Genomic DNA, 72089 nt, shown 5'->3' with positions numbered 1-72089 from the left:
AGAGTAAGAACATTACTCCATTTTTGATGGATTCAGTTCTGCAGGGGAAGTAAAAAAAAAAAAAAAAAAAAAAAAAAAAGACTTAAGTGACATAAATCATATTTGCATCCTTTTCCCCTAACATAATGAAATACAAAATAGTTTGGGTTGCCTACATGCATATATGCAAATTATTAACTGTGAGACTATTCTGTGATATCCCACAGTCACTGTACAGTCAGCATGGCTGTAAGACCAGCAATGTAAAGTGCTGACTTGGGGTTGCTGCCTCTCAAGCGTAAGTGGAAGCGGCTTATCTTTTGAAGAGCTGTTTGGCAGTCTGACTTTGGTTTCCTAGTGTATAAATCAGATGATGTTGGATTTCTTGTTGCAGCAGATAAACGTTTGGCTTTTTTATGTTCCTCCTATAAACAGTGCAACAAACCCACAAAGCATTTCTAAAATCTGTGGGATTTTTATTGCATAACGTTTCAAAATCCATATTACTATTAGGTAATCTATGATCATGCCCATACTGGCACGTCTGGAGAAAGCACGTGCCTTTTGTGAGAATATTGTTACAGCTGTTTGTGTTTGGTGTGTTTCCTTCAAATTGGCTGCTTGATTTGACCCTTCAAATGGATATGTTACAATAAGGATTGGCACGGGTACTGTGCCATCCCAAAAATAAATGCTCCGGTAAACTGGCTAGTGCTCAGACAAATGTTATCCCTGCACTGCCACATTGTATCCCTTCATCTAAAAGGATTGGTGTGTGGTTCTGGGAGGTAGTTCTGGCTTGGGATTTGAGTTTTAATGATCTGCTCTCAGAGGAAAAGATCTTGACTTCAGACATGATAAAGTGAAAAAGATTGAGAAGTGTCTAATATTTTTTGTTTTGTTGGTGCTAACTATTAGGTTAGCAGTTTCTCATAATTTTTCTTGTTGCCCGGACTGTGGGGTTTTAAGTAAGATGTTTTAGTGAACGCTATGCTATCAATAGTGCATGTTACACATCTCCACAAAATGTCCTTAACCAGACTGGCAAGTTAATGGCATACTTTTCAGTTATGGCCAGATGCATCATATGTTACAATTCTACCACAGTAATATCAGCTGACTTGACTGACTGGAAAAAAAAAAAAATTGTTTTTCACTGACACTGATTTTGCATTTCAGTCCAGAAAATAAATCCCCTTTTTATATAGAATGAATATTTTGATAAGACTAACTATTTTTTCTTTTCTTTTCTTTCCTTTCCTTACATTTTCCTTACATAGCATGAGAGGAAAACTATTGATGCTTTTCAGGGTGTATGTACCTCATAGGCTTTGTGGGGAAAGTGTGAGAAAATGCAAGTAATTTGCTTTTGAAAGTGATAATATAGCATGGACTATGCACTGAATGAGTGCATCTCCTTTTACGCTGTCATGGATTCATACTTAGAATGCAGCAAAAATGCAAGCTACCTTATAAAGCAGAGTAGCTTTCACCACAGACTTTAAAATCTATGTTAAAATTAGGATAAGAGGAGATGATGAGAGCTTTAAGGACAAGAAGGAACAGCAAGTGTGGCATGTGATTATTCAGAAGGCTAAGCCGTCATCTCTGGACTCTCCATTATGCTGTAGTGAGTTACATAGCTTGTTCATTTAGTCACAGCAGACATCACTGTATCCCTAAAGGGCTGAGGAAGATTCCTATAATGATTGTGTTTCTCTGAATACTGAGCCATTTCTGTATTCAGAATTCGATTACTGCGTTTCTGCAGTGCCATAGACTTATTGTTCCGAACCCCATCTCACAAAACAGGACAAATTCATTCTCATGCAGATAATTAAGAGATAATGACAATTGAAAGGAACGTTGTCACAGGGTTAATGGTTTCCTGCTGCTAGATTAGTGCCTCAGCAAAATCAGAGATTTTTCCCTAAAATGGAGCCACCTCCCTTTTGCAACAACATTCTGCAGCAATCACTTTCCTCCTTTTAACTAATGTGTGAATCATTTTGCTTGATGGATCAGGTGAGATTCATCAGTATGGAAATACTACGCTCTGGATTAAAAAACAGTCTTTTCTATGCAGTTATTGAAAATGATTTACTGGTAGTATATCACGGAGATATTCTGGATCAAGTCCTCAAAGCTTGCACATTTGAGGATTTATATTTAGTGATTGGGAGTAAACCTAGCTTAGTGGATGTAGTTTCTAGGTCCAGGTGATGTTAACAAGAATTCATGCAGTTTTCAAAATAAACCAATTACTATTTTTTGTTCAGTTAGTAGTTTTTTCTCTTGAAAAGCTTAAAATGTAATGGAGTGAGAATGTTGTTAGTCACATAATGTGCCAAATACGAGGCGTTCCTCATTTGCCAAATATAGGCCAAATATTCCTTATATGCCAAATACAGCGTTCTATCAATGAGTCTAATGGCAGATAACATCAAGGATACTTCATAGATTTCCGCAAGCATATTTCCAGAGGCATTGCCACTGGACTTCCATTTATTACTCGGGTTATGATGTTACATATGATGTTACCTGTATTATTAATACTGTATGTTCATGGAAGCAGTTAAAATATTTAACTTCATATCCTGCTGATAGACACAGATACATTGTTATTATTATATAACAATATTTGTATTGGAGGTGGAGGCATCCAGAGCAGAATACTTGCTAGGTGAAAGTTTCATCAAATGCATGTAAATATACATTATTACATATATGTAAAAGACAATATATAGTGAGAATATATTGTATATACTCTTCCTAAGCTATATATAAAGATTAGCTACTTGCAGTATGTGTAGAACAACAAAAGCAAAGAGGAGTAGAGCAATTCTGAACATCACAGGCAAAAGTTAAGTCCTCAGCACTGCTGCCGTAGGGTCCAATAAATCTATACTATACATGCAGGCCTCCCATCGAAGGGACTCTCGGGTGGCTTAACAACGTGATGAAGGCATATGTGTCCTCTTGCCTGCTTATGCCGGTGTCCAGGTTATGTAAAGGAGTTAAACGCCTGTTTGGATATATTCTAGACATGGTTTCCCATGAGAACATGAAAAACAACTCTTCAGCCTCCTCGAATGACTGCATGTTTGCCTGGTACTGCATCTAAAAACCATATGTCCTGCAGCAAATATCCACTGTCAGTAAAAAAGGGAGCACTTAAGTATGGAAGATGACTTAGCCTTTCTGATTGGTTACTGATTCTAGGGTCATATTTTTACAAAGTCTGTTTTTGAAAAAATAAGTCTTTTTTTCTAACTATCCTTTTATTTTGCATTCCAGTTTTTATATAAATTGTGATTCCATTCCACAAATGCAAGTAAATGTGATTAGTATAAATGTATGACAGCTCCCTGTGTTTAAAAAGAACTGGGGAGATGATGAAAAGAGTGCAGTATCAGATACTTTTTGGGTTTTTTGGCCGATATTTTGCAATGTATATTTGCAATAAATTGAAGGTCTAAAAATTAGTAGTTTAGTAGTATCAGCATTGAAAAGTATGAAACACCTAGCTCGTTTTGCTAGGCATCTAATGAAAGCATACTTTTCAGTAAATATAAACTGTTATTTTAGAAATCTCCAGTGACAAATATTATAAATCCCTGCGGAGGGAGCTGTTATTTAAGACAGGCTGTTTATCCTTTACTTGTAATCAATTAGTAGTGTGACTAATAGTCTTTCCATTCATTGGAATATAACAAATACATCACCTACATGTTGCCTTGGGACCTGATCAAAAGTCTACTGAAGTCTCGCTAGGAGATGAGAGCTTTGTAGACTTCAGGCAGTATAGGATAATCCTGTTTTTCTTGTCATAAAGTGTAGGAGCAGCAAGGTAAGTAACAGGTCCCAGTGTAGTTTTGTAAATATAGATGTATTTTTCTGTTCAGTTCTCATCATGTGAAATTAAATTGTTGTGTTAATGGACTTTTCTACTAGCAAAAATCAAGCAGAGTTACTGGTTTGGATGATGGCACCACACATTAAAAGTGTATTTTGGCAGCTAGAGTGCAGGAAATGAGAAATGGTTTCAAGAGCCTCAGAGTTCAGGAAACGTTTACTTAATTTACACAGGTCACAAAAGAAAATACTTTGTTTCTCTTAAGCACAGGCTATCAAAACAGTATTTGAAAGTAAAAAAGAAGATAGATCCTAATGTGCATGAAACTGCGCAAAGCTCTTGTAAATCTAAGAGTAACGGTATCTCTCATAGCAGCTAATTTCTCTGCTTAATACAAGCTCAAACCAAAATCCTTTTCATAGAAAAGTACCTAATAAAAGGCCATAGCACTGTGTAGTTTACACATCTTATGTATTTTTACATAAACTGTGGACAGTGTGTTGTTAAATTGTCGTTGTGTTCAGAAAGGAAATTTTCATCTGGTCAGTGTTTTTTCTTCTAAAGAAGATTAAATGGAAATCGCTCATTGTTGGTCCCTGCAACTTTGTCATGCCTAGGATGTCATTAAAGATGTTAGCGTGTGTAGTAGGCAAAGATTTGTAAGCTCTTGAATTAGAATATTGACAACTGTTCTTCCAAAAAAGTAGCTAATGATTTCTAGGTTCAGGTTAATTTGAATTTCGGCACAAGTAATGTTTTCCCTAAAGTTAGTTTTAGGAAGCTGGGACTTAACCTGATAAAGACTATATTCTGATGTTCATAAAACAAAGTTGAGATGTAAAGCTGAAAAGGCATGTATAAAAAGGAGCGGAATAATCAAATCCTTTTCTTTTCTGTTTTATCTCATGTAGAATCAAGTATCAGAAGGTGATTTCGTATGTTTGTTTTTGAGAATTAGTGTTTTTCTGCATCTGAATAAAAGTAGTGTTTTCTTCAGTAAGACACAAACTATTTCCATCACTCTCTGAGTTACATGCTCGTCACCTTCTCATGCTATTTTTCAATAATTATAAGGATATTCAACAACCTGAATGGAAATTTAAAATTTCTCTGTTAATTTACTCTGATTTTTTTTTTTTTCCTGCTGAAAGTTTTTCAACTCCTTTGTGTTGCACTGGTGCAAAAGAGTAGAGGTTCAAGCCCACTTTGGGCCAAGGGGGATAGGTCAAAACCAACAGAAACACCTGTTTCGTTTTTATCCATGAGTAACTTCACAGCGAGTTTAAGTTGCAAGATATAAAAATGAATTTTAACTTCAAGTGTACAATTAATGGTAGTATTTATATCAGATTTTCTGTAACCATAACATGTGTATTTTAGTTTTATTATGTTTTAATATATTAAATAGTACTAATGCAAGCAAAAATAGAAGTAACATGTTTTCGTATTTGTGCTATTGGGGGGGGGGGAAAAAACATGCTCTGGGAAAACACATACTTGAATTTCTGAGAACCTCTGATAGTTTGATCAGTCAGTTCTCTGTCTGTACAAATACAAACAGTGGATATACTTCCCTACTAATTTTTCAATGCTGTTGCTTTTTCTGTGTGGGAAAAGTCAGAAAGCAGTGCTGCAAAACAAGAGCTCACTACTTGATATTGCCCTCTCATTTAACGTTTGCAAAGGAAGTACTTTATAACTGTATTTGAAGGGATTCTGAAAAATCTAAATTTTTGGTATTATAAGAGCTGATGATGCGGGTAGGTCCCAGCCTCTTTTGTGCCAAGCAGAAATGAGAGGTGCAAGACAGACAGGGCGTACGTCAGTTCAGGATCAGGTCAGTCATAGGAAAACAGATGTAGCTGTAGAATACTTCACACCAAGACTTTTGATGCTCATACCACTTCCATATTTTATTTGGTGAAAATTCAAGTGGCATGGCAAAAGAGTCAGTCTTGTCCTGTTATCCTACGGAGAGGGCCAAGGAACTTGTAGGGATAGAAAAAGTAAGATAAATATGGCCAGTGTACTGCTGATGTAAATCATGGGACAGTTTGATGTTTTTCTTTGACCCCTAACTATACCATTTTAATTAATTTTTCTCTGTTTTACTCTTGCAATTTCATATTGACTGTATGGAAGCTCAAAAAGTGAAGACACTGTTGTTCCTCTCAATTTATTATGTTTTACCTAAGGACATAAACGTTTTATTTAAATCAATATTGAATTAAGATAGAAAAGCAAGTAGAAACAGCTGTCAAATGGAATTAGGTAGTTTACTCTGAACATTGTTTACCATATAATAACAAAGTTATTCAGTGATGTTGTGTTAGTATAGAACAGATTTCTGTTATTCATACTAATAGGAATGTTACTTGTGGGGAAGAAACAACATTTACAGTTACTAAATATTAGTGTTACCTCCCATGTACTTTTCTCTGAAATATTACAATTCATTATTGACACTGACAGTTTGCTTTGTGTAGTGTTCGGAGCTGTGACCACTACTCCAAGAGGCTTACAGTTAAACAGATGTAAAATAGAAACCGCTATCTAGAAATGAAACCGAAGGTTGAAAATTGCTAGAGTAAACCAAAGCCAAATCCATTTACACGTCACATTCAGTTCTTGCTCCGTTCCCTCACTCTTTCTCCACGAACTAGATTTTGCTATCTGGTATTCAAGTGTGGATACAACGATTGTATCTGCTACTGCTAAAATACAATGTGGTTTATTATTATTATTAAACTACTGTTATATACCTCTGTAACGTGTGTTTTGTCATAGCTTTCCAGCACATCTGACTGAGCGTTATTTGGTAGGTATAAGCAGCAGAGGTTGTGTGAATATAATTAAAGAAGAGAGTCAGACTTGACAGTTTCGTTGCAGAGGTTTTTAAATTGCATTGGGAATGTTTATATAATCATTCAAAAGAGGCTTTTTCCATGTACCTGTTTGCACTCTTTACTTTTGAAATTCTTTCAGCAATCAGCCCTTGGAGAACCCTTACACAGCACTTACATGCCCTTGATTGCTAAGGAGAAAAGCCCTGTTAGTGAATCATTGGGAAAACATTCCATAACAAATGGGTCTTCTAATGAGGGTCACTTCTGCCTTTGCAGTGGGTAGAAGGAAAGTGTGTGTGGAGGGGAATGCTGTTTTATTGTGAAATTGTTTGAGGCACACAATGGTGGAGGAAAGAGCCAGACACCGGGCCTTTGTGTGCAAATTTCCCACCAGAGCTAAGCAACTTTTTTTTACAATTTAATTAAGTGGGTTTGGAGTCCAGAGCTGGCCTAACAAGCACTTCTTCATGAATGAAAGATTTGTCTCCGGCAGTGAGGCAAGGCTCCAAACAATGTCAACAGCAATTACTGCCAGCTATGGCCGTTTTAACAGCTCACAGGAACAAGAGGGTGCTGGGAAGGTAATGTAGTGTATAGGGCTGGCAGGAATGTTTTGGGGATTGTCTTTACCAATGTTATAGCGAACTTGTCATCCATGCACCCCAGATTTTAACCAGAGCTGGATCTCTCCTGGGAAGTGTTTGTCTAAGGATGCTCATGCAGTTAGGAAGCTTGTTGGCAGATATGTCACAAGTAGATATGAGGGAGCCAGCAGGACTCTGCATTACAAGAAGAGATGATGTTAATTTGGGGGAGGTATGAGACAAATTTAATATCCCAGAAGTAGAGACAGAGATTTCACTTAAATTGAATGGGATGTATCTCTGAAGATTACACTGATCCAGTGAATCCACTGATCATAGGCCCACTTGCATGGGCCTTGCAATAACTTGAATTCGATGGGGCTTAATGAATTTTTTTCTCTATATTTTGTCTCTCATTGCATTCATTAGGGACCTGTTGCTTGCCTCAGGCTTTTTTTTGTTTGTTTGTTTGGGAAACGGAGCCTTCTAGCACTGAGGTGAATTTTTCATTTTTCTTTTGATAAAATAGTGAGAAACCAAAGTCAAACCCACAATCTCACGTATTCCGGGAAAAAAAGAGCAGCAGTCATCCCACAAGTTTTACACAATCCACTGGAAACTCTGGAAAGTTTTGTGTTTGAAACCTGCAGGTTTTGCAATCCATAGTCTTGAAATAGAGATTTACAAACAAATGAAGTCTGTGGTGCTCATGAGCAGGCTTTAATTTTGGCAGTTGGTTCCAGAATATCTAATGAAAGAATTTAGAGTTAATGGATACTGTCATCTCACCTGTGGCTTCAGCTTTCCAGAACTTCCAATGAGGCATTGTTACTGAGCATCTCTCGTGACATCAAATGCACTTTCATGCTGTAAGTGTGAAGTAAGTGTGGTTTGCAGTGATGATCTTAGTAGTGTCAGGAAAATATTTTGGCATCTAAACAGTGAGTAAGTAGTAACAGATTTAGTTCATCAGTCAGCTAGCAGGAGATACAACTGGTTACAACAATTGAATTACTGAATCCATTTTGTTTTTTGTTTTGTTGTGGTTTTTTTTTTCCACAAAAAGCCTGTGGTAAACTAGTTGAGGGTTCTTAAATCAATTATTAATAGCCCATTAAAAGCAACACGTTGAGGTTTGCACTTCAGGCTTTGGGAGGACAAACTGAGGCATGTTTGTTTTGAGTTGCTGTAGTAGTGGTAGAATATTACAGCTACTAGAAGCTAGCAGCAGAAACGTTGCATCTGTGGTTCCTAGTCGACTTACCCTAGAGGGAATCACCTGGAGTAACCTTCGTGCTGCTGAGGTAACTGCACACAATAGTTTTTTTTTTCTATAGCAGAATCAACTTAAATGCACGTAATGTAGAAATATTTACGTTGTGCCCACAAAGTCATATTTTAATACAGCATCATATTCACTAACTTGTGGTTTTTGTGATGGTTGCTATTGGATTGTTTATGTAAACCATGGTGCGTATGTTTGTATACCAGCATCGTTTAGTTTTCTACTTAGATTCTATCCTATTTCATTTAGTGAAGCAAACTCTTGAGGGAAATGCCCTGAGACTGCTTGGCTGGACAGAGAAAAATTCTGTGATACAGTTCTGTACTGCATCACTCCATTCTCCAAGAAGTCAAATGCTGCCTGAAATTGCTTCTTTTTAAGTCAGGTTTATGAATGCAGCTTCTGACACGGGGAGATTCCTGTCAGTTTGAAGACCTGACAGTACCATTAAGAAATTGACAGGACACGCAATGAACTGCCTGAGAAACAGCTTGAAGTAGACAGTGAGAAGTTTCTTTGGGCCATTTTCACAAGCAGGTCAGGGTGAAATTCAACTCTGGATGTTTATGAAATGCTTTATCTGATGTATAATGCTTGGAAGTGTATTAAATTAATAATCACAATACCCTACAATAACGAAGGTCAGTGTTTTTCACTCAAAGTGATCATTTTATTGGTTTGCTTTGGTTTGCTCTACTAAGAGAGTATTTGTTGCAACGCTTCTGTTGGTTAGATAATTGTGTAACAATTCAATTTTTCAATTTCTGACTAAAAATAAAAAAGTATGGCAGCTATTCTCAGTATATGCCTAGTGAACAGACACATGTCTGTCTGTTGATTCTTGAATTATTTCAAGAAATTGTCAGATTTGTTTCCTCACAACTTCACACTTCTGGGTGAGTTTATTGTGAGATTGAGCTGTAATCCATTTACTGCTGGCGGAAAAGCACCCTCTTAGTGTCAGTGCTTACTCCATTTTTTTCATGCTTACTCAGGTTTTTTTGTTATTATTTGGCCTTGCCTCCCTTGCACTGCTCCTTGGTAGAGCCCTACCCAGAGAATGGGACAACTGAAACACAAAACTAAAACAGAAGAAAACTCTTTAATAATACAGTATTTTTCTCCTTGCAGTATAATACAGGTGAGAGAAAACAGTCTCCTACTTTAATATATGCTCGCTGGAGAGAGCAGAGCACAGATTACAGTTTAAAAAAAAATTGCCGGATGACATGGTATCTTTGAGTGTGATTTCAAAAAGAGCAAAATCTTGTCCTAGCACCACTGTCCAGAGCAGTGGCTATGGCTTGAATAAAATAATGCGTGATTTAACAAGTTCAGAAAAAAGCTGTTTTCTCTTCATATTATGGCCTTCTAGAGAAGGGTCTTCTGAAGAGCGCAGAAGTCATCAGTCTGTTTCTAAGTTACTGGTGTCTCTGTCTGCCAATGGCTGTAATTACAGCTGAGCGAATAATTCAGAGTAAATAATTTGAGAAATTTTTTTCAGCTTAGGAAAAATCCATGAGCAGTTCAAAACTCTTTGCATCTGTTCTTCGTATTTATTCATTTGCTCTTGCTTAGTTTTTATTGGCTACATAAGCCGCATCATCTGGTTTACTCACTTTTTCTTTTTTCACTCGTGTTATTTGAGCCTGGTTGTGCATCCATATTAAATACTGGTTGCCTGGAGGTCTATGTATTGAACAAATCTTTAGAGTTTAAGTATTTATAGAATATGTTTCTCAGATGCTCTTCACTGCCTGTGTATGTTTATCTTCTATGATCTTCATTGCCGTAACTGGTCTCTTCACAGTCCGTAATGTACTCACAAAACTTTACTGTTGCTCAACTTATATTTTCATCTGGATGCTCTGTGCTGTGTGTGTTTATTTTAGTTAGTGAGGTTCTGCTCTGATCTTCCTCCTTTTGTTCATTTTCCTATGTCAGGGTAATCCTTGTGTGTCTTACATAGGCAATATGTTTCACAGTTTCAGTTTGAAACCTGTATTTCTGTATTACTGAACTTCAGGACATTCAGGCTACCAAGTTACTGATCAAGTCCATGCTTTTGCTGTTGCTAGAAAGTTCTTTTTTCTCTTTGGATATAGAAGAAAGTGGTTTTTATGCGCTTCTTTCTGAACTTGATCAGGGCTTCCAGAGTAACTGCCATAAGTTTTCCTAAGGAATAAGACTGACAAAGGTCCTGATTTGCAAATAAACTTAAAAAAAAAAAAAAAGTTTTCCTTCTCTTCACTGCAGGCTTCAAATGACAGTGGTGCATATTAGCAAGCCTTTAGCCTAATAAATAAAACTTTATCCTTCATAGTACATACATACTACTTTTTGCTATGTCTTTATACATCTTCTCATTGCTGGATGGAGATAGTCCTCGTTATGTAATGCATTTGTGTTCATAGAGTTGAATAGGCATTCGCTTTCATCAGGTACAAAGAGCTTCATATGTTTCCTGTAACAATAACTTGTGGTAATACTTCTTGTTTTGGTTTGCAGCCTGTACAGGATCAGTACAAAACTTCTCTGAATGTCCTACAGCTATTCTGAGTTCTTTTTCACAGCTGCTTAAGGAAAACAGATGTAGTCTAGCATGTAATTAAAGCTGGTGATTCCACTCTGATCTTTTTACTCTTACAATGTGCATCTCTGACTGAGAAGGAGATAATGGAAAATCACATCAGAAGATCCTTGATTATGGCTTTGCGCTTGTGTGAACTGTAGACAGCTAATGTTGTCATGATTTCCAAGCCATTTAATGTATGACATTTTTGTACAGACAACGTGTTAGATAGTAATCTGAAAATTTGTAATCTGGTTTATGTCTGACCTCTGTTTGAATGTCAGATCAGATTTATGTTTATTCTTGACTTCATTGAAAATCATTAGGATGTTGTAATACTAGAAACTATGGAAACTATACTGTCTTGCATGAGATTTGTAGAACAGATAACTTCCTGGTCTTCAGGAAGCATTTTCTGCCCTTCAGCATGGAGGGTAGATCTGCAGTTCTTAGCAATGCACACGGGCAAACAGTTACCAATCTTCTCAGCATTTACTCACTGTATCAAGAATGAATCGCAGTAAAGAAAAAAGGTTTATATCACCGTCACTCTGGAATCAGTAAAAGTGTGTTACTGGACGTGAGCGTGCTGAAAAGTCCCAACCTCAGTATCTCAACCCAGGCTGAATGTTCTAACAAAACATAGAATGCTAGAATAATATAGGTTGGAAGGGACCTCTGATGGTTATCTGGCCAAACCCGCTGCTCCAGGAGGGCCTAACTTAAATTAGGCTGCTCAGGGACTTGTTCTGTTATAGTTTTGAATTTCCCCAAGGATGGACTGTAGGTATAATTCAGTACTCAAACCAAATGAATATAGATACCTTGTCAACATAAAACATGCACTCCACTTTTTGCTTTAAAATCTTAGTGTAGTTTGAGATATTGGGGTTGTGTATTGCAGTTTCCTTGAACAGATGATATGATTTTATTTCTAACAGCTGATGTTTTGGGACACTGGAGGATGGTATATAATCACATCTCTGCATGAAGACTGTAATGCCTCTCTATAGCTAAGTGAAAGTGGAGGAAAGGGGAGAGACATATGAAGCCTCCGGCAGGAGGATGTCCTCTGACTGTAAAAGAGCTAAATTTGTTACCTTCCTGTCATCTGCTTTACCTAAATGGACGTAGAAACTTGCATTGTATTTATCAGCTAGGAGAGACCTCCACAGGTGACTGAAGGCAAATAAATCCAGTTTTAGCATGTCAAGCATTACTTACTTTGTGACCGAATGGTCACATGAGCATGTCAGGTCTTGCTAGTGTATGGAGTTAAGTAGCTCTTGGCACTAGCTGAAGTACCGTCTTAGTGTTGGGTTTTTACAGACTTATGTCAATTTTCAGAGGAGTGGGTAAAACGGGAAAATGTAAGTGCAAAACATACGAGATAATCTTGTCATATTTTACTTTCATTACAGCGATGTTAATTATATTACAGACAATGACACAATCTGCTTTTTCACAGTGCTACTTTTCCACAGGCCGTGTAAGTAAAATTTAAAGGGCATCATATCAGATGGAAGTGTTTGTTTCTCCCTTTTGGTTTGCGGAGTTTTTATCGATACAGCTCCTTTCAGAGATCACTAGTGCTGCAGGAGTCTTTCTCCTGCATGCTGCGCTGTCTTAATACCGTGGCCTCTATGGAGCAAACTTTTTGCTTTTGTCCAGGGGAGCATTGTTTCCCAAGCTGTTTGTAATGTTTTTCTAGATATCAGGTAGCATGTTGTTCACAGATTCATCCTTCTCTCTGCTTGAAGTCTCTTCCCCTAAATCTTAAGAAACTTAAGCCAACATACTGAGGCATTTTCACTGTCCAGCTTTGTGTACCAGTAAGCGGAGATGTCAGCGCAGTTCTGCAGGTAATCTTTTTCTAACAGTGATTTTTTTAGATCCAGCAGAGGGAGCACAATAATAAAAGTAATCGATACTACAGATCCCTCTACATGTCGTTAGTCCTAGAATCTGAAAGTGTTCTTAAGATATGTCAGTGTTGCAACTCCATTTTCCTGATTCATAAAGTGTGTGATGACATGGGGGGGCGGGACTAAGTACAGCAAGGAGAAAGGCAGTGACACAGCTAAACTTACGAGCAAGAAATACCTGCACCTTATTTTCTGCAGTAGCTATTGAAAATACACAAATAATATTTTGTGGTGAAATATTAGATAATTTAACATGGCTGCGCAAATAATTCAGTAATCTGTAGGATGCTTGTTGCATCATGACAGACATGGAATTTTTAATGATTTCACAACATGCCTTACTCATTTCATCATTTTATGTGGCTCCTATTAGGATCAAGAAAAATCAAAGACACAGGATGTGCATCTTTTGTTAGGAGGTGATTGTCTTTTGGCTGTACATACACATATAGCACAGTGAAGACTTATGTATCTGAGCAATGCTGTAATGTTTATGGAAAGCAACTGTAGCCCTGTTCCACCAGATCTGATCCTTTGGTACCGCAAATTTTTCTCGAGCCAGTGGACATTGTCCAGTGTTTTTGTTTTGCATTTACCTGAATAAACCAGGCACTACTGTAATGCATAGAGATAACGAGAAAAGAATTAATAAAACAATGGAATTTTCCCTCATTTGTTTCATGTTTTCTCTGCATCTGTCTTTGTCTTTTTCACGATAAGTTTTTTTTTTTTTTTAATTGGTGTTTGTGTGGCCCCAGACAATGGGGCTTTTGACATTGTTAACAGAGCTACAAGTTTTTTGGTGATGTTAATGTGCTATCCAGAAATGGGGGCATACCTCTTATTTGTGCCTGAGAAGCACTCAGAATCCTGCAATGATTCAAAATGATTTGCAAGTGCTTATGCTGTCTCTTGCTCTTCTGAAGTCGTTAAATTTGATATACCCATTGGAGGGTAGCCTGACAAATATATAACCCAAAGCATCATTGTCAGCTAAACAATGAAAGCTTCTTGTGTCCCCTGTGAGGAGGAGGGGCTTGTCCTCACTATGTCATCATTACCTGATGGAAACTGGTTTTGCATATGTCATTTGGATTAGATTTAATTACTTAAATTTCTGTAGTAAAGTCACTGTTGTGGGAAGTGAAAGGCAGCCTGTTAATTCGATTGTTCTTTTTACGTCTGAATTCAAAATCTTGAGTCAGTTGAAGATCCACAGCTGTAACTGCTGCTGGTGACCAAATGGTGCTAGTGGGTTGACTCAACCATTTGAAATTTAGCATCACTAGTGCTAACTTCTGGAATGTGCCTCCTGCTTTTCTGTAAATGTGCTGTGAAGCCTTCAGTTGTGATGAATGGTTAATGCGTTGATTGCTTTAATCCAGCCTGTCAGTTACCTGCGTCTGTAACACCTCCTTTCTACTGTCAAGCTTATTGGGATCTATGTGCCTGGGATGGAACCTAAGGCATTTGGCTTTTTAGCTGGGAAGATAGAATTTGCAAATTAAAAGAATGCTAATCACTTAATGTCCTTGTTTGTTCCTTTATAAACTTTGTGGGCTAGACAGTTAATCAATTATTTGAAATGATGATTCTTGCATTGCTCACATATTAACAGCAGCACGCTAAGAAGTCAGTGGGCAATCTTGTAATAAGATTGTGAAGTGGGTAATAATTTAATTTCTTGCACAGTCTTGCAGAGTATAATACACTGGCAGTCTGTGTGCTGATGCTTATTTTTATTTAATCAAAATTCATAAGTAATATATTTGTATTTTAGTCTAATTGTAGGATGCATGGTTTATTCAGGACATACATTAATGAATAGTTAAACTGCAAAAACAAGCCTTTGGAGGAGGGAACTATGATTTATGTTCTTTGCTTTTTCTGATTTTCTGAAAAGCATTCTTGTCCCATCCTTCAATAAATATTCTTTATCCATTTGGCCTTTTGTTTCAGAACCTACTTAGAGTTTCTCACAGTGGGGGAGATCAGCAATACAGAACCATGATCAAAGTTCGTATTTTTCTTTTTAAAATCTATATGTGGCTAAGAACCTTTAGAGAACTGGTTTATTGAGACTGTATATTTTATAGCTGCTTTCATTTTCTTTGCTGCACAGCTCTAAAATAGAGAAGTTCTGTGTGGACAAAACGTTCACTCTGGAGTTTTTCTGGCGCTGGTCCTATGGTATTAGGTAATGTGCATACCTGAAGTTACTGGAATGCTTGACGCTAGCTTAGTAGTACCCTTTATCTTTTTTATCTAAGCTACTTACTAATACTGTATTTATCAGAAGCTGTAAGATTCACCCAGTCGTCATAATCCAAAAGAAATTAGTCAGGTGTGTGACTCTCAAAACTATGCAGTTCAACTGGACTAAAGCAATGCTGGAGGCAGGATTTTTCAGTCACTGTGTACACAATCAGACACTGAAGCAACCATTATGGTACAGAGAGTTCCAGTAGTTGGAAATAAAAAGTGACCGGGTGAGGAAACGCACTGAACCTTTTATTTCCCTGATTGCTCAGTGTGAGAGTTGCATGAAGATTTTCTTCCATTCCCACCAAATCAGGTACAGTTTGCCCCTATCCTTGGCTTTGCAAGGTGGTTATGAGATCATTTCCTGCCATCTTCAGTGTAAGTCACTATCATGTGAGGTCATTACAAACCCTATAGAAAGACAGTAGTACTGTATACATCTTGTACATCCAGTCCTCAGTTTACTGTTTTTGTAGCAGAGTATCTTGGACAAAGACAGTAAATTCATATTATCAGCCTCTTGCTAAAAGAATTACCAAGAGGGAAGGCACCAACCATGTGTCTTAGTTAAATGCATATTTCTTTATCAGGTATCCTCTTCAGAAAAACAGCAGTGATTACACACAAGCTGGGTGCGACAGGGATTGAGGGGGACAGAGTGGCAGATGTGGGCTGCTCTGAGTCCTGTCAGGAAGGAATGATTAATGAACACCAGCTCCAGCTGAGGCTAACCTTTGGAGAGCTGAGCAGGACATCTGCAGAACTGTCAGAGCTCTGACAAGGACAGAGCTGAACAACCAATTATTCCACCATCACTAAGGTGTGCTGTCAGTTTAATCCCAGCCATTCACTTAGGCAAGGACAGGGAAATTTCTCCTTTACATAGCACCACTATGTTGTGACCTTAACTATTTCAGTACTGCTGAGGGGAAACATGGGGCAACAGAATTTTTAAGCTCCATATATACGAGATCTCTTACAGTTTGAGTATGTGTAGGGTAGACAAACACTCAGTGTTAAAAGCTCTTGTGCAAAAAATAATAGTAGTCGCTCACTTCAGAACTGCAATGACATGCAGGAACTTTTGGAATTAAAAATAAATGATAGATACTGAGTTGGATATTCCTGCAGGTGGACCAGTAATAGTTACCGATATTGTCAGAGGTTTGTAGTGACGACATAATCTGGAATTGCTAACACATTGGGACTTTTCTCAGCATCCCCTGTGCTACCACTCTGAGCTGTGTTTGTCCTCCGAAGGAAGCACAAGAAAGCCGAGTATTGTTCTGGGATGGTTGTCAATAGGTATTCCAGAGACCTTTCTGTTTTTAAAGACTATTAGGAGCTTTTCAGTTGGCTAAGTGGGAGCCGGAGTCAGCTGTGAAGTGTGAGGAGATCTTTTAGTACAGGTTCAGCTGCAAACACGTACCTGATACTCACAGAAGTCATCTGGATCCTCCAGTAAGCTTATGGACCTTATTACAGGCCTCAGTGCAGCAAGTAAGCTTTCAGCCATGTGCTAGACTTACAGCCTGCACAGTCGGAAAGTCTTTGTACTGCTCAGAGTTTCCTAAGTAAGTTCTGCGTGGATTGCATGCGAAAACAGATTTCTCTTTCTTACACATCTTCCTCCTGCCATGTGGCAAACTGTTTGAGAACTGAGGAAGCTGCAGGCACAGGAGTCTGGAGCATGATGGCTACAAGAATGTTATGTGAGTCATATGTGATAAAACATGTCATGTGATAAAATATTATGTGAGTCACCTGTGATAAAATGCTTCGGCATTGCCTCAGGTGTCTTGAGTGGTGGGAAAGGAAATCGAGTACTTTCAGGCAGTTGATTCAAATCTTTATTGTTCTGAGCAGAAGTTGTTAAGAGCCATAAACAGTTTTTGAAGTTGCTTAATCTTTGTTAAAATGTCCTCAGAGTAAGCGTTCTGTTTTCAGTTAGGCCATGTGATGAGAGGTTCCAAAATACCTGTAACATTGAGGGGAAAATTGGCCCAGTTTTTTTTAATGACTCGTGCTGGGCAGTGTTTTACTTTGCAGCCTGCCCTTTTGTTTTCAGTGGAGCAGTTCTAGAGTGGAGTGCTACTCACAGAAGGTGAGGGCGTAACGCTACTGCAACCAGAAGCGGTGGAGGTTGAGGTACTACTCTCATTCATAATTTTGTCTAGCTGTATACTAATACTATACAAGACATAAAGATGAACCAATCCCTTTGTCAAAGATGAGCCTAAAACGTTCACCAAGACAAGAAAGGACTTACTGAAAGAGTGGTGAGCTTTATTAGGGTGAAGGTGGCATTCAAAGTCAGACCTTTGCTTTTATTTTTGTGATACAACACGGTTCTAGAGTTGAGATGTCTTCTGTTCTTGATGTGCTGTGACTTATAAAGGCCTTAAAATGCCTTTTCAGCTGAAGATTTACAAGGAGCCCAGATACTGAGATATCTGACAGACATGAGAACAGGTCTGCCTTTGCTCTCATGCCTTGCCTCCTTTAGACTATAGGTTGTCATTTTTTTGCAGGATTTTAGGAGCTGATGATCCAGTTTGTGTTTTGCTGAAAAGTATCTGTTAAAATCCTATCATGTAGTTCAGAGAACTGTCACAGATACCCTCAGTACTATTGAGAAAACTGCAAGTGGATGGGGGAAAAAAAGGCAGCCTCACTACAGCTCTGGGAAAAAGCTGCAGCATGGCCTTGTCTTACTGACTTTCTGTGGTCTTTTTGTGCTTGGTGGGCACAAAGACTGTAATTGCCATGGCATCTCTATTCCTAGATTCTCACCGTAAACCTGGAAGTTGGCCGCTCTTGATCAGGACATAGTTCGTAATTGTTTTTAACTGGGAAGTATGCTCCTGTCACAGAAAGAGGACATTAAAAAATTCTGAAAATTCTTGAAGTAGGATTTTGCAGTAAAACAAGAGACATCTTACTCATTGGAGATTAACTCCAGTGCACGTCAGCCGTAAAAAGAGGATAAAAGCATCGCTGTACAGAAACCAGCTTTAAAATGGTGGAAAACCCTTGGATTTCCTTTCAGGGCAGCTTTGCTGCGCTGAACTTTGAGAAAATCTTCTCAAACAGTCTGCTGAAAAATTACACAGAATATGACTGTAACCCATGTGTATGTTTCTTCCACCTTGTAAATTTTATCACTGTCCTAATTTCCACGTGCATGTTGCATTTCGTATACTGCAACCCTATTCCTGATTGGGAAATACAGGAAAGAACCATACCAAACAAAAGAATGCACACAGATCTGTAAGTATGTATATGCCAGCAACCTGCAGAAATGCATAATATATCCTCTGTATCACATTAAAAGGCTCTTTAAGACATGGGGATACGTTTATCCTCTAAGGCTATTGAAATTTTTTCCCTCAATTTCAAATAGCCTCAGTGCTCTTGTACAAGATGTACTTTAGGTCTGGTATGTCAAAGAGACTGCATGGATATCAGGCTTGAATATTGATTATTTGATGCTGAATTGCAACCCAGAAATGTTGAAACAGCATGTATGTAAAGCAGTGTTTTCAAAGATAAGGTTAAAGCCAAAGTGATGGCTTTTCCTGCTCAGAAATGGATTAAATCTGAAATTCCAACATTAACTTCCCTTGCTCTGCGAGACTTGTCTTTGCGAATGAATTTGTTAGTTACCTTCTATTCTTTTTTTATTTGTTCGTTTGTTTATTTGTTTTCATTTATCTTCCCCTTGTGCTTCCTGATTATATTTGCAGAGCACACAGTATTTGCCACGGTCTTGACTGGGAGCTTTACTACAACAGAGCAACACAGGAAGTAAGAGATTTTTTGTTTTCAGTTAATTTTCTAAAATTAATCACAAAGCCATAAAATTGTGGAATACTACTCGTTTTATCCTAAGTTAGTTATCTGAGGAGATGAGAGAATTGATAGGCACATGATACCTAGACTTCCTAGTTTATATTCTCTTTCTGATTTTTACGTTAAAGAGGATCATGTAGAATTCAGAGTACAGAAAAGAAGCATTCTAGAAATACCGTGTACACATTAGCATCTGAATTTGAGAACGCTGTTAGTGCAATAGGTAGTGCAGAATCTGTGACATTTCTAGAAAAATCTGCTCAAAACCATTTGAACATTTAAGCTAGAGAGGATAACAATGGCATTGTACTCTAGTTTGTATCTAGAATTTAGAGACAAATACTATTTTAAAATGGTGATAAATGGGCTAATTTAAACTCACGTAACGCATCACAGCGCTATTTTTACTGTCAGTGAATTCAGTCACCTTAACGGGAAAAAAAGCTTCTTTTATTTTGTAAGATTCTGCAGAAGGAGTCAGTGCAGTAGCAGGTCTAGGCTTTACTAAACAGGGATATTACACATTCATAGAGGAGAAGTGAGTATTTAGGATTCAGTACATCCCATCATCTGACATGTTATTAATATGTTCAACTAAAAGTCATGCCAGCACAGCAGGCTTATAGTCTCATCCTCCTCCTGGAAAATAGCAGCCACCTCATTTCCCTTAAAACACTTTCTTCCCACAGTTGGGTAGTATAATTAGGATTTCAGCAATGGTAATCAAAGTGATCAAAACGGAAAGTATAGAAATTAGGCTTTAAATGAAGCATAATGCATCATTTAATATATTTCCCCTACCCTTCCTCTTCTTTTTTAGGATGTCTTAGGTGACTCCTGCCTGTTCAGGCAGTGTGGTGTGCTCAGCATAGTGCCGTCTGCCTTGGAAGGGACGAGGCATGCTCTGCCTAGTTGTGGAATTCACTACATTTTGCTTACCTTGGCAAAGCTTAAAACTGCAGTTTAAGAGTGAATTTGAATGTATTTCTCTCAGCCTACAGTTACGTTGCGTGTTGTGGAGCAAGTGTAGGTTGCTTTGCTCCTAGGTAGAGCTTGCCTTGCATCCACTCATCTCTCTAAAGAAGTACAATGAATTAGTGAGGATTTAATAAATTGGTTTAATTTAACCCTTATTTTATCCTGTCAGCTGCAGTGCTTCAGATGCTTATTTTTCTGGCCTCTTACCTTACGAATTATTAAGACCCAATAGTTTGGCCAAGCTTGGTGAGCTATTTATAAAGAGGTCTGTGTGGGCAGAGGTCCACTGTCTGGTGCTGATAGGTAAGCAGGAGGCCAAGGGTGTACAATGAGAGTTGGTGTGATGCACGCCGTGAGTTGGTTGGGGAAAAGTACAGAGTATACTCATGCTTAAACATATTTCAGAATATGCTCTTTTTATGTGGAAAAGAGTGCAGAGTTAATAGATCTATTGACAGAAATAGCAGATGCGAAGATATCTGTTATTCATGAAATGGCAGGTGCCCAAGTGAAGTTTGGGGCATTGCAATGGAAATTCAAGTAAAACGTTCCAAAAAGTCAAATTTCCATTTCCTTTGACCTGCTGTATCTCAATTGCTAAAAGAGTCTTACTCTGAGGCTGGGGAATAGAAAAAAGGTAGAAAGCGCATTCTGGCTCTCTCATGGTAGAAAAATTGTTTCTTAGTATAAATGTTCATAAAGTTTGCAGAATAGATCCTTACACTCTATTTATTTGCATCACAAAAGCTACAGTAAAGTAATGCCAAGGGTTCAAGAAAAGCTTTCACAGATAAACCTACTAATCTTCGTCTTGTAGGAAAGATTTTCAGAGTGAGTTGGCAGGATGCATTTAAAGGAGTTATGACTGGTACTCTGCTGTCCACACCTGATTATCCAGATTCACCAAGGACAGCAGTTGGTATGAGCAGAGGCAGAAAGGGATTCAGGGAGGGATCATGTTGATTCATTTTGATTCTTGTGATCTGGCTGGACAGGAGTCCCATATAGTCTTGCAGACACCCTGCACTCATCTGCTGCAGTGTTCTGAGGGGGAGTTCTGATGATGAGATTTCAAGCATGTAAGTTTCCTTCTTGAATTCCTGACTTGCTTTCTGCTTTTTTTGTTTGCTTTTTTATTTTACAGGATCTTTGTGTAAAGCTTAGATCTGAGGCTCAGCAACACAGCACGTTAAGAAAAGTGAATGTGATCTGCTTCTCTGGAAGTAAAGCTTTCCCAATCAGACGAATGCTAGCATTCAGTGAGGTTCTAAAAGAGAGAGAATTTCTGTGTACTTGCACCTGGAGCTGAGAGTCAAATGAACATGGCCTCCCCTCCCCTCAAGCCTTGTTATACATATGCGAACATGTACAGCTCCCTACTTCATATAGAAAATCTCTGTAAGAGGTAATTGCTGTTTAAACAAGAGTTGCAGCTGGATGTGAAGATTACTGCATAAAGAAAAGTCTTTGCTGTTGCGTGAAACCAAATTCCGATGATTGTATTGGTGTCCTTTAGCCATAAACAGCTATTCCAAAAAAAAAAAAAAAAAAGAGTGTTCTTTTCAAATGAATTCATATTTTCAAATTTTTTTAAGATCCATTTGTAATTACCAATTACCATTATCATTACTCGTTTCTAGAGAGTGGTACTTTTTTTTTTTACATAACCTTTTTCTGAAAGTTTATTTCGGATTATATCCCCCCCACCCCTCAAAAAAATTAGTTTTGCATTAAAAACAAACTGTCTTAAAAATAAGTTTCCTCTGAAGTTACCCCTATTGGAGAGGACAAATTAACAGAAATTCACTAATTTGTTTTATGAAATGTTTACCAATTTTTCCATGGAGAGTATTGTTTGCTGTTGGAAATAGTAGTGTTTTAGCCCTGTATGCTTTTGTTTAAAAAAAAAAAAAAAACAAACCCTCAGGTGAAAAATTTCAGACAACATTTAAAGGATTTGGTTTTCTCTTTAGTTCAGTGAGACTGTATGCGACTGCAGGCTGCATTTTCAGTGCGAGATAAGTGGATTATTTCCTAGAAGAACTGCCATTTCTCTTAACATATACTTGTTCCAAACCTGCAAAAGGTCAAAGAACGCCACCGCCACTGAGAGCAGTGGACAAGCCTCTTATTAATTACTGCTGGGGAAAGTTGACTTAAATCCTCCTAAATGAATTAAGAAAGGTAAATCTATTGACTACTCCACAGGTTGCTTGCTGGCCTTCTCTTTTTGACAGAAGAAGATAAATACAGGGCTGCCTCCTCCAGTCTGGTTAATAAATATTCACTGAGACACCTTACAGAGAGATCTGATCTGGATTCTGGAGACATCAGGCAGCCTGACTGAACCATGGAGATTGAGATCAGCAGAAGGTAATCAGTTTAAACCCCAAAATTGTATGAAGTTTGTTTCTTATCATCTGAAATAATATTTAAGATAGGAATTTTTCCTTTGGTCACAAATTTGAGAAGCATCAGATACGAAACTGTGAGTATTTTGAAACGAAGCAGGTGTGGAATTCTGTCCGCTAATGAGGTGAGCTGCTTCAACTTGAGACTAGCACTGCTGTGGACAGTATGATATAGCCTTCAGTTCTGAAGGGCTGAAATGGGGCTGCTTCCTTTTTTATGTGGGATCCTAGCAGTAAATATTACACAAGCTTCCTCTTTCTTTATGGCTGATCTAAGAAAAGTCTCTGCCAAGAAATGTTCCGCTAGGCCTGCCTCCATTCGCTGTGTACATAGCCTGTACTAATTTATTGAGTAGAGCAAGCACTATGTGTTTTGTTGTGTGTTCTATTACACAGAAGCACATCCACGCAAGAGAACTTCATCTCTAAGATCAGTATGATTGAGGAGTTCAGATTGTACTTTTCTTTACAGTACCTCTGCTCTGCAGCCTCTTGCTAGCCCAGATGTTGCGTTTATATCTTTTTGGTATTCTCCTTAGGAAGTTTTTCCCTTGGAGCTTTGTTTGTTTGTTTGTTTGTTTAATGAAGTATTCAGCAAATAGCTGACCCATACACCTTTGGCTCCTAATACGTTTTCAAGAACATTGTGATCATTACCTTGGTTCTTGCTGTACAGCATGGTGCTTCCTTCTACTTGCTTGCAGAATTTCCCTGCAAAAATAGTTCATTCACTGAGATTTCTTTCTTCAAAACAGGTGGTACTTCCTTGCTGTTTTTTGTGCGTCAGTTGAAATTGCTCTTTCAGTTAGATTTGAGGAATTTGAAGAAGATACCTGAAGCGGAATACAGAGAAATAGGGAGAAAACTGCAGATGGGAAGGAGACAGGTTTTGTATCTCTCCACTTGGTATAATCAGTTTAAGACAGATCTTCTTTTCCGCTTGGGGATTGCTTCCTTTCTGCTGTCCCTACTTCTGAAATGACAGGGAGGTGGACCATTTCTAGATAAAAAGAAAGGCCTCTTCTCCCCTTCCAGACTCTTATAAGAGCCAGCAACATTTAATGTATATAATGAGTATAATTGATTGAATTTAGGCAGAATTTTGATCTCTTTTTACCACTAATTTGGGGGAAATACGAAAACAAAATTAAATCTGTTTCTTCACCATTGTTTGATTTAAAAGTTAGTCCTAGAGCAACTCTTACGTAGTAGAAACTAGGAAGGAAGCACTTAAGTAGCCTAGCAGGTGATATTCATTTGTTCTTTCTGGACAGCTGAGGAAGCTGATGGTGATCCCTGCACGACAGAGATGAGAAGGCAAATGCAGTTTCCTCTGACCAGAAAAAGAAAATGTAACTGCTGCCTGGAACGTTAGGGAGCAGTTACTCTGTAGTACTGGTAAGTGACTCATGCTGCCCAAATAATACTGTTTTTGCCCAAATAATACAGATTTTTGCAGCATGGTCTACTTCCCAGTCAGAGTTGGTCCATCTTTGCTAGATAATTTATATTGCAACTTCATTTTATCATATTAATATAAGAATTATATCTGTGTGTGATGTATTGCATTATCTTAAGTTCTGAAAATTTGGCCTTAAAATTATGAATACATGTTAAAATACATCTATCATTTTAAATCTATTCGTTTTTTCTCTTTTAACGTACAGCCTATTAATTTACTTTTTTTTTTTTTTTTAGGTAATGACTGGTTTATTAAGGTTAAAGAAATAAAATGCATGTGAGGTTCTCGTGTATTTAACAGAAAAACTCAACGTAGAAGTTGTGTTCTACCTTTCACTTTGAAAAACATTATGCAGTTGAGAAGCTCTGTCTTTGATTTTTGTCTCATGAGACCACAACACATAAAGACTAGAGTTTCACAGTGGAAGAGAGAGGTGAGGAGGTTAAGTAAATTTTCTTTGTGTAGTTCCCATTAAGCTTCAGAGTTACAGAACGAAATTTCCTGTAGGCTAGTGTGGATACAGGTGTTGGTTTGAGGTTAGTAAAAGTCGTACCTCATCTCTCAAAAGTCTCCTGTGAAATGAGATCAGCAAAATTCAGGCAAATCGTTTGAGAGGAAAGGAGCCCCACTTAAACATCATATTATCCCAATAATCCCATTCCAGAGCAGTCATTCTATTATTTTAAAGGTCTTCCGATTGTGATATTTTAAAGTTTTAGTAATATTTGATTGAAGAAAGTAGAGCAACTATATCTAAAAGGTTAAATCCTATTTACAGAAATTTCTTTGTTTTAAAAAATAAAAAGAAATGATTTAAAACTACAAAGTAAATTCTCATGGCACGTTTGATAGGGTCTTTCTTAGTGTGTGTTATGTATTGAGCCTACTACTCTCACTTGAGGCAGAATCTTAGGTCTATTTTAATGATCACCACCAAGGAAGAAACATTGTTTCTTTTCTGAGAGGACATTAGATTGAATTCAGAGAAAGAATAACAGGTGCTTTCAAAAAAATACAGCTCTACTGCATTGTTGTCTTATATTCATTTTCAAATGCCAATAAATAGATTGTATTGACCTACTTATATTATTTTAAGGATTCTGATCACCACCAACTCATAACCCCAGTGAGAGTTGGGGAAGGTTCAAGAATGTATGGAAATTGGTGTATTTGTAGTAAGTGAATAGTACGTGCGGAAAATAGCATCATTTTAAAACGTAAATATTTATTGCCTCTTTGTACACAGAGAAGTATGACATTAGGGAAACCTTCCCCTCCCTAGCTATTGTCTCCTATTAAATAAATCCTTTGATGGGAGCAATTTCAGTTCATGTCATGCATTGTATAAAAGTCTGCAAAATGTTATAGAGTTATTTTCAAAATATAGCACATTTGCTTTCAGTGTGTCATACAAACGTTAGTTTCCTTTATTTCTGTTAGCTAAAGACAGTAGTAGCCACTACCGAACTGTAGGTGTCTTTAGGCTATCCTTATACTCAGCTGTTCAGCTGCAGGCATCAATGCCATATGATATTTCAGGATAGCAAGTGATTAAAAAAAAAAATCTCTTAGAAGCACAGTCTCTCTTTTTTTTCCTTCTTTTTTTTTCTTTTTTAAAATAGTTCCGAAAAGAATCGAAATGGTGCTGATTGGAAAGAACATCCAGCTAGCCCTTTGCAAGTGTAGATGAGGAAATTCTTCAATACCATTTTCCATTGCTTCATTCTTTACTGTGTGACATTGCTTAGAAACCGATTTAAAAAATAAATTGAATTAAGTTGCATTTAAAAATCATGTCAGAAAATAGTTTCAGTTTTGCACTGTTACTTCTTCGAGTTTTCTTTGATCTCCTTTGATGTTTCTGTACACAGGAAATTTATGTTTTGGATGCTGTGATAGAGATTTTACCAAGTCCCTGGGGTAGGTTGCAGTCTATTCGGAAGACTGCAGCGTAGTGATAATTCTAGAATATTCATTTTCCCCTTTAAGTTGGATTTTTGCATTGTATCTCTGTGCAGTACACCAGCAGGTATATTAAAGATATTCAGAAAGGTGGGGAAGCTAGAGAAAGGTATCTTAGACTACCTCTTCTAGGGAGAAGATTCTTAACAGAAAAACTTTAAAATAAACGGTAAGGAAAACAGGTTTAGTGAAGTTAGAAATTTTGTGGTATTTGCATCTACTTTAGCCATATCAGACCTGTATAAAATGTAGCTGCATGGGTTACATCCATCAGTGGGTGAGGTAGGACCCGCAGGGCAAGACGATTTTACCCATCTTTTCAAATAGCTTTGCGCAGTCAGTACTTGAGGTAAACTTTACTTCTGCTTCCTACAGTGCAGTTCAGATGGGAAATGGGAAGGCAATGGTTTGTTGCAAGCCCTTAAGGCCTCTTGTCAGTGTTTTACTTCAGGATCACAGACACATTGACTTAAATAAGGTATTACCGGCAAACTTCAGTCATTTGTCTATTCCTGGCTTTGCTATTAGAAAGCAGTAGAGAGCTGATAGGGAGAAAAAAAAAATGTTTTGAAGGTGTTTGGGGGGACAGGAGGAGGGAGTTGGTAGCAGTGTTACCAGATTGGTTTTAAGAATGAAATAAGATTTCTTTTAAAATGCTGTCTTGGTACTTAGGATGGTCCCTGATGGCAGTGCCCCATACCTATATAGAAATATAAGACTGTTGACTCTCTCAGTTTTGCTTAAAGCCCTGTGTCTTGTCATTTAAAAATTCTGTAAGTACTTACATCAGAATTGCATTAAATTAGTGCCTCTTGCACCAGAACATACAACACTGCAGTTTAAACAGCTGTAATCACAACTTTAAGATAGAAAATTCCTTTTTTTTTTTTTTTTTTTTTATAATTGCCATTGAATTCTAGGTATGCCTTTTAGTATAAATTACCGTTTATCATTGCATTCTCTGCCAACAACAGCAAATCTCACCACTCAGTTTCAGACTTATACGTCAGAAACACCCTCTGATGAAAACAAGATCAACTCTCCTAGGTAATGGCTGCCATTTACCCCCAACCTGGCAGAGGGCAGGACATTTAAATGTATCACTAGCTTAAAGGGATGTAGATGTCCATGGCCTTATGCCTCAAACTGATGGTGGGTCTTGGTAGCGCTTGAGTCCAGTCTTTGTTTTCTGAGGATGGAAAAGTCTGTGACAGGAAGAAAAAATCTTAAATTGCAAGAAAATTTCTCCTCTGCCGTTCTTGTGGAAGGAAATCAAAACTTTACAGAATCGTGCATTCCATCTCTCATAGATATCTGGAAAGTCCTTTCTCTTTAAAGCCTGGTACCATCATAGCTTGTTCAGACACTCCAGTTGTTTCACTTAGAACTATATGTTCTGCGTATCAGGTATATTTATGGGTGAGTAATCTCTTTTCATAAGCACTTGCAGCTTAGCAGATGAGAGTACAGCCCTGATGTTTTCAACAGAGTTATTTGGATTTGCTCTAAGAAGAAAACACTAAGGAAATACTAAATGAACTTTGTTTTGTCAGAGAGGATTAGATAGTTTGGGTGCCAAAAGAGGACTTTTACTTTAATAACAAAGTTTGCTTCTGGCATTGCTGGGGATTGAGTCTTTTCTCCTGCCTCCTGTTGATTGTTTGTACATACCATGTGGTTACCATGTAGACTAGGGCATTTGGTGTTCATTAGAGTTTCCTTATTCCTTAACAATACAGATGAAGTAGCCACCAAATGAATTAGAATAATTAATTACTGAACACAGTAACACCATTTAGCCCTAAATTTTCACGACTAAGGATCTAGTTCATCACTGAGTGCATAACAGAGCATCATAACTCTTTCTTTTCACCATAAATTGTAATCTGGAATTGTTTTTGTAATGCTAATTGTTTTATCTTCATATATTGTATACTCTTACATAATTTAACTAGTACTGTAGCAGGATTTCCCAAGAATAAAAAAAGCAGGTGCCATCAATGGTAATTTAAATAAGAAAAGACATGTTAAGTGATTCTTCTCTCACTAGTAATAGAAACTAATTAGCTTTGAGCTGCTTTTACGTTTTTTTTGCTGTAACCTGTTATGTTTTATAATTGTGTGGAAAGTAGTTTTGATTTGATCGCATTGTTTGGTGTGAGGGCTCTGCTGAAAGACAGAGGTGTACATAAATCACATATCAGCCTGGCTGTGTGCAGAGGCTGTAGAGGATCAAGAGTGTAAATTCAGATCTTCCAAATAAGCCTTGGAAGTGTTAGCAAAGCTCGTGCCACCGGTCTGAAATATCCCGCTAAACATTTTTTCCTTTAAAACTGGTAGCTAGTGAATGTTTTGATCTGCAGTATTGCTGCTTTGGGCTGATTCTAACCTGATGTAAACTGCTGTGAAGTAGAAATGATTCATTTGGATGAAATTAGTGCAAAATTAGAGAGAAACAGGCCCACATATGGAATGTAGCTATTTTGTTTATGTGTGCGCTAGTGGGGTCACTCAAAGATGCAGATCTTGTGAAGGAGTTGTGGTTTATGTCTGTGTTAAGTAACCTAGCCCAGCCCAAATAAGTGCATGGCTGTGCATAGTTGGTGCTGAGGTTCAAATTACAATACGTTCCAATGGGTTTTCCTTTGGACTTCCTGTAGTCTGATTCTACAGACTTGGATGTCTGTAACTGGTTGGAGTGCATCTTCTGGTTTCTTTCAAAGGAATTCAGTTAGTACGCTCCTCAACAGTTCTGCAGCATGAACTGAAGTACAGTAAATGGGGATGATCAAGTGACTTATTTCAAAAGTACGTTTCTGATACGAACTAAAACGCTAACATACACAGTGACCTTATTAGTGGTGAGAGCAGCTCTGGTTTCGGTCAAATGTAAAACATTTGCTTTTGTTATGTGTTGCCTATTTGCTTATATTTTCAGACCAGAATGATTTTATTAACACTTTTATTTGCATTCCTCATTCCAGAAAAGTTACTAGGTTCCACAGTGTGTCATGTTACTGTTAATATATTTGCCTAAAATTGCGGTCGTATTAATAGGATTTGACTATTTGGGAATCTCAGATGAGTCCTATGCTGTATCTTTTGTGCCATCCTCTGTGTGACTTACAAGCAGTTATTATCCCTTTTAAGTGAATTACTTTTGGAGCCTGGAAGGACTTCCTAATACTCATTTTCTTCTCTTGCTGCTAGGGAATTGTTATATGCAGAAAGAAACATGCCAGATCCTTTTCATTATTGATGGTTGGAGATGGATACCTTTTATTTATAGCTGAATATATTAAAAAAAAAAGTAGAAAAAATAATTCCTTTTTAGTTAAAGTGCAGGTTGCAAAAGGTCTTATTTTCCTGAGGATGTCAATTTTACCTTTAATGTCAAGAATGAAAAATTCAATTATTCAAAAGTGTGCTAAGATGAAAGCAGGATGTATTATGGTCATACTACTCACATATATGAAAAGCAAAATATTTACTATATTTAGAAGCATACAGGCAGTCTGAGATCTGTGTCCTGTTTTCAGCTTTTGGGAGATGCAGCAAGTCCTTCAGCTTTCTGTGTCTCAGGAAACCGGGATGGCATCCTGCATGGGTGAGACTTGCTGTCAATGCAGAGCTTAGGTAGCTTTGCCAGACAGAAATTACAGCTGAGCTATAGCATTGTCTTTTCGTTTGTGGCATGGTGAATCTGCAGTCCAGATACGCTGCTTGTGGGTTATTGAAATTGCGTATTTCTTAAAGTTGTAGGAGAAAAAAAGGGTGACTTAATATTTATATGTTATTTGAGTAACTATAAGGGACTTCCTAGTTATAATATGTGCATGCAGAAGAATCAAACTTAGAACTGTAAATGACATCTTAATTTATGAATGCATGTTTACTGCTAACGTATTTTTGCTAAATAGAATTTTTTTTTTTCTAAAAGATTTGGGTTTAATACATCATAGTTTTTGATTCCAGTTTTTGAATATTCTTTATTGATGGTTTTCCCATCGTTGTCTTTGGTTTTGCCTCTGTGAGCTTTCATTTGAAATGCGACGCTCAATTTGGTTTGTGTTTTTCTCTGCAGGGTGTGTCACAGTAAAGGTATATACCCCCAAGCAGAGAAAACTCCATCTCAAAATACTCGACATAAAATTTACTTCCTGTACTCTTCCCCTCCTGGGCTTACGTTCTTACTGTGACATGATACATTAGGCAGCGCTCCAGTAGTGCTGTAGATTTTTTGATAGGTAACTACAGGCACGTGGAGAATAGACCGGCTATTTCTCTCAGGTGATTCGGCACCAAACAGGTAAATTGTCCTCCTTCCATAACTGAACAGATCACACAAGTGCTCCTGTGAACCAACTGAGTCTTCTCAAATGCATCCTTTTTTCCTCTTAACAAGAAGCTTCTGCTGCTGTCATCACAGCTCCCGAGTTTGCATCAGAGAGCATCAACTTTTCTGACAGTGAAACTCTTTGGTCGTTGATTCTCAGAAGTTACTGCTGAGAGAGCAGAGACTCGGTCCCCCTTTCCCTCTTTGTAAAATAATATAAATGCAGCAGCACCGATTGATTCTTCTCTGCCCTCTAAAATGTAGCGTGCAGGACATGATCTTGTTTGCTTCATCTCCCTTTCCCTTTCCTTCTCCTGTTAGAAGAGCAGTGTAAGGAAAGGATGAGAGTTAACTTTTCTTGCAAAGCCTGTTTGCAGATACGGGGCTATGTGAGAATGAAGAGCCCTATCTTTGGACCAGTATGTTGGTGAGAGCTTCAGGTGCCTCAGAGAGAGTACTCTCTCCATGCAGGGGCTACTAGCAGACTTAACTGTGTATTCTCTGCTGCAGGAGTAAACAGAAAAATTTTCACTCTTTTGTTCTTTCAGTCAGCAATGAGTAGAGAATGCAGCGCTAGTGTTCAACAGATTCATTGTTGTCAATTAAATGTTGAAGAACAACAGTGATATCCAGCATCTAAGCTGAAAATCTGTCAGGAGCTTAGAAATGAATTAGTTATTTCAGATTCTTAAAAGGAATTTAAAATGTTTAAAATTAGATATTGAAGTCTTTTTAACTGTTTTTGATGCTGCCAACTTCCATCAACAGACTCACGATACGTGACTGTCAGTTTCTACGCGAGAATAGCCACGTTGGTCGGATGGACAAAAAGATTACGGTAATGGCATTTTATAAAATGCATATTCCTAATTTCTAGCTTCATAACAAACTTCAGACTAATAGTCATTCATGATTTGCAATTCTTCCATCTATTTTGGATTTATTTCTGGGGTTTTTATTTTAAATTTGACATTATGTATATAAATCTGTGTTATGAGTGGACTTTTCATAAGTACTTAGTGACTGACTACGATCAGATTGAACTGCTTAATTGTGGTCAGTACTGAGCATTCTGAAAACTCAGCTCTACATATATTGTGTAATTTTATTTATTAAAAAAAATTGTTTACCTGCTGATATAACCGTTGACTTTTTCAGTATACAAGCCTGTTCGTGCATGTATCAGACTGATCTGTAGGTAAATCTGTCCCAACAGTCACTGTGCAGGCATGCTACTGAAAATCAGTGTTATCCATTCCAGCTAAGTTTCTTCAAAGGAGGGAAAAAAAAAAGAAGGTGTCATGGAAGGTAAGAAAATGTGAGTAGAAAAGTAGAAAGCATTTTTGGAAGTTAAAACTGTATTCTTCTTCCACTGTTATGAAATGGGTGCGCTTTTTGGCATTTATCCAACCTTAATACTGACTGTCAGAGATGGTTTTCCTTTGGAAGATGAGGGTTGCACATGTTAAAATGAGCTTGTCAGCTCAAAACTCTGGGGAACCACGTCTTTCTGCTAAAGACAACAAAGGTTGTGCACTGCTTATGGCCATGAAATATGACTCAAGCAGCATTTAGATGCTCTCTCTATATTGGCCTCTTTCTGGTATTTAAGAGAACGAATGCTCATACTCTTCTGAATGTACCTCCATACAGTGTTACTTTTGGAGATGTGGAAGGGTTCATGACTTCTCATCTGTGACTCAGCTAATCCTCGTTAATTCGTTTTTAGCTCTTGGGTTGAATGATTCTCAGAGATCTTTTCAAGTTATTTTGCAAGCCATTTTCAGATTCTTAGAATTTTTTTTTCCACTGTAAAGTGTTCTGAGCATATTTGTCCTGATGCTAATGATTCAAGAGCTAAGAGATTCAGTGCCTTATTTAGTCTTTTCATTTAAATATTAAAAAGAAAAAAATTTTAAGAAGGCTTAGGGAAGACCTTACTGCTGTCGGCAGCTACCTGATCAGAGCATACAGAGCCAGACCCTTCTCAGAGAGGTTCACAACAATAAGACAAGAGGGAACGAACACAAGTTGGAACATAGGACATTCCAATTAGATACAGTAAAAAACTTTCTTTACCCTGAGGGTAAATCTCCATCCACGCAGGTGTTCAGAAGACCTGACTAGACTAAGCAGCCTGATGTGATTAGGCCCGCTCTGAGCGGGGGGGCGAACTAGAAGACCTCTAGAGATCCCATTCAACATAACTTACTCTATGATTCTGTGATCCTGTGAAAACACAAAGAGATGGTCTGGTGCGTGAAACACACTACACTGATACAAGTGGTTCTTGATGTGAAGTGTTAAATTCCTTGTTGTTTGTTGTCTAAAAGGATAATTTGAGAGACCTGTGGGATTTAAAGGATATAAGATCTGTACGGGATCTTCAAACTGAACTGCAGAGTGCTTGCTTTTTCTTTTAAATAAATACGTAAAAATCTTATATACCAGAAGGATGAATGGAAGCCACTGCAAAGCCTGAGGATGTATCTGGTCACTGCAAACACAAACAGCCTGGAGTAGCCGTTTCGATCCTTTCTTCCATGGAACATCTTGGAGAAGCAGAAGCTGGTGTGGGATCTGTCACGCATTGTCAAGACACAGTAGTGGAGAGCTTCAAGAGAGAGGGTAGCTAAGAAGGCCACACTGAAATCAGTGTAGTGTATATATCTGCTGTAGACCAGGATCATATTCTTGCAGCTCACAGCTTGCATACTAGTAGTCTTAAGACCTCCTTTTGTTTCCACTCCTGAAAGTGAACTGCATAAGGCTAGTTAAAGTAAAAAAAGAAAGCACTTGAATAGTTCAGTGAACAGTAAGTGGACAGCAATCTAAAAAATGTAATTAGAATCATATTTTCAGCACGTTTGTGATGCTACTTAATTACTTTTATGAGAACTGGGAAAATCTGAAGCTACATACACTTCAATTCAGCATGAACGAACACTTCTGTTTATGCTGAAAAGGATGGTTTTGCTTTCCTCTTGGTAGCGTGGAAGGATGGTCTTGCTTTCCTCTTGGTAGCGTGGGCAGAAAGAAGCGACAGGAACAAGGGGACCACCTCTTCCTGTGGCAGCAAAGACTTGCACCTGTTTAAAGTGAGTATTCACAGGCTTCTTAATTTTTCTGTTACAAGAAATTTCATTTCATTTGCCTTAGACTACACTGCATGAAAGTTTGGAATACTGTGATATGAAAAGAGATACGGCATTCTGGGCTTTGGCAGCCTTCTCAAGAGCTTGCAGTGGGTCTGACTTGATATAAAGGGTCATTTCAGCCTCGGTGAATGAAACAAGCAAATTTGGCAGTTAATACCAAACGAGTTTTTCGGTTTTTTTTTTTTGGGGGGGGGGGGGGGGGGGGGGAGAGCTTATTTACGTACAATAGAATTCACCCTTGCAACTAGAGTAAATGCACTTGGGAACCAAAATGGCTTTTGAGCTGTAGCATTCCCAGCATAGAGCCTAGATGTAATCGTTGAGATACAGAGATCACTTTTTTCGTTTAGGTTAAGCTTAAGAAGAGACAAAGGGAAATATTTGTTGGTTGACCTCTGGCCCCCATCTAAAATAGAGAATAGTGATGAATCTCCAAAGCCTTCTGGCATAGTAGAGTGCTTGGTATTCTATGAAAACCACCATGTATTCCCTAAATAGTTCATTTTGTTTTCTAAAGTTCTGAAAAACTCACTTTATTGAAATGCATGTTGTTGCATCGATTTTTCTAAAATACACCTTGTTATCTTTTCTTTGGTAATTGGTGACTGGTAATGACTTTGGCAATTTAACATGTTCTTGCAGACACTTTTCCCATTCCCCTAGATAACTGAAGTCAAGAGAGAGGGCCTGTCTGTCAATCTCTCATGCCTGTCAACCTGTTTGATTGACAGTTTTTGGTCCCACAATAGAGACCATTTCTGCAGCCCCCGTTCTGTTATTTTCTTCTTTCTTAATACTTGTGGGGGATGGTGTTTGCTTTATAATCTGTATTTAAAATCCAACTTGGAATGAGGCCAGTTTCTAAGAAATTATCACAAAGTCTTGTTAGCTTTGCATCAAGAAAATTCTCTGGAGAGTTTCTTAAGCTGTGATTCCACCTTCAGAAATTACCTTAGCTCAAAAGCGAAGCTTCATTCTTCATCTAGAATCCCCTTCAAAATCCGGCGGAGAGGCTGTGAGGTCTGCCCAGTGTGTTTTGATAAAAAGCTGTAAGAAAAGTTCTTTGTTCATGCTTTATTTTATTTGGGAAATTCTTCCTCGTGGAATAATTGGCACAGAGTTTTCTGCATGTAATGAATGTAGGCAGAATCCCTGAGATAGAGGGCAGGGAAGGGAAGGGTATTGGCATGACAAGGAAAAACTTTATAAAACGGAAAACAAGGAAGAATTCTAGTGAAAAGATAACTCCGTATTTCCTAGTAAAAATGAAAAGTAATCTGTAGTTGCTTATCCCTAAAATTATGTATTCCTCAAAACATCCTCATCAGCTTTGCCTTAATTCCCTTAAAACGCAGTAGGATTATTTCTGATACTTTGAATTGTACTTCAGAATTTAAGACTGTTTCTTACGATGGGTGAAGAGGGATAGAGTGAGGAGAACTCACTTCTGTATTAAAAAAAGAAAATCATCATTTTTGTGAGCGATGCACATTTACCTCAAAAGGGAATTCTTCTAATTCTAAAAATAAGAAATAATTCGAGGGGACTGAAAAACTAGTTGTTAGTACCATGATGTGTGGGAGTAAACAGAACTGCTGTGTCAGGTGAGTGCCTGAAGAATCCGCAATACTGATGTCATTCCACTAAGTGTAATCTCAAAAGAAAGAGCAAGAAAACAAGAGGTGAACTACTTTAAAGGAAAGAATAAGTAAGCAAGTTCACAGTTCACTCTAAACTTGTAACTGGAATAGCAGCATGAACAAAACGTACTTACAACTAAATAGCCCCGTAAAGCCAGAGGTATTCTGATTACTCAGAAAATCATATATATGCTCACAATGCTTCTAGGCCTGGGTACAAATACAGCAAGGGTCTGAGCAGTGAAGTGAAAGCAAATGTTAGTGATAATTTTGGTATTGCCCATTTATTTCACATTCACAGTTTAGAGTTTGAGGATTCTATTGACACATTCTCTGTTACGGACAAATACAAGAGATGGAATTTAGGCTCGGATGCTCTTTGACAGCAACAACAAAATATGCAGCCAATTGAACGTTCCTTTTTTTCAGTTGTTTACTGAAATGTAGGACAAAAAAAAAAAAAAAAAAGAAAAAGACCAAAAGGAAAAAAGTAAAATCTAAGACTAAAGTCATAAAACTAAAATTCTCCTCCTCTGGTATCTCTGTTGTTGTAACATTTGGGTTTGAACATAAAGGATAAAGAAGAGCTAAGTTTGGGTTTATTGTTTTGTATATTAACAAATAGAGTGAACCAACCAGTTCCCAGATACAGTCCAATAAGCTACCGAGGAAATAGAAGTTTATTTCATATATTTATATATGTATATTTATTTATTATCATGAGCTGTATCATGTGTAAGAGGTCCTTATCCGTGTGGGAAGAGTATCGATACCAACCACTTCTATCTCAGGGAAAGTGGTATAGCTTGTAGTAGACTGGGTGTGTGGATATATGTGAATATTCATTTCTTTTACACATGATGTTTCATATGGACCTTGAGATCTTGAGTCCTCTTCATATTATATAGACTATTGCACACCATCAGTTCTTTCAGCACATAGAGCACTCAGGATTTCAAAAGAAATAGTCCCATGTTTCTTCAGTTAAATGCATGATGTCCCTGCTGCAGCTTGTACTTAACCCATCATATTTTGGCCATGTCAGCTGGTGGTGGTTAGCAGACCAGCAATAGCAAAAAAGAGAAATAGCAGTGCGAATGGTGTGCTAGCAGATATTTCGGGGGGGGAAGGGAGGGAGGGAGCAAGTACTTGGAACTGTATAATCTTTGGACTTTCCTGGGGTCCTCATTGCATTGAGTGAGTATAGCTCTACGGGTCAAGAAGAGAAAGTACCTCAGTATGATATGAGGAGTTTTGATGACACATTCTGTGCATCTTGAATATGTTTTCTTGGTTGTCTTTGGATGTTGCTAATGTATTTTTCCAAAGAGCTTCAGTATCTCACTTTGGAAGGTGATACTTTGTCTAACACTGACATGTTTGACAGTGTGCAGCATTCTCATGAATAGTGCAATGCAGAAGGCCTTACCGTATCTGGCTGCCTTTATCTAGCCCTTCATTGATCTACTGGGATTTTTATGTACCTAGTCAGAAGCCTGCCTCAAATTCCACAAATTGGCAGGCACGGGATATCTGAAATAACAAGATTTAAACAGCTTTGTGCAAATTACAGCAGTTTAAGTTAAAACAAATGAATATTTTCTAGAATTTAGATTGGCTAAACAACTGTGACAGTTCATAGCAATCTGAACTTCAGATGAACCTACTCTATGTAATAAAGTAAATTGTCTGATGTCTCACATGCTGTCTTCCCACAGTCTGTCTGGCTAAATGCTCTGCAACTTGCATGTATTTTTTGCAGAAGGAATAGTTAACCTTCTGATTGTCACTGTGTAGGGTACAAGGACAGAAACTCTGATTTTTGAACACAATGAATATATTGATAGATTTATCCCATTTGTTGTACTTATTGGTCATTTCTAAGGACACTAATGAGTTGTTTTCAGGGACTAATGAGAACTGTAACGGCTAATGGATGTTTACAGCATCACAGGGTTGCATCGTGTGATGATGTGAGCGCTAGCTTCGGTCCCTTCAAGTCTTTAATTGGCACCATCAGAGGAGTCTTTAATTATATTTCACCAGACGATAAAAATTGGTGATCCTGCTGGAGTGGCCATTTACTCTCATGGACGCTTTCTTTGAATGCTATAATCTAAGTAATAAATACCTTTAAAAGTCCTTTGAGAACTAATTTTAAAACAGACCTAATTCAAAACCAGATTTTTTCTGTTTCCTCTTTGTTTCTATTAATTGAAACCTCAGATAAAGTTTTCATATCTGTCACTTTGCAAAAAGAATTTCTCAATGTTTGTGTTGATGGGGGATACGGATGAGACTCGCCAGCCTTTGGAAACCATTTCAGTATGTGAATATGTAACTTGGAAGTAAGTTACAACTGTGGGAGATTTATTTAAATCAAAGTTGATTCCATCATTAAGCAGGAAAGATATTTGTTTTACACTTTGAAGTTAATTTTCTAAAGGAAAAAGTTGCCAGTAGATTTTTATGAGTTGTAAGGCATTGATTTCCAATTAAATGCAACGTATATACTGAATTTAGTACTTCATTTTCTTTAGTTGTGGCATATATATTAGTAAGCATTAGAGAAGTTTTAGTTTCATTTTAGTTTAAGTAGGTATTAAAATTAGAGTTAAAGTAATGAGTAATCCTTTTCTTCTTTGCGAGCGATTTTTGTCAAACTGCTTTTGGATGGCAGTTGAGATTCAAGATAGAGAAAAAGAATATTCTTAAATTCTATGTTAGGTAGAACTCCTTCAGTAGAGCTAGGTGAATTTAAAAAAGTGACGAAGCCCTTGCTCACAGCCAAACCCTTTATTTGTATATTTATTTATTTATTTATTTATTTGAAATGTATTGATTTATTAAACAGAGGAAACAATAATTGCAGAAAATGATGTTTTCCATGGTCATAGTCGTCCGGATTTTTAGATAGTTGGAATTGGATTTACCGCTTCTGATTCAGGCATCTAAAAATTGGGCTGGAATTGGATTTACCGCTTCTGATTCAGGCATCTAAAAATTGGGCATGTGGTCTTGGGTAGTTATCTAGGCTACTCACAGTCAGGAAAGCGATGGAAGGTAAGACATTGTCTTAAAGCAGGCTTCCAAAAAGAATGAGATCATTCACCCAGCTGATGTACTTACATGCATTTTATTCTGCAACTGCAGTCACAGTTATTGGGAATTAGGATGCAGTTTACAATCCGATCTAATTGCATGCTGCTGCCAAATAGGTGTTACAGTTCTCTGCCAGATACAGCCATAGGTATTTAGTCTTTCCTTGAGTCATATCTTGTAATCATGAGGCTAAAGAGTGACTCAGATCTGTGGGAAATGAACCTCTTAGATTGGTTTTCCATGAGATCAGTGACCTAGTCCAGATGACCATGTCATCGTGCAATGTGATGCGTGGTGAGAACAAGAAGACAACACAGCTGGGGTCAAAGGGTAGCGGAAGCATAGTTAGATTAGGTGCAACATACTTACAGTCTTAAGTTGTGTACCCATTTAGGAGTTCTCGAAAAATCCCCAAAGATAACCTGTCTGCCTCTATAGTTACCTAAACAATCTTGAAAATCAGGCCTATAATCATGGCTTCAGAATTGGCACATGTGACCCTTGCGCACCTGCTTATTTTGTGCTTTGGAAGCAGAAAGTCAGCTTTCTCACTTTTTCGATTTGTGATCAGTTCCTCAGTTTTGAATAATTTCTTCAGGGAAAGAATCTGTTTGCTTCTTTTCACTTAACCAAAACCAAAAGTAATTAAAAGCATTTATTGATACAAAAAGCTGAAAGAATTGGCACTGAAAATAGCACGTATGCTTTATAAGGTACAAATATTCTGATTTATAACACTTGAGTGGGCCTCTAAAGTAAAGGTGATTTTTTTTTTATCTGTTTGCACAATTAAAATAACAAAACAAAAGTACTTCTAAAGTCATTAGAATTCAAGGAGGCCCACTGATACATTTTTATTTATTGAAATGTTTGGTTAAGCTTAAGGTCTTTAAGCTACCATAGTTATAGATTTAAGTTGAAGTGACTATATTGTTAAGAGAAAAAATAATTTTTTTTTGAATCTCCTTTAAATTAATGAAAATATTTTTTTTTAAATCTCATCCACTATAAATAATACCGAGATGTTTTATTGCTCTTGTGCCTGGTAAAAAAAGAACTTAGGGAGGCAACCAGAGAAGCTTGATGGTTCAAACTTAGGTAAATCAGGATGACTCAAAGTTGGTAAATGACAGATTCTGTATTTCCACTGAAACCGTTTGCGGATCTCTTTCAGATTTCTGAAATCTCAGTAGAATCCAAGTTGCCTGTAAAAGTCCTTAAAATAGCAACCTGTGCAGTAGGTTTGAAAATGTCATGAGCATAAGGGTCAACAGATAACTTTTGTGTTCCTAAGTCACCTCTTCTAAGGGGATATCTGCATAGTAACTGTTTTGGTGCTTTCCTGCTCAGACTGAAAGGCTGAGGCAGAACAACACTTCTGCTTGGTATGGGGGGGGGGTTGCAACAGTAGTGCAGATAATGGGTTCCAGCAGTTCTCTCAGTATCAGTACTACTGCAGCAAAACCATGAGGAGGGACTGCTGTGCTGTACTGGCTTCAGATTTGAAACCAAACCAGCAAGACTCTTGTTTTTCTGCCACAGCACCCTAGCTTTATTTCAAGGTTTCAGTAACAAAAACACATGTGGAGGTGACCCTGCAAAGCAAGGCATAAGATGACATTGAGCGCAGGACTTTGAAACATGGTCCTGCATATTGTGGCTTCTGTGGCAGAGTACAGTATCGAGCTCAAGTCTACATTTTCTGTGGTTTTTCATTTTAATTAATTGCTGTTTTCATTGAATGGGAGTATTTGGTTTAATTTCACTTAATATGTAGATTTATTCTAGAGTAACTGTTCTATAAAGGCAGGCCATTTATGCCTTCAGTTCTTAGTATATAGTCACTGTGATATATTTACGTAGAAAAAGTCTAAGTCATAAAAGGTAAAGAATTACATAGATAACAGTTAATTCCAGCAGTATACCACTTTCTATGGAACCAGCTGGGATTATTTCATAGTGGTTTGATATTATTCTGTTAGAGGTTCCACTAAATTTGTTTCAAGGGTTTCCTGAATTACGATGTTTAGAATAATCTGCACAGCAGATGAAATCCACCTGGATTTTGCAGTTGCCCAAGCCATTCTCCTCTTACTGACTCTGAAGAATGGTTTATGGTTAAAATCGAGAAGAGTTTATTGCTTTTTTGAAGTCAAAGCAACCATATTTACAGCAAAATAGTTGAATTTATGCTCAGTTATCTACAAACACATTATTTTTGCCTGTGTCCTCTACTTACAGTGGCTGGTATGCTAGGAATTTGGGGGGGGAGGGGGGAATGTTGGAAGTGGAATATATTAAATACTGAAATCCCAACAGTACTTCTGAGAGAGGAAGACTAGAAGTTGAGCTTTGATGGAGTCCTGTCCCTTTCCTGTAAGGAAAGAAGGATGAGATGTGTAATCTCTTCATCCTGGTCAATCTTGATGAGTCAATCTTGAAGGATGAGGATAAACGTATGAGCTGAAAGACAATGCTTTTGAGGGAACTGCCATCAGTTTAGGTGCCAAACACTGTCCAAGAAGGCAGAGCAGACAGAAGGGATACTGATGGGTAGCCCCAACACAGAGGAATAGGCTTACAGAGCCAAAGGAACAAATGCAAGGTAAGCTTCATGGTTATATGTTATCAAATCAGCTCTAGAAATGTGTGGGAACGCAGGCTGCCGCAGAGCTCATACCACTGCATTAAATGTTTTTTTTGATCTTCTTAGAGAATATGGGCTTCTTGCTACACTAGCACACAACTTCTGTATCCTGTCAAGTGGCAGGCACAGTCAGTGAGATATGAGAGGTGTTCTTCCTGATCAATCTTGTTTGCCTCCTCTGTGATCATTATTTCACCCTGAGAGGTGTGTTTTCAGTGACACATTATCCCTTGTTACAAACTGTATCACAACATTGCCTGACATGACCTGTTAAATGGTCTCACATGTGGTGTCTTCGTGCCCCTGATTAATCACTGTTCCCAGAGAAAAAGAGGTAAAAGCAGTGATGCTTGGGGATCTTATTAGAAATCTCTGCCTTTTTAATTAGCTTCTCAATAGTCCTAGCATCTGCTCACTGTTTTGGGGCTGCGTGTGCCTTTAAACTTGGGTTCAAAACATAGTTGCAAGCTATGATACAAAACATAGTTGCAGGAAGTATTCTTTTCTCTTGTTTGAGTACAAAGAAACAGTTTTTCTGGGCAGTTACCCATCTGTCTTATCTCCCGCAATGAGCAAAATGAGATAACTTACTCTACTCTGCTTAATGAGCCTTAGTGCTATGCTGGGAGGTGCTCCAGCTGCACTGTCCTAGTGGCAGTGCTGCACAGGTGTTTTTTTTCCAATAATCACAGAACCACAGAATGGCCAAGGTTGGAAAGGACCTCTGGAGATCATCTAATCCGACCCCCCTGCTCAAGCAGGGTCACCTAGAGCACGTTACCCAGGATTCTGTTCAGGCGGCTTTTGAATATCTCCAGGGAGGGAGACTCCACAGCCTCTCTGGGCAACCTCTTCCAGTGCTCCGTCACCCCCACAGTAAAGCAGCTTTTCCTCATATTCAGACGGACCTTCTCGCATTTCAGTTCGTGCCCGTTCCCTCTCGTCCTGTTACTGGGCACCACTGAGAAGAGTCTGGCGCCCCATCCTCTTGACATCTTCCCTTCAGATACTTATACACAGTGATCAGATCCCCCCCGAGCCTTCTCTTCTCCAGGCTGAACAGGCCCAGCTCCCTCAGCCTTTCCTCATAGGAGAGATGTGCTCCAGTCCCTTCATCATCAGGTGTATGCGCCCCTGTTAGTATCTTGAATGCTGATATGAAGCCAGAGTTCTGCCTTCTGGATTGTGTTGGATAGCAAATGCAGCGAATGAACTACGTTTTTTGCTGTCCTTAGAAAACTGCCACAATTGTGATACCTCACGTATTTCCTTATTTTCTTCTTCCTACAATTGTTTTTGAGTGTGCAGATAGTTACTATTTAAGTGAGCAGCTTCTCACTAACACGTTAATTAAAACCTGCCGTCCGGAATCTCTTGGTAGAATTTGCAGTGTAATCTGTAGCCTCTGGTGCATCATTGTATCTCTATTAAAAGGAATTCTGTGTAATGATGCTGGGATTTAATTAGTTTCTTTGCTGGTGTTGTAAAACATAGTGATAAATGAGCTAACAGGTCCATGGATCGTTATTCTCCTGGAGATGAGCTTATTAGCTGATTATGAATCATTAACAAAGTCTACATGGGATTTTCTTATCTAATTCAACACAATTTTTAACATCCAGTACTCCACATTCATTTCTTTCAGCCAGCATCATTGTACTCAGATTGTAATCTTTGCATGCTTTATTCTGGACATTTTTTTCATTAGTACTGAGTTCCAGTTATATTGCAAATGCTGTGAGGTTTTACACAACTGCATATTTTTTCATTTGGTTTTTAGTGCATTTGTTTATTAATCAGCTGGTTTTACAGGAAAGAAATTCAGAAGAGACTCTTCTCAACTTACCTACGTTTCTTAAATAATACTAAACTATCTAGAGAAAAGTTGAATATGCTGTTCCCACTACAATTGATCCTTTACAAGGGGGCACATTCACACTACGGCAAGTTTTCCATCCAGGTGGGTGTGCGTGTGTATATGTGCGTGTGTGGCCTTTGTAGCTTCAGTACAGTTGTTAGAAATCATACCTGAGGTTATCTTCAAATAAATAGATGTTCAGAAGATTCTTCCACTTCACATTTCCACTCTTTGGTAAAGGTTAAGTATCTGCAAGTGCTTAAAGCTCATTCTGGTCTTGACCTCCTTGCGTCCTGATGCTCACCATTTAAGACAGTCCAGGCTTGATTAGATAGACTAATCGATCTAGACTAACCCTAATGAGGGTACTTTTTGCTGTCTTGAGGTTCATTTTGGGTTATTGGAATTGAAGAGCAAAGATTTTCTGATTTAAAAAAAAAAAATTGTTAGCTTTTAGTTTGTAAACAAATTTTTGAAAGGAAATGAATGTACTAGAAGCCAGAATGCGCATATCTTTGTGTTCAATTGTTGGTCTTTTCCATTTAACTTTAAAACACATAAAATTAATGAAAATCAACCAAGGATGCATCTCTTCCTTTTGAATACATCATAGGACCTTGGCAAGCTGAGTTTGTGGTGGTGGTCTCTGACGTTAGACCAGCAATGTGCGATCATGCCAGGAGAGTGAAACCAGGAAAGTGATTTTTCCAAAGCTCAGTTATGAGAACTCTTAGCAGACATCTGCCAGTTCACCTCGGCCATGAGACTGGAGGTCAAGGAACAATACACGTCACAGCCAGGCAGAGCAAGTCACAGCCACGATCGCTAAAGACTCTTAGGCATCCCGTGAGGGCTCTATTAGTCAGGAAAAAGCGATTACTTGGTATTTCTAGGCTCCTGCAGCTCTGGGACTGGAATGCTAGTGCTACTGGCTGAACAATTCCCTTGTGAAATTGCAGCGCCTTTGTTGCAAAGTAATGAAGTTTGTCTCCAGGTTCTTAGCTGAGGAAATGGCCCCTAACATTTTATTGCTGAAGCTAAATAAAATGCTGAAACATAGGGAAGTTTAACATTATAAATAGTCCTAAGTCCTGTTTATTTTAGGATAAACAGTCCTGTTGGGGTCAGGAGAAGGGGACACTGGAGAAGTCCGAGCAAATGCTCTGTAGAAGATCTCGCTGTAACTCTATAGCTTTGTGCATTCTGAAACCAAAGATGATTGTGGCAGGTAAGTATTTCACGGAGATGAATGTTACAAGCGTTGCTTTTTTATTTTCGCTACTTAATTGATTTTGAAATAGCAGAACAGAAATGCAAGTTTCATCCCTTTCTACTTGTGTAAGGTCTTTAAAGCATTTCTCCTGTAAATTATTTCCTTTCTTTCCCCAAGTGCATAACACTTTTCTGTGTACTGCATAATCTGGATTTGTATTTTTAGCCTGTTTACTGCTGTGATTATTGTTGGTGTTACTAAGAACCGTTTGTACAAATAGCTAGTGCATATGAAAATATTGTTATGCATTCCTTGTTTCTTCCAGGAGTGTTTTATCTTTAATATCCTAGTCCTTCGAGTTAGAATTCCGAGTGCTTGCACAGTGCCTCGCACGTTGGGCCATTTGCTGGCTGTGTGTTCTAGAGCCCACGTCAGCATCAGGGGTCGTAGTCGTCCTGATAAAAAGCAGAGAGGGCAGAAATTAGTGTTTCGGGCAGCTCACTCTTAGTAGCCAGAATGGTCTTGCAATCACTGTAACAACATAAATTACCGAGGTTAATGATAAACATACTAGCAGTAGAAATCAGTCGGGGAAAGTGCATTGGTAGTTCTGCCTCTGCTGTTGCATTGATGAGCTATTATTTGTAAACAGAATGTAATTTGGGATAGCCTACTTCACATATTCGTGAATAGAAAGAGACATGCTTTAAGTGTACAAAGTATATCCAGCAAGAACGCGTCCTTGATTGGTGAGCGTTCCGATACATCCATAGTGCATTGACTTGCCCGTTTTGTTCTTTAGGAATTCCTATCTCAACCTGGACGCATAGCTGGAGATGGAGAAAGGGATATTCAGTCTTCTCCATGCAAGGTCCCCTTGGATTGAGAACCATGTGAGTTACCTATATATTTCTTTTGGAAGGCATGCTCTTTGGGTTGATATGCTTTCACTGTTGAAAGTGTAGCTGTCATTGAAAATGACCTCCTCGAAGTGGTCATTGTCTGCATAGAAAACAGTTGTTAATTCTTTGGGAAAGATCCTGGCAATAACATAAAAAGATGATGGTGATGACAAGGTTGCTGCCATCATACACTGTTACATACATGCAGAGTAAAAAAAATCAGGATATTCCTCAAAAATTGGCAGCTGAAAGTGGATGTGGTTTTCTTATGATTTTAGTAGGAGTCTAGTCTTATGAATATGTTGTTTACAGTGCCATTAATTCTAATCAGTTTTGATCTTTTGCTTATTGTGTCAGAGGTAAATATTACTTGGTTTGCCCCTGTAGGAGCAAACGGGATACTATTTTTGTTTCTATGCTATGTCTTTTTACTAAGACAGCATGTTATTTCTCCTTTTGAAAGAGACTTCTAAAATGACAGATGAATTTCCAGCAACAATAATATTTCCTAATAGTGAAACAAGTTTATGTTGCTGGTATGCAGCCATGAAGAACAATAGGAAAAGTGGAAAGCTATCCTTTAAAATGTAATAGGATAGCAACATCAAATGAAATGCTAGAATTTTTCGGTATCCTTTATGGTGTGTCTATAAAGGCTGATGTGTAAACAAATGTTCTTTACCTGAGTTACCTTTTCAGTAGCATGCTATCAGTGATCATACGTGAATTAGTGTTACTAACTTTACTCAAATCTCTATAGGATTGCATTTTGTTCAGTACTTTGTTAATTTTAAACGACTTAACGCAATTTTAAAATATTTTAGAGCTCATTTTATAAAATAACCTGTTTTGTATTGGACATAATGTCAATACAAAAACATCAGGTTGTATTCTTTTGTAATTAGGATAAAATACCTGCTTGAGATTTTTTAAAAGCGATTTTTAACAAAAAAAGGTTAATTTTTGTTTTGAGTATGAAGTATCCAAACACTTGTATCCTAAGGATCATCGTGAATAATGTCTTTCATAACAGCCTCTGTACATCTTGTGTTTTGATTTGTTTAGGAAGCAATGTGACTGTTTATTTTATAGAACACATTCCGATTTCATAAGCAGTAGGATGTGGACATTTAAATTAATTGAAACAACACAGGTTAATTATTCAGAGACCTCAGACTAAAATAAGTCACAAATAATGCATCATGCGCTCTCATTAAAATGTGAATGTTGCTAAAATACTATGAGTATTGCCGCTTGCTCTTAGACCAGTATTTTCCCCCGATTAGAGGTTTGTTTGCTTTTTAATATCTCTTTGGCTATTTTCAAAAACCACGTCCCTTTTTAGGTCTACATTAGCACCCTGAGAGGGATAAATCTATATTTCTATTGCAGGAACTCTGATTTCTGTTTTTGGAAAGTTTGCATAAAACGTAGTTAGGCAACATCACTCTTTGGAAAGCATTATTAATACCTCTGTAAATGTCCCTAGTAGCCAAGAGCAGAGAACACTAACTTTCAGAGCGACATTTACCAAGTTTTATCTTCTCAAGGTGATGTCCTTCAATAGAGGACAATGCATGGCTCCTAATTCAGCAATTCTGTCAAGTCTGTGGCAGTCATTTAATTTCGCTTTTATACATATGCTTAGGTGTTCAGAAAATTACTCTATGTAGAAGAGAAGTCCTGAATACTATAAGGCTAGGTCAGCAACAAGGAGATAGGAGTCCAAATTCTTATTGTTGATGTTTTCTGTGGTCTGACTTCATCCCAACTTTGACTTGCCTCAGCATTGCATCGGTGTGGTTAGATCGTGTAACACTGAGTCGCATCAAAAGCTTCAGGTGATTGTACACAGACAGTGACTCAGGTCTGGGAAGGAGCAAGACCACTCTGTAAATCTGATGAGAAACTAAGTCCCAGCTTTCTTACAGTAAGTGCTATGGGATTTAACCTGCTGCTTTCTTAAATAGTTTGTCTGTTCTGTGACCATGTGCATGGCTTCCTATGAAGGCCTGGCTTCAGAGCTAAGAACTACTCTTGGCTTTTGCGGTCCATTTTTTTCATCCTTGTAACGTTTCTGAGTTCCAGAATTCCTGAAACTACTACTCAGCTTATACTCGAACATTACTCATGCAAAATTCCCAGTGAAGCTGGTGAAATTTTTCACTTGATTCAAGAGTGAGAATTTGGCCCAGCGTTTTTGGGGCTAGTGTGGCTGACACTAGCCACAATACAAGTTTAAGGAACTGAGATAAGCCGAAACCCTCTCATGAGTTTGTAGCATATCCTGAAAGCTTACAGGCTCGCATACAAGTGTGTAAGAAATAACGAAAGCTTGGTCCCACTTTAAGTCTTAGAGCGTTTCATATCTTCTCCCCTTCTCTAGTTGAATATAATCATGAAGTGTTAGAACCTGAAACATTGTGCTGTCCTTACCTTAAACTAGAGCAACTCAGTGCAATAAAAATAAGCAGGTGACTTAGTTCCAGGCTTTTTAGTGTTGAACTGTAATGAGATTTCCCCAGGAATCATGGAATCCTACATACGGGTTTTAATTAACTCTAATAGGTATTTAATGGAAATTTAATAAGACAGTTATTGTGTGTTAATTAAATGTCAACTAATTGCTAAGAGGTTCTTGCAATTACTGAAGTTTACTAATTATCTGATAGATAAATCAATTTTCCATGGAAATAACTCACATCTATATAAGCAATAAATATGCTGGTAGATAATATATATTGTCATTTTGAAATAAGAGATGTGCTGTGTTGAAAAAGCTTTTTGTATCTGTCCAGTACAGGCAATAAGAAGACCCTTTACTCATCTTATACTTGCTTCCTTACTGAACGCAGCTCAGATATCGGTGCAGAAGGTCCAGGTCACAGGACCTCGGAGTTAATAGTAAGAGATGTCGAGGAGCTGGCATCTGTAGGGAACCACACAGAGACAAGGAAGTAGCTCACATCTCCCCACCCTCCCCCTAGGGTTTAAGTCAAAGATGTGTCCTGTAAGAACTACAGAAGCTAGCAGGCTTTTCTTTCTCTTCCTTTTTGGAACAAATATTGCATCGTGATGTAGACGTGTTGTCCTTTATGTATTTTGCATTGAGACTGAGCACTTCGGAGCAGGAGTTCTGCTTTTATACATGTTTTGGGCATCAAAATGTATTCAGTACCATACAAATGCATCGGAACATTCTGTGTGTTACTGATTAATAATCAGTACTCACAGTTTTAATGAGGAGAGTAACTGTAATCAGCTCTGATTTATGCAAATTAAATACAGCCCTAAAACTCCTGGTCAGTTGCCAGGGCAGTCTGCAGGTGAGGAAAGCATGGGTAACACCCTGTGTGAAAAAAAAAAAAAAAAAAAAAAAAAAGGGGGGGGGGGCGGAGGGAGGAGAAGGAGGACCCCCCCCCAGCTGTTTCTCTGATAAAAGATTCTTACTACTAATAATACTTTTGTAGGCCTTTGAGCTTCCTCACTGACAGTCCTGCTTACTTAGTGCTAATTCATTAAATAGAATACACCTGGCATGCAGCATTTACAGGTAGTTAATGAGTCAGGCCACCTGAGTGATGCATATAATTACCTTAGAATGTAAAAGTTTAGAGGGCAGTGGCTGTTACGGGTAGGAATAGATACATTGCCCGACAGTGTTATCCTACAGGAGGGTCTGCCTCACTTGGAAATAGTGTAATGTAGCAACACTTTTCTACTGCATTTACAAAAGGGAAGTGCCTATATTGTTGCTTTAGTTTTTCAATTTGTATTTTGCCTTAGAATGAGTAAAACTTCCTCAGTCTATCCTGAGGTACCATGCTGGAAGTAGAAGCCTCAGCGCTTAAAAATCTGAGTGGTTCGTTTGCTACATTATTAATCACTCCTGAAAAGAGCTCTCTTCAAACCAGTGAATTGACAGAGGCCCCAGGACAGAGAGAGTAGAGGCTAGAGGGGACCTGGAACATTTTAGCTTACATAATAGTATCTTCCCTTGGTGAATGATTTAACTGAATTGAGGGATCAGAATCTTGAATTGTGCCTGCTTTGCTACATGGGAAGGATGGTTTATTTAGGTTGATAGAGTTGCAACTGATAATACTGGCCAGGGCTATGGAATGTTTGATAACAGACAGCCCAACTGCTTTCTAATTCAACCCCCTATGGACATTTCATATGGAGATAATGAAATTATCCCCTTGGAAAACATATTCATAGTGAACTCCCATATCCACATTCACAGTTTGAGAGATGCAAGTCTTAGTAAGAAGTACAGGTAAAATAAGTATGTGCGCTAGTTGTACACATTCAGACTTTGCTTACGTGCCACCACAGTTATGCAGGAGTAGTAACGCTAGATTTCGAAGTGGAGCAGTTAATACTGTTTTGTAACTAATTCCGTCTCAGTGGGACTGTAGCACAGAAAAGGAGCAGAGAAACACCCACCAGAATAAAGGAAATTTCTTCATAAATTGTATCAAAGCAAATGGAGAATTTGAAGATTTTTATTGGACTCGTGGCAACAGCTGGAGGAGGTTCTTCTGTCATCTGAATCAATGAACACCTCTTTAGGTCGTGCTCTGTCCATCCTTAAAAGTGTACATTCCTAAATTATTTGCCATAATGTACTCTAAAAATGCAGGGTAGCAAAACCACTTAAAAACTAGCAACAGAAGGGTGAATATAGGCTCTTACGGTGCCAAATTCCTTAATTAGTTCTGTGTTCCTAGGGAGAAATCAAAACTATATCCTTTCATTCAGAAATATTAAAACAGCAGACTCTTCTTCTAATGAAAAGGAACAATCCTGAAGAAAAGAACTGCTCTTGGCCAATTCCAAACTAAATAACACCCATGACCACTGGTGTCAAAGGGAAAGGGGCTGCTTTGTTTTTGCACAGATCTTTCTGGAACTCAGTTTGGGTGGCATGCGTGGTCTGTCTCACTCTCTTCAGGATTAGTGGATTATCTCTGCTTTCCTCAGTCTAGGAATTAAGCACGTGGCTCTTTGTCATGGAGACTTTTTATGTCTTTGCTGTTCTCCAGCCCTTCTTCTCCCCGGAAGTCATTAGGCTGTTCACTTTCAGGAGACAAAAGCTAAGAGATGCACATTGACCAAGCAAACTGAAGTTCATCTAATCAATAATACTGTGCACACGGGTGACACAGTGCTGTCGATGGCTAATCAGTAAATGCTTCCTGCTGACTTCTGCACATCTTGCATGTTCAGTAAATAAAGCAGGTCCTTCTGAAGAGAATTTGGCCGAAAACCTCCATGAACTATCCTTGTTTTATAGCTTAACCAAAGGGAGGTTTAAGCTCTGTTTAGACAATGTTTCAGTCAATCTAGCAGCTGTGTTATGCATTGAGTAGCTATGTAATTTGGTAAAACAGCCTTAATGAGTTAACTTTCGATACTTTTTTAACTGAGAAAGGGAAATTATTTGGCAACTTCCAATACCGGGTTAAGAAATTAATTTCTTTCTTTTTGCAAATATGTATGTATGAATTAAATATTTAAGTAACTGTTAAGATACCTATGTATAACCATAGAATCTCTGGGCAGTTTACTCCTTAAGATGCTCTTCAGTTATATTAATGCCTCTGCCCTAAAGAGCTTATTTTTGTTTTGTTATTATAGCCATGTCAGTACTTGTTTCTGTTCAAGTGGAGTTACTTCTTTAGAAGTTGGAATTTGCATCATTCTTAGTAAACTCAATAGTCACATTAGTGTTATAGAATCACAGAATGGTTGAGGTCCTGGTTTACAGGCCTGATTCTCATGGGGCACTTCACCCACCCTGACATCTGCTGGAAAGAGAGCACAGCTAGGCGCAAAGAGTCGAGGGGATTCGTGCAGAGCATTGAGGATAACTTCTTGACACAGGTGGTGGAGACGCCAACAAGGAAAGGTGTGCTGCTGGTCCTTGTACTAACAAACAAAGAAGGTCTGGTTGGAGATGTGAAGGTTGGAGGAAGCCTTGGCTGCAGTGACCATGAGATGGTGGAGTTCAGGATCCTGGGAGGAGGAAGCAGGGCAGTAAGTAGGATCGCAACCCTGGACTTCAGGAGAGCAAATTTTCACCTCTTCAGGGACCCACTTGGAAGACTCTCATGGGTTAGGGCCCTAGAAGGAAGGGTGGGGGGGGGGGGGTCCAGGAGAGCTGGCTAATATTCAAGCATCGCTTCCTCCAGGCTCAAGACACATGCATCCCTCTGAGTAAGAAGTCCAGCAAAGTGGGCAGGAGACTTGCGTGGCTGAGCAAGGAACTCCTGGCAAAACTCCAACAGAAGAAGGAAGTGTACAGAATGTGGAAAAGGGGACAGCCACTTGGGAGAAGTACAGGGATATTGTCAGAGTATGCAAGAATGCAACGAGGAAAGCTAAGGCCCATTTGGAATTAAATCTGGCAAGAGATGTAAGGACAACAGGAAGGGCTTCTTCAAATACGTCAATAGCAAAAGGAAGACTAGGAAAATGTGGGCCCGCTGCTGAACGGGGCGGGTGCCCTGGTGCCGAAGGATACAGAGAAGGCAGAGTTGCTGAATGCCTTCTTTGCTTCAGTCTTTACTGCTAAGGCCAGTCCTCAGGAATTCCAGGCCCTGGGGACAAGAGAGGAAGGCTGGAGGAAGGAAGACTCTCCCTTGGTCGAGGAGGATCAGGCTAGAGATTATTTGTGCAAACTTGACAGCCACAAATCCATGGGCCCTGATGGGATGCAGCCACGAGTGCTGAAGGAGCTGGCAGATGTTATTGCTAGGCCCCTCTCCATCATCTTTGGAAGGTCCTGGAGATCAGGAGAGATGCCTGAGAACTGGAAGAAAGCCAGTGTCACCCCAGTCTTCCCAAAGGGCAAGGAGGAGGAGCCAGGAAAGTACAGTACAGGCCTGTCAGCCTCCCCTCCATCCCAGGAAAGCTGATGAAACAGCTCCTCCTGGAGGTCATCACTAAGCATGTGGAGGACAAGAAGGTGATCAGGAGTAGTCAGCCTGGATTCACCAAAGGGAAATCATGCTTGACCAATCTGATAGCCTTCTCTGCTGGAATGACTGGCTGGGGAGATGAGGGGAGAGCAGTGGATGTTGTCTCCCTGGACTTGAGCAAGGCTTTTGACACTGTCTCCCATCCCATCCTCCCAGGGAAACTCAGGAAGTGTGGCTTAGATGAGTGGACAGCGAGGTGGCTTGAGAGCTGGCTGGATGGCCGAGCTCAGAGGGTTGTGGTGAATGGTGCAGAGTCAAGTTGGAGGCCTGTGGCTAGTGGTGTCCCCCAGGGGTCAGTGCTGGGTCCAGTCTTGTTCAATATATTCATCAATGACCTGGAGGAAGGGACAGAGTGCACCCTCAGCAAGTTTGCTGGTGATAACTAAACTGGGGGGAGTGGCTGACACACCAGAGGACTCTGCTGCCATTCGGAGGGACCTGGATGGACAGGCTGGAGAGGTGGGCGGAGAGGAACCTCCTTGAAGTTCAACACAGGCAAGTGCAGGGTCCTGCACCTAGGCAGGAATAACCCCATGCACCAGGACAGGTTGGGCGTTTCTTCTTTTGGGAAGAAAAGTAAATTTTCTGGTTTTCTATCTACTGCCTGTGAACGTTTAGAAAATAGCTGCCTGCTTTGATGCTTTATATGCAGCTTTCCCTGAATCATTTGCAACTGGCCAATCCAGACAGCAATTCCTGTGTTGCTGTTGGAACTCCAGGATTTTCCATAAATATTTCTCAGGTTTATAGTACAAAGACGAGTTAAACCTGCGCAACCTTAATCTCATGGGGATCGGTTCTTGCCCATTTTAATGGAGCTTTTATTTGCTTTCATGTGTTTTTTTTTTTTCCCCATTCCTCCAAGCTGCCAGGTCCTTCCCCATCCTAACAGCCCTTCTTTGTGAGGGACAGTTACTATCACAAGAGTAATGTGAAGGTCGTAACTAAGCGATACAACAAAGTTAAAGCTTTGACCTTATCCCTCCCTGCCTCTTATTGTCATGTGCTGTAGTCACTTCTTCCTGGGCAAAAAACAAGACCAGCTCTTACAGTGGATCTGGAGAAAGGGACCCCAGGCTGTGTAAACTGGCCCCACCTGCCTAGCAGTTCTGGAGAGAATGTACTTCCTGGGATTCCCACTTGCATGTTTCATTCCCTTCACGTTTCCCAACTGACATCTGTAAATGGGAGGCTGAAATGGAAAGGAGCAAGTGCAGGACACAGGGGGGTGCTGGGCTTGACAGACACGGGGAAAGAACTCTCAACCCTGTGTGTGCCAACAGCAGACAGCTCCCATTGATTGTGTGTGCGTTCTGACAGTTCTTAAGATGTTAAAGAATAATTCGTCCCAGGGACTGAACAAACTGCCCTTTTTTGGCTCGTTATCGTGTTCCCCTTTTTGTGTTGTACTCTCCTGGTATTAAAAGACACTTCAGGAAGATTCTAGGAAGTATGGAACCAGAGACGAAGAGACGCAGAGACGAAGGCGCTATAATCCAGCTGCTTGGCTCTTACACCGATCCAAGCTATTAGCATGGTGTTTCTTTTCCATGGAAGATGCTGAGGAAGATTCTCCACAAAAATATTGTAGTTTTTACTAAGACCTTTTTCACTTAAAAGGCAGCAACATACTTTGGTCGTAACTGTTAATTTTCATTTATATTTAAAAAAAAAATCAGTCTAAAATACTGGCTTTTGTAAAATGACATCTTAGCTATATGAGAGAATGGAATTGTTTTGTTATATACAGGGTTACTGTGGAACCATACAAATGCAGTAGAGGACTACTGCCAGCTGTAATAGTGGAGGACCATGGTAACAGGCACAACCCTGACGCAGCTGCTTCTTGGGTGTCTATTGACCTCAGCTGTCTTTTTCTCCTTATCTCAGTTGCTTGCCCAAAGGAAGTGCTTATTGTGGGTTCATTTTTCTGAAACTGCTCCTGTGGGACATGAAACAACTTAAAATTTCTAAAGCGAAATAGAAGGTATATGAGCAAAGAATACTGTAAACTAAATGGAAACTGAATATGTGGACAAACGGCGTGAAAGAAAACCAATCGTTATTCTTTATTCTCCTTGAAGGTTTATGAAGTGAAGTTATCTTAACTCACATCCATGTTTTTCCTCTTGCTCTTTCAAAAATATTTTGGAGCCAACATTTGCCTCTTTTCAGTGTGCAAGGTTGAGGCTTTATATATACAAACATGTGCAGGCTTACACGCATGTGTTTACTCAAACTCCTGCTTCTCTTCTAGCAGTCTCTACATGGAGAAGTTATATCCCGTTAATAAATTATTCACAGTTCCAAAGGATGATGCAGGCAAATTAACTACATTAGTCTGGGATGCATGTAAGTGTAAAAGTAATGTAGCTAGTAAATACAACCCAGTGCTGGGCACCTGACATACAGTTTCTCAGCATTTTCTTCCCATTCTTTGCACTTTGCTCCACTGTCAGCCTTATTGTTCGCTCTTCAGGCCTTCTGTAGGCTGTAAACAAAACAGCTAAATCAAGAACCTTTGGCCAAAGTGGGAGGATGAATTCCAACTGCTGTGTCTGAGCCTGCCCACTGCGATTGGTGAACCGACTCTTTGATTCTGCTATATCATAGCTTGCTTTTCTTTTGACTAGGCTATTGTTGTATTGCTGTTGACCTCTAACCCCACGTATACAAACCTGAACTCCAGATTAGGCTTCCCAGGGAATAAACTATGGGCAAAGTTGAACCACTAGCTAGAATGAGGGGAAATGGTTCATGCTGCCATAGTAACGTGACCTTGTACTGTCTGCCTGGAACAAAGACTGTTTTCTTGTTCTTTTTTCTGCCCCTGTGAGTGTTTAAGCCCCCCTGCTGTTACTCTACCGAGGGGGAGGGGTGAAAGTTGTATTCCAAGCAATAAGAAGAGGGGTGCTCTTGCTCTCACCTTTTTGAAGCAGTGCATTGAACTAGGAAATGGGGAGATCAGATGACTGGGGGGGGAGGGGGAGACAGAAAAGAGGAGACCTTTTGGTCAGTAATTTGAGTTTGGAATTTGTGAATTTCACATTACTGTCCCAAATCCTAGATACTCCAGTTTTTAGCTTGGATATATTTATTTCTTTTCCAGCCCATCTCATGTTAGCCATGTTAGCTTAGCAAAATATAAGCTAAGTTAATGTAACTCTGGGAAATTTTAATGCACATCAGTTCTACGGAGAAAGAAAGAGACCTCTGACTCTGATAATCAGAGTTTAATGTTTGTTTTTAATCCTCTTGTCAGTTTTAACTAGGAAAGAAATGATATACCCTCAACAAAGAGTTTGGCTTTTACACCATGCCAGGTATTGTAAGAGAATTGTGATGAGGACTTGTTTAGGGCCTACAGAGACCAAGATCCCTCCGCTCCAAGATCCCTTTCATTTAAACTGTTCTGGTCTTGTTTGGTTGCATACTTTTGTGCAATTTTGGATTACCCGGTAGATTCTTCATCATGCTAGTTAATATGCTAGGGTGGTACCTCACAGTTTGATATCAATCATACTTTACTTGAAATATTTAACCAGAGATTATCTTACAGGTTTGCTTGCAGTTTGGTTTTTAGAAAGCTCTGTCAAAAATGACTGGGGAAAAAACCCTCTTGCCCTTTTTGCATGTAGAGATTTGGAAGACTGAAAATTAATAAGACTCTCAGCCAGGTGCTTGACTGACCTGACACAGGGAGATTCTGATGTGTGTTCTGTAATTCCACTCAAAGCAGAATTAGGACTTCTTCGTATTCGATTTCCCAATGCTTTTTTCACCAAGTAATGTTTGTGGTTAAGCTCCGACCCCTGTTGTGGACAGTAACATGCTCAGGTGGCATGTGTGCCTTGAGATCGACGGTGGAGGTGATGCACTAGGCTTGGACATAAAGAAAGTCACAGATTTGCCCTTGGTGACAGAATTGGAGAAGTGTAGCTGCAATTGGAGAATGTATAGTTGAAAATTTGCTGATGTGGATTCTCATCCAAATGCTGTCGCTAACTTCCTGTATGACCACAGACATTTTTCTTTTATAATACAAGAACACCACATGTTTGCACATGAAAGTGTTATGATTCCTGGTCATTACCTGGTTCTTTGGTGCTTGCAAGTGAGAAACGCTAGTGAGTCCAAGTCAGAATTTCTCCTTGATGCATCAGCAGTGTTTCTAAGATAGAATATATCATGGCAAACAACACGGTTCTTTCAGTTGTTTGCGGAAAAAAGCATAGACTGGCATGCTAGCAAAAAGTGTACTGAAATAACTATTACGTTAAGGCTATTGAAGTTTTACAAGCATCTTTATGCTGATGTTAGGCTGGGAGGTTTGGGTTTTTTTGAGAACACGACCTTGAGGGAGAACAGAAAAGTCAGGAAAGAAGACTGAAAAGATTGTGAAAGGATGGCAGAGGCTCTGCATTTGGCAACAAGATTCCTCTGAACCCCTCCTGAAAAATGTTTCCCTTTTGATCCCCTGAGTTATTCAGGGTAAAGAGGAGTGGAACGACTGTGAAGAACTGCAGATGGATGTTATGAGACTGAGTGGGCATTAAAGCAGCAAATACAATTCAATGTAAATAAATGTGAAGTGATACATATAGGAAAAAACTACCGCAGCTCCACATATAAAACGAGGAGCTCTGAGCTAATCATTATTACCGAGGAAGGAGATGCTGAAACTATAAAAGATAGTTCTGTAAAAATACCAGATCAACACTCAGCAGTGGCCAAAAAAGGAATTCAAATGCTAGAAACTGTTGGGAAAGGAATAGACAACTGAGTGAAAAGACGCTGTTTGGGTAGCGTGTCAGTCTGTGGCCTCCTGCATCTTAAACAGTATGCAGTTCTAGACCCTCTGTCTAAAAAAGACACAGTAGAACCGAAAACAAACCAGAGAATGACACCAACACTACTTAAATGCGTGACACTGTTTCTGTATGAGAAACGACTGACTTTTAAGTCTTAAGTCAGGACTTTCAGTCGGGAAAAGACAATGGAGGGAGGATACAGTAGACTGGCAGAGAGGCTAAAAAGGATTGATTGTGCACTGTTTCTTTCAGTGAAAGATCTGGAGGGCATCAAATGAAGCTATTATTTACCGTTCCCAAAATTAACAAGAAGAGGTGGTCCTTCCCATGATGAGGTGGTTAAGCTGTAGAACTTCTTGCATCAGGAGATTGTGAATGCAGCGTGTTTACATAAGATGGAACAAGTTCATGAATGAGAAGGCCATAGGGCCTATTGTATACAAGCATATAATCTCTGGCTCAAGAAGTCCCTGAGCTACAAATGTTAGAGGATAGAGGAGTGTTGGAGGAAAGAATGGCTACCTGCTTTGCCTGTTCTTAGCCTCTTAAGCATTCGCTTTTGACAACTGCTAGGGACAGGCTATGAGGTTAGCTGGGTCTTGATGCGCTCCACAGAGTTCAAGGGTGCTGCAGAAGTTACAAATATAATTCAGTAAATACAAGGCAGGCTCACCTACACTCTGCCTCTGACACTTGTCATGGCTTTTGCAATGTGATGTCAAGTCACTGTTGTCTCTGGAAGCAGTTCCTTTGACTTAGAAGCTAAAATGACCAGCCGGAATCCAGTAATGCCTGCTTCAGCATATGGCAGCATCTCAATTTGATTGTTATTTACTTAATGTGCATATGTCATTAAGTGAGGAGAAGGGTCAAGAGAGGGGGCTGTTACACATTTCATACTGGTAACTATTAAATTCTACTCTGTCACCAACTCAGTGCTTTTTTAGTAATGCACGAGGCATTTATGAATGTCTTTCCCTTTAAATCTTTGAAGAAAAGGCCAAAAAAAAAAAAAAAAGTGCAGTCAAAAAAAGGTACTGGGCAGGGAATGACAATTTTGCATCAGTACCAAAAAAATCAGTCAGGCTTTGATTTGAGTGTCTGTTGTCTTGGGCTGAATCCCCCATCCCCTCCCAGGCATGTTTCCTTTGCAGCCAGAGGAGCACAGCTGGCTCCTCTGCCTGAAATCAGATGGTGAGTGCAGAAAGCCCCTTTTGACATGTCCCAGCTCTGTACACTAAGCCTTCTTGCAGAGCAAAAAATTAGTCACTGAGGAGATGCCAGACCTATTCTGTTTTGGTGAACGCTAGTTCCTTCAATCAGGGGACAAACTCATTAGAATTCTGAAAAAAATTCTAGTAATAGAGTGTTTGGGGATTAATTAAGTAAAAGCTTTTTATATAAGGAGATTGTGTGCAAAATTACCAGGTATGTTATCTTTCTTCTTGTTACCTCTGCTCAATAAAAGTGACTCTGTGCATGTGTAAATTGTGCAGGGCAAATCCTCCCATCATATACAATTCATAAGGCTTGTAAGAAGCCAAACCAAGCATATCATGTGTATTCAGAAAGCTGAGTAAGCACTTGGAATTTCTGATCAAGTCCTTGCAAAACTCTTAGAATTTACTGTTTCATAATTTTTTCTGTCTTCAAAAAGTGTTTCTTTTTCTCTGCAATGTACATCTCTGAAATAAACTCCCTCCCTTCTGCTCTACCTTTGTGCTTGCAATCTTGAAGTTGTATCAAACTGACAAGAGTCAAGAAACGTGAAGTCTGATGCTTTGCCCTTTGTTCCTGTTTCATTTTCACAGTGGCACATCTTTGTCACAACCTGAGTATTATTTCAGTTCCTTTCTTCTGAAGGTGATGATGATGTGGAGCAGAGGTAGGCGGAGCTTCTGCAAGGGTTTCTTCTCTCTCCTCTTATTCCCAAGACAGTGCCTTAAACTGAAAGGAATAACTCAGAATATTCTGTAACGTTTTCCTTAATAGAAGATACAAGCCTTCTCTTTCTGCATTCTTACCACCTTTGCACACTCTCCACCTTTATCCTCCATAAAGTGCTCTGCTTGTGCTCACAGAGCTTTGGAGCCTTCAGTTGCTTAAGCCGTGGCCCAGTTCTTGGTAAGCAGTCCTTCAGTTATCAGGTTATCTATATATGTGTAAATGATCTAAACCAAATCCTGTGGCTACACAACTAGATTGGTGTTCAAACGTGCTAGGAGGAGCTGGAAGATAATTCAGGGAAAGTTTTGCCTTAATTTAGTACAAATTAGGAAATTCTGTGTAATAGCTACAGCTTCCTTTTTCCGTGCTTTTAAACTGCTGAGTGCATGGTTAGTATTGCAGCCGCCTGCAAGGTTCCCTGCAATAATGGCACATCAGCGGAAATGAGGATTTAGCATTAGCTAAATGTAACGTAGCTGATTTCCTCAGCTTTGTGGCATTAGGTCAGACTCCAAGTGACGTTGGAGCATTTCTAGTGAGCTAATTTTCTTTGCTTCATGGGGTTCTTCTTGGATGGACTTTTCATTTTTTAAAAAAGTCAAAGCAGACTCTTTTCAGTGTTTGAAAACGGATAGTTTTTATGCTCAAACCTTGGAAGTGGAATTTCCCGTGTCAAAGAACAAGTAGACACCCTCATCTCCTCAGGGGGTTGGAAAAAGGTGGGGTTTTGTTTTGCTTGTTTGATTGGAGTTTTTTTGTAAAGATAAATAAAAGAATAATCTGTAGGGTACTATAGTATCGTTACCCCTGAATATAAGTTGTTGCTAATGTTTAGTCACAGTTTACAGACAGGGAAAGCAGCGTAGGATAAATAGCTTGCCTGAAGTTGCAGCAGTTCCTCTCAGTTGGGATGGGATGTCTTGTGCCTAAGCCGAACCTTACCGTGCTTCCACTGCCTAGGTGCGTCTTTAAGTAAAAATGGGAAGGTGACCTTAACAGATGAAACTTCGTATCCCCCCCTCTCCCCCCAACAGGCAGTCCTCACTCCCAAAGCCAAGGCTGTCCTTGGCCAGAATCTCTCTTCTCGACTGCTAAATTTTGTACTTCTGTTCGGGTGTGTGACCTCTGTGAGCTCTGTGTTCCTGTCGCTATCATTAAGGTCTGCTCACTATCTGAAAGCACATCTTTCCTTGTCTCTTTAATCCTCTGTTTCCTTGCAGAGATTATAGTCTTCCCAACAGAACAACTATAACGGTGTTGGAAGAAAATAGTGCTAAGAAATGAAGAGGAGAACTGTAAGGCCTAGTTTTGAAGATAGCTCTGTTTTTCTTTTCTTTTCTTTTTTTTAATTAAAGAGGAATCAGATTTCTTTTCTGCTCTTGAGCATGGTCCTCGCTTGTTGTCTCTCTGATTCCTCCCCTATCTCATCCTCTTTTGTAAACTTTTGTATGTTCCCTGGCAGGCCTGTACCAACACCATGCTCCCTTCTAGGGCAGTGCTACTGTGCCTAGTACACCACTAGCGATTGGCTGGGTGAAAGGAAGAGGAGTAAAAGGCTATGACTGTTTTGCACTGAGACTTACCTTGGGGAGCCAAAGAGGGTAGCCTTTTTAGGGACTCTTCAAATGACTTAGCCCGTTTTGTGTCACTAACTCAGCTTTTGTTCTGTTGCTTGAAGAAATGATGTCACTTTCCGCTCCTTTTCAAGGTGCGTGATGAGATGGAGAATTGCATCCTTCATCATCCTGCAGCAATAGAAGCTCTCCTCTGGGGTTCTCAGAGGAACAGTTTCAAATTATCCTCTCGTTAGTGATGATACATCCCTTTTGAACACTGTGCCGTTCCATCGTACTATCTCAACGTTGAACATTAGGAGATAACTGCCTTCACAACATATGTCATTACTCATTAAGGGACTCTTCCTGGATTATGGCTGAGGTTTAATGACTTGTTAAAGATGTTTAACACTTACAGTTTTGTTCTTGATTTAAGAAGCAGCATGATCAAAGCGTGCCCTGAGAATTTCTCTCCTATTTTCTGAAATTTGCAGGTTGGCCTGTTCAGAGGAGGTGATCCTTAAATTGAATTGCAGCCCTCCAAGGCGTGTTTGGATGTCAAGCACTGCCATGATCTGACACGTTAATGGGTTTGAGAAAACAATGTGTTTCAGAGGTAATTGCTGAAGCAATGAGTTCCTAGCAACATTTTGCTTAAAAAGAAACGTGCGGCCTCTGTACTGTGAAGACTGGAACAATGGAGCTGAACAACTGAGTGATACAAATCTCTGCTTGCCTTTTAATGGTCATTAAGTTCTTCTAATAGACTGGAGCAGGACCTTTCTCGCATCTATTGTTTGGAGCTGAGACTATTAGAATCTGACATGATGTTATTATTGTAGCTGGACTTCAGAATCTCTTTTATTAAAACAAGAAATATTTTAAAACTCATAACACCAACCTGAAAAGAACTCCCCAAATTAAAACCTCACTGTCTCATCCACTGAGGGTTATCTGCACTTTTACCAGATGTACTCAGTAAGGGCAATAATTCAAAGCTAATCCTGTTGCTGTGTGTTTAATGCTTTAACGTCCAGACTTGACCAATCTGATTGATATAAAAATGAATTACACAAGTTTGACTCTGTCTTTGGAAAGTACTTTCTCTAAAGAATTGTGGATTACGCATTTGAGAACCAGGCTTATGTGGGTTACATCTCTGCGAGGACCTACTTTAAGCTGACTGATTCCTGACTTCTTGATTCTGTAGATTGTTCAATACCCTTTCAGTATCTTACTAAGCTGTCACCCTTAGTTTCTAGGAAAAAAAATTACATCCCTCGGTCTCGATAATCAGCAACAGACGGCAGACTAGAGGAGACCCCCAACCCGTAACGTATGGTTGTCTTCAAAAGGTTCAAGGCCTAATGACCTGTTCGAGACTCTGCAAGGACCCAGGACCTTGGATATCCCCAAGGGCAAGTGGATGGTATATCTTTCCTCCCCTACAGCCTTTAGGTTTGCAGAAGACTAACAGACTAGGCTTGTCTTCCTCAGTACACCTCCTGATATTAGTGGAGCTGCTGGCTTACAATCCCTCCTGCAGGAGGGCTAGAGAGATCTTGTGGTGCTCGATGACTGAAAGATACCCCTGGGCAGAGTAAGCCTGAGACAGCCTTTCTGTCTGGGTACTACCCTTGGCTAGGTTGTCATGAGGACAAAGACGCCATTTACTAGTCTTAACGAGCTTGTAAGCCTCAAAAAGGAGGGATTTTGAGTAGTTCACAAGCCAATAATAGAATTGTCAATAATGATTATAATTAATTAAAACTGTTGACAGCAACAGGGGACTGTTCAGTGATGTGTGCCTGGCAGTAGGCTGAGGAAGGAATCTCTCTGTGCGGTGGAGCCTTAGGTATGCTACAGACTGCAAGTGTGGATTTGTCAGATGTGGTTTCTGTGGGAATCATTAAAAATGTAAGTCGCTGTAGAACACCAGTGCAGAATACTGCTGCCACAAATGTTACTTTAACAGCACAAGAGGAAGATCATGTTTCCTGAGTTTAAGTTTACGCTTGCTTAAAGAAAGAACCAATATTTTGAGAAAGGCTGAAAGAACCAGTATTTTAAGAAAGAAAGAAATATCTTAAGAAAGATTTTAAGATCTTAAAGTCATTAAGAAGGCCAGGGAGATAATTAGCAAATAGATTTTTGTGTAGAAAATTAGATTTCATGATAACTTTTAACACTTTAGTATGAAAAGAGTGAAACCTATTGAAATGCATATTTGCTTTTTTAATTTTTTTCTAAGTTTCAGCAGTTGGAAGAGATTCAGTTTGAACTATTTCTTTTTGAAAGTTATCTTTCTCCGTTAGCTACTAGCACCTCACTGTATTGCAGAATAAACAATATAACCATAGTTCTTTCATCACATCTCTTTCTAATTAAGCAGTTTTATATCCAGATTCATATAACAGATCATTTGTTTTTATCGAGGACAGAACAGTGGGTAGTGTTGAGGGATCGAATGAACTGTAATTAAGCAAGTACCAATGTGATAGTACAGCTTAGAATACACCTCCTCACAGTCTCGTTCTGGATTGTGGAGTGTGGTTTCTGTGGAATCTGGTAGCATGACTCAAGCTGTGGACTCTATGAATGATTTATTCTAAAAAGGTCTAATTTATACATATGCGTTGATGCAGAGGCAGATTCATGGCTTGAGGAAAATTTCACGTGGATTTAGTATATGCATGTGAATTCCTCTGGATGACCTAATAAGGCTATGGTGTATAAAAGGTTTGTGTAACAGTTGTTAAATGTTAACAGACTTTCTTTCTTTTGCTTTCGATTCTGTATCAAAAATGAGGGTTCAAAGACTAACAAGATGGATAAATCTGAGGAAGAAGGGGCTAATGGTTCTTGGGTAAAGCGAGCAACAGGTAATTCACAGAGAAATTTGCATCAAGTTCAAAGCTCTGATGGCTTTTGGAGGCCTATTGTTCTTCACCTTGAGCAGGCAAACTGGTTAGGAATGGCTGCATGCTGAGTGTAATCTGATTGTTTACTATCAGAATGTTAAATGTTGGCAAGTCTTCTCAACACTTCAGTTTGCAAAAGCTTTAGCTGAAGATTCTCATCTTGAATGGAATTTCCTACAAATCTGTATTTCCAGATTATTAGAAAATGCTAATTTGCTCCCAGAATAAACAGCTTTAACTCCATTGAAATCAACGGTGAAATGGTAGGGCAAATCGGATCCAAATACGTTATCTGTTGTGGACCTGATTTCCTGGTGCAGCTTGCAGAATTCAGTGAAGCGCAAGCAACTCAGACAACATTTTATACTCTGTAGGTGGTGTGAGTTTGGTTTTTTGGGGGGGGGATGGTGATGTGCCAGTGACAGAATCGGGGGGAGTAAAAGTATATATACCATCAGAATGAGTTCTTTGGCTTTCTAATGTTCTTACTGAGCATAGTTAGAACAACTATGGATGATATATAAATGAACTTTGACCGAAATTGATGTTTGGAGTTGACCAAAATTGTCATGTTCTTTGCTGTAGCTTTGTGGAGCAAGTAGATTATTTGCTGTTACCAAGACTATGCATATTCTGATTCATTCCGAACTAATCAATCTGCAATCTAGATGCAAGGTGAGGATGGCAGGTGCCATGCTTCATTTATGCAAACTTCCTTTTGATAATATATGTAACTGTGGTCTTGCAGAATTTAGCTGTGCCCACCTTGATCTAATGCTATCAAGCATGTTATTTTACTTAAATGGTTTCCTAGTAGAGGGACTGCTGCCAAAACCATGTTGCTAAGTGTCAGGATTATAGTATTTGTGACTGTCATTGGAACTGTTCTAATCACGGAGTCTGATATCTGAACAAAGATGACATAAGCATTAGCTCCTCTAGCACCCTTCAAGAATAATTTCAAGGTCAGTTTTTAAAAAGGGTGAAAGATGGTTCTAAAAATACAGAGAATGTTAAGAAAGATCAGTACTGATCTTTAACTGGCATGTGCTGTAAGATTTGAAAATAATCTCAGTGTAGCTCTTTAAAATTCACCCATCTCTCCAGAAAGAATGGCTTTGGAAGTAATCAGTGAGAGCATGTGTGTGGCATCAGAAAAGAGATTCCTGGGTTACACATAAATGTGGTTAGATCTTCCTGTCTAGGGGAAAGAAGGAAATGGAGATTTGGGAGTCAGTATTATAAGTGTAGGCTATGCCCTAGCAGGGATTGGCCAGCATGAGAAAGGGACCAAGGGAGCAGGAAGGACTAGAGTGCTGTCGACCCCAGATTGGGGGTTTTATGTCAGCTATGTGATGCCATGTGACCTCTGTAAACTTAGCAAAACACATTCTATTAGATTCTGAGCAATTTTACAGTCACAGAAAAGTTGGGGTTGGCAAGGACCTCTGGAGATCATCTGGTCCAATGCGCTGCTCAGGCGGGGTCAGCTAGGGCAGATTGCCATGTCCAGTTGCATTTTGAAGATTTCCAAGGACAGAGACTCCAGAACCTCTGCGGGCACCCTGTTCCAGTGCCCTCACACTGACAAAGTGTTTCCTTGTGTTCAAGTGGAATCCCCTGTGTTTTCCGTTTGTGCCCATTACCTCTTGTCCTGTCACTGAGCAGCTCTGAGAAGAGTCTGGCCTCATCCTCTTGACACCCTCTGATCAGATATTTATCAGACATTGATAAGACCCCCCTGAACCTTCTCTTCTCCAGGCTGAACAGTCCTAGCTCTTTCAGCCTCTGCTCATATGAGGGGTGCTCCAGTCCCTTAATCATCTTTGTGGACCTTACTCTCCTGCAACACGGATCTGCGTTCTGCCCTTTTCTTCTTGTTCACTGCTTAGGTCACGGAAAGCAAGTATCACCTCTTCCACCTTCCGGGGCACGTTCCTCTCGGTAATAATCACATTTCCAGGGGATAGTAAACAATAAATACAAGGAGCTTTAGTAAGAAACCACGTTAAATAGCATCTGATCAGTCCGACAGAATTTTGCTGGTAATTTGAGATCTGACATCTCATCTCTGTGTATTTCCTCTTGTTGGAAAAAGAGGTTTCATTACAGTCCTGTTACGATACTGGTTGTTCCCTTGTACGAGCAAGCAAGAGATTCAAAATTATAGTGATATACGTCAAACAGTAGTAACGAGCACTGAAGTAGAAGGCACTGCTTCCCTTGGGTAATTTTTCTGTATTGCTATCTTTTAGTAAGCCAATAGTTGACAACTGATAAAGACAGAAGGTCTTTTTATTTTTCTCTGTTGTGGTAGGCATCACTACTGATGGACGGTATTGCAACAGTAATTGATTATCCAGGCCAAAACTGGCTTTAAAGTTAGATACTAGATAGATAGCAAAATCATAAGATTTCTTGGGAATAGTTAAAAACACAATAGATTCGGGTGCTTTGTTTGCTTTCTGGTTTCTGAACTGCCCGTGTTCGCGCCCGCCCTTTGTTTATCAGAGTTTTCATCTATGCATGCTAGAATTTTGTCTTTATCTTTAAAGGGCTAGTTAACATTTCTGTGTGATCACCTGGTCCCAATATTTATGCTTAAACGAAGCACAAAATATCACAAACCTCATGATAAAATTTGGCAAAGCTACTGCTGAAAGTCACCTATATTTGAAGTCACCATAGATCTCTGATGAAAAGTGTCTCTGACGTCCCCATTGTTTTTTTTTTTTTTTCCCCCCCTTAAATTGGCCTCCACCAATTTCAAATCCAGTTTCAAGGCCTTTCTTGGCACCTGTTGGCTTCTGAAAGAAACTAAAGGATACTGGTTGGCATCATGTTATTTCTTCTCATTAGCTTTGCATCAGGCTTTCTGTCCTCTCTGCCCAGCATAGTCTAAAAGTATCTTTTTGCTCTTGTTCTGTGTGAATTTACACTCATGCAAAGTGGTGCAGCCGTTATAAGTTAGACTGTTTAAGAAGCAAAGCTGCTAATGTGTTTCTCTCCTGATCTGTAATGGGATAAGCACAGCAGAGAGACAGCCTGGAAGGACTGAGGACAGTTAACCAAAATCTTGCCTTTTCTTAGACTAACTTCCTTCATGGCAATTAATTTCTTTTATTTGACATGCGTAAGTATAAGGAAGAGATAGTGAAGAGATCTCCTACACTGTAGAAAATAGGGAACTGCATGAGCTAAAAACACTTGTAGTGCTAAAGAATGGAAGACTTGTGATTGTTTTTAGGGCTTGAGCCGGATGTGGCTTACAGGCCCTATCTGCCAACCAAAAGCCTCAATCTGTCTGGAAAGATAGATCCCTATCTCACAAAGAAAAGATTTCTGGTAGAGACAAGGGCTGTCGTTAGCAGCTGTGGGATCGGGTTATGAAACGAGGGCCAATTTATGAAGGTTTTGCTTTTCAGGAATAAGTTGATGTGATTTTATACTCTAATGTATTCAGGTTTAAAACCTAAAGTGTGGGGGTTTTTGGTTTGTTTTTTTGTTTTACTAACCATTTTTTCCTGTGCTTAAGAGAATAAAGAGGGAGTATTTCTGTGTATCATCTTGTGTACGTGTTTGTGCATATATGATGTGGCCATCGGAATGTTAGATCTAACGATCAATTTCTTGGTTTAACTAGCTTAAGTCGAACGCTATTCATTTTTATTTTTTTACTGATTATAATTGAGTAAATCTCACTAACACTTTCACTGATAAGTTTTCAAAATTGTTTCCTTTACAGGATGTGAGTGCAGATTTTTGTTACATTAGTAATTAATATGTCCGGTTCTTCTTTTCAACTTAAAAAGTGCAAACAGTGGTGTACAGCTAAATGAGACAACTTGGATAACAGTGGGATATGGTGTGTGACTTACTGGTATTACTTGACTCTGGTAGGTCACTATTCCCTATGTTTTGTAGCATAGCTGAGTAGAAATTGTACCTTTCTGATGAATTCTCTTCCTTTTATTTTTTGCTTCCTCACAGACTTCCCCCCCAACCCAATAGGGCAGCATAGGCACCAGCTGTACATTCTGTCTGACTTACTGGCTGCAACTTCTTTCATGACTCATTTCCATCGCTCTTATGCAGTGCAGTAGCATCTCTCTCTTGATTGAAGCAAAGCTTATTACTCTGGAGTCTTCCACCTTGTTAGCATCGAGAGCCCTGGAAGGGGCTCAGCGCTAGGAGTAAATTGTTAACAATGGAATTAAAGTGTCCTAATATATAAAACATTATCCATTGCTCTCTGTGCTTGTCTCACCTTATGCTTTGAGGATTAATCTTAACCTGTAAAACACCAAGGTGGTGGTACAGGCAAAGCTTACAAATGTTTGAAATAAAAGCTGTCACTCAGTAGGTACCTTGCTGTACCAGAAAAAGGAGTGAAATGATCAGTTTTCCTCGATGGTTTGCTTCTCAGAGAGGAGTGACACTGTTAGTGTGCTCCTTGCCGTACTTGTAATCACTCTGAATTCTATAAATTACATCATCTCACATACAAGTTTACAATATAATAAGGGGACACTAGACAGAGAACAGAAGAACAGATACTGCATCAGACCAAAGGTCCGTGTAGCTCGGAATCCTGTCTTAACAGGGGTGAAAAGTAGAGGCCAGTGGAAGAATATTAGAACAGGATAAATATATATATATGTTTCTGCCCCCATGCTTCTGGAAAAGAAGTGAGCTCAAGGTTTCAGGAGTTCCTGCTTTGCAGGTGAACTGAACTACTAAGTCACCTGCCAGTGAATTCCAGACTGTAGTTTATGGTGGATGCTGTGGGTGTGCAGGTACTTTTTTGGGTGTAGACACACTTGTAAAATTCCCCTCATTCTCTTAAGTGCTCTGAGTTCATTGTAAAATCTGTACTAATTATTAGGAGTGTAGGAAATCAGAAGTCACTTATTTTTTCCATAAGAATTCAAAGTATCTGAATTAGGATGACTACTTGAGAAGGGGTTAAAAGGCAGCCAAAACAATTCATTTCAAGATCTTCAAAGCAAATCAGATTTTTTAATTATATCAAATTAAGGTTATTAAAAGTTAAGTTCTGAACTGAGAGCATTTTCCAGTGAAAGGTGCTGCAACATCATTATTTCTCCCCAAAACGCACTTACTGTACATTTCTCAAAGCCATCAGCTTTGATTGAAAGCTAATGAAAAAGCTGTCCTGCGTCAGTTTATTCCTTGTATCCATTAAGAATAATTACGGCTGAACAATTTCTGATGCCTGTAACCTTCGCAAGTGTTGCTAATGGCATTATAAATTGCTCCTTGTCCAATGACTGCAGTCTGAAGCTTAATTCAGAAGCGCTCTGTCAACAGTGCTGATTTGTGTGGTTAATGAGTGCGTTTAAAACAACAGCTTCGGCTCATGCATCCTAATGTCGATAAGAGGATGTGGTTCAATAAAGAGGCTTGTCTGTAATAATTAGCAGCGACAAATGCTCTGGATTAGACCAATCGCAGCGTTAATGACTGCTTTCAGCCTGTTCTGGAAAGAAGTTTCCAGCTCTAACTTTTCTGGGCTTAGATCTAATTTTTAAGGAGTGGGCTTGTACAAGCCAATGCTGCTTCTAAATAAACGTTAAGTCTTAAATACACTCTTTGTCAGTAGAGTGACTGACCTGTCAGGGGCCTCTGTGAAGACTTGTATGACCAAAGTATTTTCTGAGAATACTTTCAGGTCAAATATTGGGGTAAACCTGCTTTCCACTGGTTCTAGGATATGAGTTGATGTGAGGTTGGTCTTAGGCTTGCTAGTGTTTGTGTGGCTTTTCCACGTACTGCCTGTTCTGTGGAATTTTTATTCTCTAAGACGCATATAATTGGCGTTTGATATAAAAATGCAATTAGCATCTTAACGTATAGTAAATATATCACAAGTACATCCATGAGGTACAGATTGAAAACTCTCAGTAATATATAGGAAATACCAAGGATCTAGTTCAGGCAAAATTCATTTTGCATTCCAGAGCTACTAATGGAAAACGGTGCTTTTAAACATAACACTTGGTGTAGTTCACCCAGCCAGTCCTCCGTTTCCTAGTGCTGCCATCGTAGACTATGGATCGCCTTAGATCTTGGTATGCAAATGTCGTATTTGAAGAGCCTGTGAACAAGCAGCAAAAGCATAGGATGTAGAAAGTTTTCTCACTCATTGCCTCCCTCCCCGTTATCCCCCTCTTTTTCACTGTGTACTGCACTCAGTAAAAGTCATGAATGATGAAAGCTGCACATTGAGATGTCAAGAGGAAGACGTGCTGAGATCTTTTGTAGTATTAATGAGGAAGTGGATTGGGACAGCTTTTCTTTTCTGTGTTGAAGATTTCTTTGTGCATCATATGTGGATGCTTCAGTTGCAGCTGTGGTTCTTCCAGGGTACCACAGAGCAAATTTCAACCTGAGCTGTGCACAATGACGTCTAGTTGATACAGCAATGAATGCACTGGCTCAATGAGCCACACCTGCAGGGGAAACTTCTGGGACGGGAGGAGGATTGGAAATGCATGAAAGTAAATACATTGGCTAATGAAGGTGATGAGACAGGATTCCTGGCAGGAAACATGAATTTATCAACGCTGTCAAAGACCAAGTCCTCCAGACATCCTAGAAACAGAGACACATTGTGCTATATGCTGTCATTTTTTTCTAAAACATGCCAAGACAAAACATTTTTAGATTTAGGCTTCTGGGATGGATACACTTTCTCAGCATATAAATTATGCTCTACTTCATCCACAAGCCATTGAGTTTGATTTTAAGTTATTCAGATGTTTATAATAATGACTCGACTTATATAGTAGCCTAACCCTAGTACATCAGCCTCAACTGAAAAAAAAGCATCACACAATTTAGAAAATAAAAATTTCAATGCACTGACAATTACAGGAGATATAGTTTTCATTCCATTAAACTGAAAAAACTTGGTAGGAAATACTATAGAAGGCCGAAAACCTAAAGAAGAAATTTTGTATAAATTACAGGTTTTTCTGTTTGAGATGGAATGGCTTTGGCATCTCAGTAAAGCTGTGGATTTTTATTTAGGAATAGTATTTTGTTTTTTTGCCAAAATGTATTATGCCTTTTTCAGTCAAAGGACGATATAAAAAAATCTGTTACTGGTACTATAAGTTGTCCATAATCAAACTTTAATTACTGTTTTGTATCTGCAGTGAAGGTGAATCTTATCAAGAGGTTTAAAAAAAAAAAAAAAAAAAAAAGAGAGAAAAGATCTGGATGTATTCTTTTTTGATAATTAAATAGATTTTCTGTTTTTTCCATTTTTCTCGATTGGGAACTGTTCCTTTTAATAATGACATGACTTAATACTTCAAAAATTTTATTGTTTTGCCAAGACAGCAATTTGTTACTCTATTTGCATTTTTGCCACGTTTCTTTCCTCTATATATATTTAAAACATCAAATAAAACTGGAAATAAAAGAAAATTGCAATGCAGATAGAAACTTTTTCAGAGGATTTTTTTCCTAAGAATGTTTTCTCATTGTATTTGAATTATTTAACCAAAGCTGTGTTGGCAGAACAGTGAATTCAGTATTATTTTTCTATACAATGAAAAGAATCTTTTTAATAGTGCAAAATGCTCAAGCATAGTAAAAACTATAGTAATTTAAAATAATTTCTCTAAAATTTGCTCTGAGAATAGGACATGTAAAGCACTATAGTTCTTCTCTGAGGTATGTGTAAGGAGTTGCCTTATTTCATTGCTCTCATGATTTCACTCCCTTCCCCACCTTTCTCTCCTCCTTTTTCCTTCTGAGTTTAATACAGAAGAAGAAAATTCTGAGTTAGCAAGAGATGAGATATAAAGCACAGACGCAGGTGAAAGGTTACATTCAAAACCAGTCAAGTCCGCGGGAGCTGTTAGACCCGTTAAGAAAATAGTACTAAAAGAGAAAGGAGATGGAGAAGTGAACATGCAAGAGACAAAAGGTCCAGGAGCAGAGAAAAATGGGAAAGAAAGAGTCATTCAGAAAGAAGTAAGGCAGCTGTACAAGAAAAGGCTAGGAACTTGAACTGAAAAAACTAAATGGAAATCTTGTGTTGCCCTCAGCCCATAATGGACTTTGGTTACAGTTGGAAGTACAGTTGGAAGCACTGAAGCTTAGTGCCTGTCAGAAATGAGAGGGCCTGAGTAGCAGAAGTGTCTTTTAAGTGTTTGAGTATTTTAATGTGTTTACTTAACACCGTGTGTGACTTGTTTCAGAAGAAATAATGAGTAATCTCCATCTATTGACTTTGTACATGCCATTCATGATTTTATATGCCTATGTTTATATCGTACTTCTGGTACGTTGCCTCCTTTCCAAACTGAGATCTCCTGCTTAGTCTCTTTTTGTATGAAATGTGGACGGTGTCTCTGATGATCGCTTTGTCCTTCTCTATCTTATCTAATGCTACTGAAATGTGGACTGTTCTGTCCTCCTTGAATCTATCATCCAAATTAATTTCTAGCCATCTGTGAAATTAAGTTTGGAATGAAGTACCAAAACTCTATGGTGGCTGCATGTGCACAGTGGGAAAGAGAGCTTTAGAAATATGAGTCAGCTGAACACTGAACAGCTATGAATGACTCTGAAGCCCTTTGCCTCTGACAGGTCACCGTGAGCTTTCCCAAAATATGAAATAGTGTGCTATAAGATAAATACTAAATTCAAACAGTAATTTATTTTGATTCTTGTATATCGGAGCAGTGTAATGTGCGTAGTTTTATTTTTAGGCTGCTGAGTGAAGACTTGGTGTTATGCATAACGTGAAGTGACATAGAAAACAAGGCAAGAGGAATCGTCTGTTTTTTTAATGGAGTACAGTAGCCACTCTGTATCTAGGAGTTTGTTAATTGAATTTGAATCTTTCAATTAGTTTTTAGTGTATACTAAAAAAATACTTGCAATCTCAAGTTGAAATAGATTCATTCAACTTCACTAGTCTAGTGTTTTTCAGTGTAATTCCCAGATGTCAGAATTCTGCATTACTGAATGTGACAAAACTGTCATTTACTTAGGTTAAA

General features: G+C 38.9%; 1 protein-coding gene across 1 annotated transcript; it reads left to right on the top strand.

Annotated features, from left to right (window-relative positions):
• Positions 1 to 29999: 29999 nt before the first annotated feature.
• Positions 30000 to 60736, top strand: LOC138062027 (uncharacterized). Its single transcript, XM_068917377.1, has 6 exons — positions 30000 to 31148; positions 31527 to 31618; positions 42670 to 42817; positions 43820 to 43943; positions 44731 to 44821; positions 60625 to 60736. The coding sequence occupies exons 1-6, from the start codon at positions 31056 to 31058 to the stop codon at positions 60707 to 60709; spliced, it is 633 nt and encodes a 210-aa protein (XP_068773478.1). The 5' UTR covers positions 30000 to 31055; the 3' UTR covers positions 60710 to 60736.
• Positions 60737 to 72089: the final 11353 nt, after the last annotated feature.

The sequence above is a fragment of the Struthio camelus genome, chromosome 23 (assembly GCF_040807025.1).
Source record: "Struthio camelus isolate bStrCam1 chromosome 23, bStrCam1.hap1, whole genome shotgun sequence".
NCBI lineage: Eukaryota > Metazoa > Chordata > Aves > Struthioniformes > Struthionidae > Struthio > Struthio camelus.
The sequence above is the reverse complement of the archived record's forward strand: the minus strand, read 5'-3'. Positions and strand labels throughout refer to the sequence as shown.

Bases quoted from the DNA above. Each gene is read 5' to 3' on its own strand.
- LOC138062027 (XM_068917377.1), top strand. From the start codon at position 31,056: ATGCTGCCAACTTCCATCAACAGACTCACGATACGTGACTGTCAGTTT. The intron at 31,149-31,526 runs GTAATGGCATTT...CTGTCCCAACAG, and splicing joins GGATGGACAAAAAGATTACG to TCACTGTGCAGGCATGCTAC. The intron at 43,944-44,730 runs GTAAGTATTTCA...TTTGTTCTTTAG, and splicing joins ACCAAAGATGATTGTGGCAG to GAATTCCTATCTCAACCTGG.